At 39.0% G+C, this 60,948-nt stretch overlaps 1 protein-coding gene and 1 pseudogene across 2 annotated transcripts; both read left to right on the forward strand.

Annotated features, from left to right (window-relative positions):
• The first annotated feature begins 28,592 nt into the window (after positions 1-28,592).
• On the forward strand, positions 28,593-59,726 carry HPGD (15-hydroxyprostaglandin dehydrogenase). Its single transcript, XM_084758369.1, has 7 exons — positions 28,593-28,829; positions 29,150-29,273; positions 32,777-32,883; positions 43,773-43,869; positions 55,653-55,729; positions 56,910-57,073; positions 58,743-59,726. Exons 1-7 carry the CDS (start codon positions 28,737-28,739, stop codon positions 58,879-58,881), a joined length of 801 nt encoding a protein of 266 aa, XP_084614495.1. The 5' UTR covers positions 28,593-28,736; the 3' UTR covers positions 58,882-59,726.
• LOC311584253 (large ribosomal subunit protein eL6-like) lies at positions 39,779-41,206 on the forward strand (annotated as a pseudogene). Its single transcript has one exon. The product of its transcript is annotated as a large ribosomal subunit protein eL6-like (transcript).
• Positions 59,727-60,948: the final 1,222 nt, after the last annotated feature.

Consider the following 60,948-nt stretch of genomic DNA (forward strand, 5'->3'; position numbering starts at 1 on the left):
TCTGAAATTATTATTCATAAGACAGATAGATAAATACACACATACATATACACATAAGCTACTTTGATGTCTCCCATATATATATACATATATATATATATATGTATGTATTTCTAGAATATGAAGTGAATTAATTGCTTTTTTAAAGTATGCATGGTATGAGTACATGTGAAAAATATTCAAAACATAAAGACATTTTTAAATTTGCAAATGAATGAGCTGTGATTTCTCAACATGAGCTTTCTGAAATTCAACAGCTGTTCATTTTGCCATAGAAACAAAAGCTCTGTTTGTCTATCTGTGCGTTACTAAGCTGGTCTTTTCAAGCTAGAGATGCTAAGAAATGGTGGGTCTTAGAGAAATTTAACAAGAACCACTACTCCAGCTGTGTCAGTGCAAATGATGGCCACCACACCATTCCACTTGCATCATTGAAGAAACTCATTATTCGTTGTATGGGGCTCTTTGTGTGGAAACAAAATGGGACCTTTAATATATGCATATAGCCAACTCATATGTTTTAGATTTAATTAAAGAGAAAAATGACTTTTTTTTTCTAATTCTATCATGTAACTTAATTGTAAAGATTGACCACTATTAAAGATTGGTAGGAGTTTTACTATTTAAAAACAATGCCTTTCAAGATTAGCCTATACACCCCAAGCCAGCAAATGATGCTTATGCCCTAAGGAACAACAGAGTTGCCAGAATAAACATGTCAGTTTTAACAGTCCTGGAACTCCTTTTTGCCAAATGTTTTAAGTACAAGAAGTGACTTGAGTTTCTCTGTATTTTATCACCATTATTATTAGTATTTGAAGCACGAGGAAAGGTTAAGTCTTTTTAGTCTGAGGCAAACGGTCTATGCTAAACCACTCATCTAAAAAGGCCACTGTAAGGCTATTATGCACAAGAATCCAGAGTTATCACTGCAGTTGCCTAAAGTAACAGGCTCAAAATAAGACCTCCTTGTGCTTTCAAAGTTATTTGAAGTTATTCATATTACTGGTCTAAATTAGAGGCTATAAACGAAGAATTAAAGAAAGAACTAAGTAAAATATGAAGATGGCTTTTTAACATGTCACAATGTAACACTAGGTTTTATATTCTCTCTGCATAAAAATATTGACTAACCTACAAATATTTGTTTTATAAACGCAGATAATAAACTTGAAACAGCCAAAGACAATACGTGCAGTAAATTTCGAACCCCTACCCAGACCTAGCCAATGGACAGGATATTCTTCACAGTTGAGTGGAGAGTGGGGACTGACTTTCACATGAACTCTGGTGCCCCATATTTGTCCATGTCCCCAGTAGGGGGAGACCTGGTGGCACTCAGAGGAAGGATAACAGGCTACCAAGAAGAGACTTGATACCCTCTGAGCATATACAGGGGGAGGAGGTCCCCCTCAGTCACAGACATGGGGGAGGGGAGTAAGGGGAAACTGGGAGGGAGGGAGGAATGGGAGGATACAAGGGATGGGATAACAATTGAGATGCAATATGAATAAATTAATAAAAAGATGCAAAAAATAATTAAATAAACTTGAAACAGAAATATAAAAAACATGTTATCTATAATCACTCTGATGTGTTAAATTTAAAAATTATGTTAAAAACTAGCATTTTTGCATATGCCAGGTGGACATGTGCCCATAGTAGTTTATAAATAACCTTAAGACAATTTGGCATCTTATTCTAACATAGTACTTAATTAAAGTGAAATATATTAATTCTCCTTGTGGGACTGAGATTTTCTCTCACTGGCTGTGACAACACTTTTATTTAATTCCAGCTTTATCATGACTGACAGAAAAACAAGTGAAGTGCAGAAGAGAGCTGAAAGCACTGCTGTGTTCATATGCACATAGATCAGATGAATATGGTTCACTTTTCCTATTTGTCATGTGTATGGTCAATATAACTATAGACCCTATCAAGAATATGCAGGAGGGACTATATGAAAAGTAGTGTCTCCTGAAACTGTCAAACTAGACACTACTTGTTTCTGTAAAACCTTATCCACAGGACACTGATTATAAATACTTTGCTTCTGGTAGCATATGCCTGTAGTATAAGCACCGGGGAGAATGAGCCAGGAGGACTCTGGGTTCCAGACCAGATCAGACTATACAGTGGGAAGATGTGGTCATAACACATAAAAAGTATGTAGGCTAACTAGAAATCTTCACCTCTCCTTTCCTCCAAATTCAGTCTTCTAGTCTTATCTCCAGCTCTGTAACAAACCACCCAGGGTTGCCTTGCCTCCCTCCCTGCCTCCATCACCAGTGGATCACATGCATCTTCTCCTCCAACTTGCTTCCCTTGACTTTATCCAGCCCCCAACTCCAGCAGGCGTTCCCTCAGAACCCGCAGGTGACTCCAGCCCAAGAAGTAGGTAGCGTAAGTGTGGATCTTCACCTCACCTTCCTCTCATCCAACCAACCCCACATTCTCACCCCAATCTCAGTAGCAGCAGACCACCTGCTGTGGCCTCCCCCGTCCACTCTTCCTCCATCCCCAGAAGATCAAGGATATCTACTTTTCCAAGCTTCCACTGCACTCATCCTGTTATCCCAGACCCCAACACCAGCAGGCACTCTCTGGGAACACATCAGCCAAGCCTACAGGAAGAAGTGAGTAGGACAATGAAGCAGGTAAGCAATCTTTAATTATTCATGCTTTCTCCTCTCTTCCATATACAATCCTATCTGTTGTGGCCTCCCTTTACCCTGCCCCATTTCCAGAAGATGAAACAGCTCCTGATGGAATGCTCTGCTTTATTCCCTCCTGTGGACACTCTCATGCCTCCTTCTAGTCCATCCCCGTTCCTAAGTGTCATCTCACAATACCAGGAAAAACATTTTACCCAACTACACAAACCCTCAGAACTGCAATGGCACCCTGCCTAAGCAAATCAATATCTGATTCCACTCCATAAGATGGAAATCTCACCCAACACCACTTGAGCTACCAAGAACCTGATACTAGATAAGCCAGGGACCTAGAGTAAAAGCAAATACTACTGTCGTACTAAAACAACAGCAAAAACAATTAGCAATAAAATGGCATTCTGCTGAATTGTAGATCAGTACTTTTCGCAGCCATCGGCAGAGAAACTTCCACCTACAGTGGATGGAACAAATACAGACTCACAGCCAGACATTACGCAAAAGCGAGAGATGTTGGAACATTCATCCCTAAGAGGCATGTCTCCATCAAATCCCTTCCCTCAGGGCTCTGTAGAAAGGGAGGCAGGAAGAATGTAAGAGCCCGAGGGCACGGAGGACTCCAAGGAAACAAAGCCTACTAACCACAGCAGCGCTGACGTATGAAGTTGGAGTCTAAAGCAACAGCATAGCAGTGGCCTACAAGAGTCTGCAGCGGGGTCTTAGAGTTGAAAAGAAAAGTGGATACATGACCACATCCCTAAACCAGAAGCAATATCCACCTGACAGTCGTTTACACATGAATATTTAGTTTCCTCCAAGACAGTCTTCTGGGAAAACAAACTAGGTTTAAGGGTAGGTTCCATGTCCAGCAGTACCTGGTCAACAGAAAATGAATCGAATGACATCTTTGGAGGTTGACTCATAATGTGCTGAGGCTCATTCTTTCTTTCTTTCTTTCTTTCTTTTTTCTTGCTCTTTCTTCTTTTTCTTTCTTTCTTTTCTTTTCTTTTATTTTTTCCCCCTATTTTTTTCTTTTTTTACCCTACAAGTCTTTACATATATATTACAGATTCCAGTTTAGTGTTTTTAAATAGAATTTCAGAGTATACAAATGAGTGGATCTCTACCTGTACTTATTTCTGGTGCCTTTTCTTGAGCTGCTTTTTGTATGTTAGGTTCGTTTTATTCCAATGTGTTAGATTTTTATCTTCTTATATTTTACTTTATTCTCATCCCTTAGAAGCCTGCTTGTTTTCTAATGAGAGACAGAAACAAAGAGGATGCAGATGGCAATGAGATGGAGAGGACTTGGAGGATAAGATGGAGGTGAAACGGTAATCAGGATATAGTATATGATGAAAGAAATCTATTTTCAATAAAAGAGGGGAAAAAAACAAATGAATTATTGTTGCACTAAACAGAGAAGTTGGGTTGTTTGTGAATAGAAATTGCCCGGATATTATTGCTTTAAGTGTCAGACTGAAGGTATGGCAGTGTTAGAGAGGGTCAGGTAAAGATTATCACTTAAGGGTGAGGGTTGAAAATTACCATAATCTGTGAAGTGGAAAAATGAAATAAATAGCCCCACAACATACAGACCTAAGAAATGAAAGAAGGGTGACTTGATTCTGTGAAAATCTGAGAGGGAAAGCAAGAGAATGACACACTTAGAAGAATTCTGGGTACAAGAATTGAGTTTTGCTTACAGAGTTGACTTACACCTATATTTCTCTTGAAATGATGCAATAGGGATAAAGTCTGTGCAGTGTATGGGCAGCCTGATCCCACACTCTAAAAACCACCAACATTTAGGTGTTAAAACAAATAGTCAGGGAAAAAAGGATTACATGAAGGACCCCCCCTCCCCCCGCAAGACTGAAGTATTAGATGAAAATCACAGCCACAATGTGGGGTTATTAAATACTTCAAGGTAAGAAATTGTGTCATGAAGAGATAAAGAGAGGACTCAGGATATAGGTAGATGTCAGGGTTTCTGTGTGGCATGCACAAAATACTGGTTCCATTCCCATCACCACTTATGTCAAGTGTGGTAGGATCATATACAAATGCAATTCCAACACTCAGGAAGTGGGTGCAAGAGGTTTAGAAGTTCATGATTGTTTCAACCTTGCTATGAATTGGAATGTTGTCTGAGATACATGAGGACCAAGATAGAGTACGGTGGTGGGGGTAGGGGGTGGGATGGATGGCGGAAAGAAAAAAAAAAGAGAAGGAAATAAAGGATGGATAGAGAAAGGGAGGGAGGGAAGGAGAAGGGAGGAAGGAAGGAAGGGAGAAAGAAAAGAGATGAGAAGGAAGGAAGATGGGAGAAAGAAGAGAAGGGGAAAGGAAGGGAAGAAGGAAAATAGGAAGGAAGGAAGAAAGGAAGGAACAAAAGAAGGAATAAAGGACAGAGAATATGAATCTGAAGGATTAAGGTTTCATAAAGAGAAGCAAGAGACAACAGAAATGACTGTGTACACTGGAATGAATGAAGGTTAATGCCGTACTGGTTTCTCTCCACCTCCCCCAGACTCTTTCAGAGACTACCATTCCCTCTCCATTGAGGTCCGTCATTTTATTAGTTTGCTTCTGTTGCTGTGATAAACCCTCCCACTTATAAAGCAGCCTGTGGAGGAAAGTTTTTATAGGCCTTCCCGATTACAGTCCATTATCACAGGAAGCCAAGGCAGAAACTCAAGCAGAAACATGGAGGCCATGGAATTGGGATGCTCTTTATGGACTTAACCCACCATGCTTTCTTAGCTTGTTTGCTTATGTAATCCGGAACCCTCTCTTCCTAGGGATGACACCACTCACAGTGAGCTGGCCTCCCAACATCACTTAACAACCAAAGATATGCTCCTACAGGCCAATCTGATGGAGGGCGTTCCTCAACTGAGGTTTCGTTCTTCTACATGATTCTAATTGCTGTCAGTTTGACAAAAACTAACCAACACAATCATCATCAATTGTTGGGTTTTTTAAATGGCTTTTATATGTTTAGTTTGTTTTTTTTTTCAGAAGCTAGATCTTGTTATATAGCTCAGGCCAAGCTTAAATTCACCTCCTTTTTGCCTCAGCCTTTCAGGAGCTAGAATAACTACCATGTACCACCATGCCTGATTCCGCTCAATAAATAAATAAATGGCTTTCTATGTCCAAGTAAATGTATTCATTTAGGAAGAGAAAGAGGACTCCTTGGAACACTTGGGGTATATGAAAACAAAACATACCAAAACCTCTTTGCCTTAGAGAAGTGATAATCATCCTAAAACTGGAAAACAGACACTAAAGGGGGAGACAGACAAGCTTCAATCCGTTGAAAAATGTGTGAGATATGAATGTGAGGAAATCAATGCACATTCAGAACAAAACTCATCCCTCTATATTAGAGCATTACAGCCTAGCAACACAATACACTGTAAATGAGGGAAACTGCTGCTGAAGGGTTTTGAGTGAAACCTGCTCTGGCAGGCTCAACAAGCCAGAATCAGCCAAGCATCCCCAATGTGCTTATTAACGGAACGAGTGATAACAGAGAAAGTTTATCCAATGTGGCCAATTTGGAAAGAGGAAGAAATAAAGAAAGCCAAAGGCCCCCAAGTTTTCAGGGTAATGACATAGGTTCAATTTGAAATACAGGTCAAGGGGGATGTATAACCAAGCTGCGAGCTGTACTGGTCATTGTGTGGTCCTTCCTATTATTTGCTTTGGCTCTAGGCTGTCCTGCTGGGTGGTCCCCAAGCTGGTCCTATATGTCAGTAGAACTCTGTGGAATCTCTTCCTGGGAGGCAAGTTCCTTCTCTGCCTGGCACCAGGTTCTTCAGTCTTTTCCTTCTTCCAGCATAAATTCCTAGGGAAATTACATTCTCCGGGGCCCATTTCTTCAATAGTCTGATAGCCAAAGGAAAAGGGCATGAGTTTCTGTTTAAAAGACCTTTCCTCCCTCTCTCCCTGCTGCTGCTGCTGCTGCTGCTGCCAAGAACCAAGAGAAGGTATCACATAGCCAGTTCCAGCCTAGGAAGGATCAAAATTCTAAATCATCAGTCCTGTTTTTACTGATTGCAGATGGCCTGCTCTCCCAGGTACAGTGATCAACTGTAGGCCCTACCCATAATAAATCAGGAACTATTTGCGTGTGTTTTCAGGGCTATTAATCTCCTTCTAAGAACTGCTTTCACCACATCCCACATTTTTTGATAAGCTGTGTTTTCATTTAGTAAGAAATATTTTTTTAAACTCCTCTGGAGATTTCTTCTTTGACCTCTATGTTATTTTTAAAGTAGTTGTTTAATCTACCATGAACTGAGTCTGCTCAGCTTTCTTCCATCCTCCTATTCATATTTAGCGGAGTGCCGCTGTTGTCTGAGGGAGGCACTGTATGATTTTTATTCGTCTTAAATTTGGAAGTGTTTAGTGGCCCAGATTGCAGGTGACTGTTCGGAGAATGGTGCATGTTCACTAGCTCTTGTTGGATAAAGCTCTTTCTAAATGTTAGTTACATCCCGTTGACTTGTGTCGGTGTTGAATTCTGCTCTCCCTGCAGATTGTCTGACTGCTGGATCTGTTTGTCTGTTGCAGATAGCATGGCATTAAAGTTTGCACTGTGATAGAAAAATCCATCTGTTTGCCTTTGCAGTCCTTCCAGCTTTTCCCTCATGTGTTTTGGTGGTTTTATTGTTTAATGGAGACATATTGAATGCTGTGATGTAGTGGTGCAGAACTGACTCATTAATCTTTTTTTAAATTTATTTTTTATTAATTTATTCATATTACATCTCAATTGTTAGCCCATCCCTTGTATCTTCCCATTCCTCCCTCCCTCCCACTTTCCCCCTACTCCCCTCCCCTATGTCTGTGACTGAGGGGGACCATTAATCTTAAGAAATCCCTCTTTTATCCTTGATGACTTTCCTACCATGAAGTCCATCTTATTTTTAAATTATATAACTACCATGGCCTTACTTTAATTGAAATATGCACTTGAGTTATATTATACTCCATTTTTATATTTAAAGTAAATTTTCAGTTGACAACAAAATCTGTCTTCTGGTTATCTGTTTGGTTTTGGTTCTCCAGCCAGTCTTTAGTCACATTAAGTTCACTGCTATTTGGAGTGGTTACAGTCATACTTGGATTACAGCTACCATATTTGTTACTGTTTCCTTTATTCTTTTGTCTTTATTCTTTGTTCTTACTTTTGTACAATTCTCTCTCTCTCTCTCTCTCTCTGTGTGTGTGTGTGTGTGTGTGTGTGTGTGTGTGTGTGTGATTTTAATTGAGCATTTTTCTGTTCTTTCCTATATTAACAAGTTTCACATTTGTTTGACTGGGATTTTTTGTTTGGTTGGTTTGTTGCTGTTGTTGTTGTTGTCATTGTTATTGTTTGGGACAAGGTCTCTGTGCAGTCAATCCTAGGTAAGGACTAGATATATAGACCAGGGTGACTTCAAACTCACATTTTCCCTGTCTCAACCTCTCCAATACTAAGATTACAATCAGATGCCACCACACCTGTGGTTGGTTGGTTGATGGTTTGTTAGGTTAGTTTATTCTTTGTTTCTAAGTGGCTGTCCTAAAAGAAGAAATTTAAATTTTCTATTTTAAACCTAATTTCTATAAAACTATACCATTTAATAGATAACATTGTACTTTATGGCACTAATTCCTTTCTCCCATCCATTGTATTTTTGCTGATATTCATTACATTTATATAGCATCAAACATTTAAATAGACTGTTGTTGCTTTTATTGTTTTGAAATAGCTGGAATAAGGAAGACAAATTAATAATTTAAAAACAGTTTCTATTTTTAAAAGCCCAAAATAATAGTTTTAATTTTACCATCATTTATTTTTTCATGCTTTTCTTTTAAAAATAATGTATTTGTTTTTTAAAATATATTTTATTAATTTATTCATATGACATCTCAATTGTTATCCCATCCCTTGTATCCTCCCATTCCTCCCTCCCTCCCATTTTCCCCTCACTCCCCTCCCCTATGACTGTGACTGAGGGGGACCTCCTCCCATGTATATGCTCATAGGGTATCAAGTCTCTTCTTGGTAGCCTGCTATTTGTTTTTATTTTATGTGTAGGAGTGTTTGCTTGCATGTATGCCCATTGCCCTCAGGGACTAAAGGAACTGGAACTGGAAGCCCTGGTCAGATCCCCTGGAACTGAGCTTGCAGAGAGTTGTGAGCTGTCACAAAGACACTCAGGACAAACGGCCAGCTGTGGTGCCTGTTAGTATACCAAGTACTTGTTGGTCACCGGGCTTTCTCAGCATTGCAAGTACCTGTTACAGATGCTGGTGTCCTGGATCCTCTCAGCTCTTCTTACCCTGCCCCTACCCTACACTTCTCCATCCCATTGGCTTCTTGCTTCTCATTCCTATATAACCCTGACATTTTAGCCGTGTGCCTTCTTGGCTCTTGATTATCTTGTTTTGTTTTGTTTTTGTTTTTTGGTTGTTGTTGTTGTTTGTTTGTTTTTTTGTTTTTTTTGTTCTCGGCCTGTTTTCTCCTTTTCTGTCTCTCTCTCTGTCTCTCTCTCTCTGTCTCTCTTTGTGTGTGTCTCTCTGTGTCTGTCTGTGTGTCTGCCTCTCTCTGTCTTTCTCTGTCTCTCTGTCTCTTTGTCTCTTTCTGTCTTTCTGTCTCTCTCTGTGTCTCTCTGTCTCTGTCTCTGTCTGTCTGTCTGTCTGTCTCTCTTCTCTCTCTTCTTCTTCTTCTTCTTCTTCTTCTTCTTCTTCTTCTTCTTCTTCTTCTTCTTCTTCTCTTCTCTTCATCTCTTTCTCGATACCCCCTCCCCCAACCTCTACCCCATGCATGGCCTGGTCCAGTCTACTTTCTCTCTCTGCCCTGAACTCTTCCAGATGCCCCTGGCTGGATTCTCCTTCACAGCTACAATAAAAATCTTCCCTACATACCTTAGTGCAGTCATGTCGCCACTTTATAGAACTGGTGCTGAGCCCCCACTTTATACAAGTAGACTGACCAGCAGTAAGATCCTCTCAATTTTTGTTTGTCTGAGAAGTGGTCTTCACTTTCCATGTCACTCTTTCAGGACACAGAGTTGGTGAGCAACTTTTCATTCTGCTACTGTCAGATAAAGCCCTTGTTTTGTCTGTGGCATCTGCCAGGGATTTGTTTGTTTTTGTTTTTGTTTTCTGATTTCTCCAATTGAAAGTGACAGGCCTCAGAATAGCCTCTTGTATACTTGGCCTTTCTATGATTGTTGATATTGTATTTTAGTCCTTACTGTATAGTGTTTTGGGTTCATTTGTGCCATTACTGTGAGGAAATTATCAGTAATTATTACTTCAAATATTTTTTTCTGTTCTTTCCTCTTTCTCTTGCAATTCTCATTATGTGTACTTATATATTTTGTACTAATGCTACACTTTTTGGTTATTCCATTTTCTTTCTTTTCTCTCTTTGGTCATTTTCCTTTTCCTTTGAAGTTCTGAAAGTTTTGTTGTTGTTGTTGTTGTTGTTGTTGTTGTTGTTGTTGTTAATTTATATATATTTTTAATTTGTTAACTTTACATCCCAATTGTAGCCCCCTCCCTCATTGCCTCCTAATCTCACCCTCCCTCCCTCATACCCTTTCCCTCCCTCCACTAGTCCTCAGAAAGGGGAGTCCTCCTCCCTAACATCTGACCTCAGCCAATCAAGTCTCATCTGTACTATCTGCATCCTCTTTCTCTGTGGCCTGGCAAGGCTGCCCTGCCAGGGGGAAGTGATCGACATGTGCGGCCATGTCAGAAGTAGTCCCTACCCAACATATTATGGGACCCATAAGGAGACTTTGCTGCCTCTACTATAGCTGAACAGAAGGTCTAGGTCCTTACTGTGCATGGTCCTTGGTTGGTGCATCAGTTTCTGCAGCACCCCCATCCTCTGCCCAGATTTGTTGGCTCCATTGATCTCCTTGTGGAGCTCCTGACTTTTATTCTCCATATCTTCCATAAAACTCCCTTTGCTCCACCCTTGAGTTTGGCTGTGTGTCTCAGCATCTGTGTGGATCCCTTGCTGAATAGAGTCTTTCAGAGGATCTCTATAGTAGGCTCCCTCCCTGTTTCTTCTCTTCAACTGCTTTCAGGGGCTATTCTACTTGCCCTTCTGAATGGAATTAAGCATTCTCCCTAGGGCCCTCCTTGCTATTTAGTTCCTTACAGTCTGTGTATTGTAGTGCAGTTATTGTGTATTATTTGGCTAAAATGCACTTACAAGTGAGTATATACCATGCATGTCTTTCTGGGTCTGGGTTACCTCACTTAGGATAATTAAAATATAATCACATTATTTTTCTCTCCCTCTCCTACCTCCACTTCTTCCTATGTCATCCTCCTCAAACTGATGACCTCTTTCTTTAACCCGATAAGTCTATTTTATGTTGCTTGTATACACATGTCTTTAAGGCTGACCACTTGGTATTGGGTGGGCTTGTCCCTGAAAATGACTAATTCTCATTCTCTGAGAAGTCATTAGTTGGCTCTAGTGGTTTGTCTTGTGGTAGAGACCCATTGGCACTGGGATGCCAACTGTTGATGTCATTGTCTTATTTATGCATTCCTACTGTTGAGGTATCATGGAGGTAGGCTTCCCGCCATTTCTAAGGAACAAACTCCTGGTCCGCTGTCTCCTACAATCTTTCTGACCCCTCTTTCATAATGTTCCCTAAGCCTTGGTCGTAGAGATGGTGTTATAGGTATATTAGCTTCACTGAGAACCCCACAGTCATTTGTTTTCTACATTTTGACAAGCAAAGTTGTGGCTTTCAGTAGTGGTCTCCATCTGCTGCAAAAAGCAGCTTCTCTGATTAAGGTGAGAGCTGCACTTACCTGTGAGATAAAGATAAGTATTTAGAATGAAGTTGGGGGTTATACTGGTTTAGGATAGTGGCAGTAGTGGGTTCTCATGCGACTGACGTATTTTTGGGGCTCTGAATAATTTTCTGGTATCCAAAGCATTCTTCAATTATGTTATAACATTTTTAACCCATAGAATTTGTATTTATTCTTACTTAGAATTTCCTATATTTAGGGTGTCTGCATGTTTTGCATACTGTCTACTATCTACATAGAAACATTAACACAGAACTTGCAGTTGCCTGAATTTACCAGTCTGTTTGTTCCAGCATCCCTGATTTATCAGATTCTGGTACTAATTAAGAGTTAGTTCTTTATTGAAACTGTGTTTGTTTCCTTCCTTTAGAATTGTTTCTTAAAAGCTGGAAATGATGTAGTAGTTAAAGGAACCTATAAATAGATCTTTACAGTAGTGTTATAGAGCATGTGGGGGAAAGCATTCTATAGTCCTATAATTAGATTTTACAATATCACTATATGGTGTGCTGAGGGAAACATTCCATCATTCCTATTATTAGACCGTGGTGTCTTAAGGACTCTGGCTTTGAACTTTTTTTTTTTACAAGTGCCTCCCAGCTGTTTGTCTGTGGGGTTTGATTTTGTTGTTTGTTTTCGAGGATTTATTTTTATTTTTGGAGGGGTATTCTATTTGTTGCTGTTGTTGTTGTTGTTGTTTGGCTTTCAGTTTTCCATCCCTGTAGGTGGAACAGAACATCCATTTCCTTTCCCTCGAGTCAGTGATGCTCTAATTAAAGCCTAGCAGTTAGATTGTCATTGGTCTCTCCAGATCACTGACCTTGTTAAAAACAGCTCTGTCATAACTCGAAGTGTCTACTTTCCCATATACATATATGAATGATCAGATGCTTTGAGAACCTGCTAGAACTTATGGAGCTAAAACTGAAAAACCTGGGGATCCCCAGCTGCATCCCTTAGCAAGCTTTCTATTACTGTCTAGGTTTTCCTATCCTGGCTTGCTTCCCTTGGAGATCCAGGTTCACTAGCTTCGGCCCATAATGTAAGTGTCTCTATTTACCTGTCACTTTGTCTTGGGAGCTGTGGTCTTTCTCTGTTGCATCATTTACACTTCACCCTAAGAAAGGTTATTGCTTCTTCAGTGTATTTGCTTCTTAATTGTTTTTCAGGAGGGCCTGACTTCCAAGTTCTTTACAGGCTGGACTAGAACACATGTAGTTCACTTTCCACAGCTCTCTCCTTAATTGCTATTTGGCCCACCACCTGGTGACTTAAGAGCCTTAACCATTTGTGTGTCCTAACATTGGTGGAATAATGTGTACTAGGCACCACATGCCATTCCAAGCACTAGGATAATGTCCCCAGTGCTTTTCTTTTTTCTTTATCTTTTTCTTTTTCTTTTCTTTTCTTTTCTTTTTTTTTTTTCAGTTAAAAGAATCAGAAACATGTAAGGATATTATTGATAAGTTTTGATCCCCAAGCACTACTACAGACTTCTGAAGAAAGTTTAATGCAGGCATGTGTATTCTTCCCTCATTTTTAACGTGTAGAATTGATTTTTATCATTTTTATCTGCTTGAGTATTTTGCCTGTAGGTATATCCATGCATCGTGTTCTTGCAGTGCCCAAGAAGGCCAGAAGAGGGAGCTGGATTCCTTGAGACTGGAGTACAGATGGTTGTGAGTTACCACATGGGTGCTGGGAATTGAACCCAAGTCCTCTGGAAGAGTAATCAGTGTTTTTAACTATTAACACATCCCTCCATCCCCCCTGGCTTCCTCATTTCTAATTACCTGAAATTTAGCCTCAATATTTCTTTTTGCCTCAACATAATATACACTGCCACTACGTGCCATACTATACTTCTAAACACTATTAATTCTTCTTTGGTTGTAAATAATCTTTATGTCCATTCACTTCTTTCTTTTTTTAATCACTGCTCTGACAACTTGGGCTTTTTTTTTTCTGTGCATTTTTGAACTTCTGAATTGATGCCTCTTGTCCACACTTACCATTTACATTCATTTTTTTCATAACATCCAGAATAATTCATTTAAAAACTCAATTATATCATGACACTTTATTCTTCAATGACCTCTCAGCATGAAATTATAATTATAGTTAAATTAAAACTCACTCAAACAACTAGATCTTCTTCTATATAGTAACAGTCACAGTCTTTATAACTATGGACATGGAGTCTCAGATTTCAAAATATGCTACTTTTGAAAAGACCAAAATTATGGCTGGTGACAATTGTGGTTGGTATTAATACTGCATTATTTTTTGAATAAATTAAATACAGAGAGTTTAAGATATAAAGAAAGTTTAAATATCAGAGGGTGACTATCAAATACACCTAGAAAGTTTATATTAATTAACAGTTGGCTTGCAGAATTTTTCCTCTGCAATGTTTTTATTTTAGAACTTTACGCTTTTTTATTATTAACTATTTATTTACTTTACATCCCAAACACAGCTTCCCCTCCCTCCTCTCCTCCTAGTCCTCGCAAAAGGGCAGGCCTCCCATGGATATCAACCTGCCTTGGCATACCAAGTTGAAATAAGACTAAGCACATCTTCTTCAATTGAGACTAGATGAGGCAACCCAGGCAACAGAATCAGAGACTGCTCCTGCTCCCATTCTTAGGAGTCCCGCATGAAGCCGCAGCTGCGCTACTGTTACAGTGCGCAGAGAGCTTAGGTCCATCCCATGCTTTCTCTCTGGCTGGCAGCTCCATCTCTAGGACACCTTGTGGACCCAGGTTAGCTCGCTCTGTCAATTTTCTTGATGTATCATTGGCCCCTCTGCCTCCTTCAGTTCCTCCTTCCCCTCTTCCACAGGATTCCCTAAGTTCTGCCTAATGTTTGACTGTGGGTCCCTGCACCTGTTGCTGGGTGAAGCCTCTCTGACGGCTGTTGTCCTAGGATCCTGTCTGCAAGGTTAGCAGAATCTAATTAATTGTATCAGGGGTGGGCTCCTTCTCATGCCATGGGTCTCAAGCTGGCGCAGTCACTGATTAGTCAGTCCTTCAACTTCTGCTCTGTATTTATGCCTGCACATCTTGTAGGCAAGGATAGTTGCTCAACTATGATCTAGGCAGATGTATTTGTAATAGACAGAAACTGAAAACAACATAGATGTCCCTCAACCAAAGAATGTATATTACACAATGGAGTATTACTCAGCTGTTAAAAAATAATGACATCATGAGAATTACAGGCAAATGCATGGAACTAGGAAAGATCATCCTGAGTGAGCTAACCCAGACCCAGAAAGACATTCATGTTATATATCCACTTATAAATGGATATTAGCCATCAAATGCCAAATAACCATGCTACTATCCACAGACTGAAACGAGCAAAGTGAAAAGGAAAGCCCAAGGGGGCATGCTTGAATCTCACTGAGAAGGGAAATAGAATAGACGGGGGGGGGGGGGGGGGGGAAGGGGGGGAAGGGGGGGATGGACAGAGGGAGGGAGCAAGGTGGGGTAGGGGTGAGTATGGGAACAGGAGGGATCAGGTATGGGGGAGAATGGAGGGAGAGAGTACTGAGAGAGACAGCTGGAACTGGGGAGCATCTCTGCGATGAGCTAGCAACCTAAGAAAATGGAAACTCCCAGGTATCCATGAGGATGACCCTAGCTAAGACTCCTAAGAAAGGAGGATATAGAGTCTGAAACCATCATCTCCTGTAACCACAAAAGACTTCCAGTGGAGGGACAGGGACACCAACCCGGCCACAATACGTTCAAAGTATAATTTGTCCAGAATTTTGCACTTTTCAGTTATATGTTTTAGGGTGCAAATAGGTTTGACTCTGTTACTGAAGGATCCACTCAAATATTAAGAAGGCATTTCTTCAGATTTTTTTGTTTGTTGGTGTCATGGAAACGTGAAATTTGCAGTCAGGAGACGTATGATCAAATCCAAAATACATATACTAATTTAAGGTAGTGACTAATATAAACTTCATGAGCTTCTGCTTCCATATTAATGTAATATATATATAAATAGAAATATACGTATATTAGATTTCTTTATCAAGTGACTCAGAATTATGAGCAATTATTCTATAAATTAAGGAATACAGGGTTATCATCTATGTATGCAGTTCCATTTACTCATTTTCTTTCTTAAAAATTTATATTATATTTCATTTTTACATATGCATTTATATTATTACACATAAATAAAATAAACTACATACAGCAAGAAGAACCAGGAAACAATCATGAATTACATAAGTTACATTCATGGTGATTTGGCTATTTGTATTTCATAAACTTTAAGAAAATACCTTTCCTATCTTAGCGAGTCTAAAATTCTGAATGTAAATCAATATCTATCATATCTCATCTTTATCAATTTAAAACATTCATCTAGACCTAAAAACATAACCCCTAAACAACTAAGCTCAATTGTAAGACTAAACTAGCTGGTTTTCAACCCCATCACAGACTTGAGAAGGAATAAAATTAATTACCTAAATAAACTGGAAGTGCAGGTTAGCAGACTCTGAAATGAAAAAAAAATGACAAAGACAGTCTGCTGCCTGGACTGTTAATCCAAACTTTCTATAACATTGGAGCATCATCTTCAGCCTTCTGTCCCAATATATCTGACAGACCTATTTGTGACACAGGAACTATTGAGGACTTGCTGACTCTGTCTTGGCAGAGTTTGTCCATCGGCTCTGCCTGCATCCAAGATTGTACATTTTTAGGCAGAATCCTGTCTGTGGCCAAAATGAGGATATTTTGCCCAGTGCCTGGTTTGCCACATTTGAAGCCACCTCCATAAGGAGCTTCTCTGATGCTCATCATCTTGAGGTAGGCTGGGTGTTGTTAGGGGTTAATCTGTCTTGTTGTCAACATTTAGTCATTTTCTAATCTCCACAGTTGCTTAGAGACAAGCTAACAAATATGTACACTTTAATTAGAATATGTTTCTCTTTTGGTTGAATATCTTTGACAAATATACAAATGTAGAATTCCTTCCGGGATTCCCGCATGCTTCTAATTTTGAAATTGAAAAGAAAATGACTACAAAAATATATATGATTTGTCTATATTACCTCAAATGTGGTATTATGGAATTTAAGAATTGGTTTTCCAGAAGTATTTCATTGTAACATATATGAGTTTTGCATAACATAAACAAATAATTATTACAGTTTGATATACATTCTCTCATTTTTTGAGTCACATTGAAACAAATAAAAAACATTATTTTCTTTTTATTTTATTCTTCACTAAAAAATAGATGCTCGGAAAGATGATCAAAGTTGGCTTTAGCTCATATTAAAATCAATGCAATTCTAAATACAAAGTAAGTAACCACTAATTTATTTACGTAGCTACCAAGTCTTTAAAATCAATATGAACAAAAGTAATCTTTAACAGTGGGATAAGTTTTCCTCACATTCACTGCACTTCATGTCTGCCTCATGGTAGTAAGTGTCAGGAAGTTCATCTGAGAGTCACAGCCTCATCCTCTGGTAACTGCTTCTTGGTGGCAGTGGACAACAGCACCAGTGAACTGCAGTTCCTGTTCTAGTATGCTCTTCTGGGTCACCCAAAGCTCCTGCCTTCCTCCAGCAAGAAAAGGGGAAACCACCTGTGCGGTCTTGGTGAAGACTGTGGACCTTTTCTCACTCCTGAGAAGGATGGGGTTTCTTGGTAAAGAAGAAAGGGCGCTGTGATTCTAAAGTACTTTCCCCGCATACCTTTCTGGGTTGCTGGTGTGGAGCCATGGACAAGTAGGCACTCTCTATGCTTTGTTAGATAGTATCACAGTGGCATGCATCCATCTGGAAAGTTCATCCTTGTAAATTGTGTGTCTTGGTCCCGAATGACGTGTACCTAATAGATTACCGAGGAATGCCAGTTTAGCCAAAACCGTATGTTCATGAGGCACGCTGGCAATAATTCTGCCTCACTGAACACCTGACCCAGAATCAGAAGAAACACAATGGAGAGGAAATGTGAACCCTCTAGCCTTTGTGTAGATTCCAAGCGGCAAGGGAGCTAGGGCTTCTCTTAAAATTCACCCAAGAGTCCACTGTGCAGCAAGGCTTCATGAAAATGGGGGAGGGGCAGATGGGGAGATGGGAAATCTCTTTGATGGAGCCTTGGCTTTATCCAAGGTTGGCCCGTTCACACTGGTGAACGCCTCCATGTTCAGTACATAATGACTAGAGAAGAGTGATTCCTTGTGGGGAAATTGTCTACTGACCTGAGTTGCGCAGGTCTGAACATCCGCAGTGGAGAGATTTCTGGCAAGTACCAGGTTATACGAGAAGCTGTAAGAAGCTATGGAGCACGTTCGACATGGAAGACAAGACCTTCGCCAAGTTCAAATCGCTGCCTTAGTGTGGTACCCAGTGTGGCTCACCCAGTGTAGTAACAATGCAGATGTTCGTCTTCTGTCTCACTTTTTTTTTAAATAAAATTAATACCTTCAGAGAGGTATTAGTCTTTCCCATCTAGTTAGTTAAGACACGGTTACGATACAAATTTGGTCAAGATTCGGATTGAGGTATTACTGGTAAATAATTTTAGCTGCTTTCAGTTTTTAGCTAAGTTTCAATGCTGATGGAAGCTGCCTAAAAAATTTACTACATTTTCCTGTTGTATCAGCTTGTGACCTGGGTGTATGTTTTGGGGGGAGATGGCACTCAGAGCTCACACTGATGACTGAAAGGGTATTGTGAGAACTTAGAGTAGTTTGGGGAAATCATAAATTGATAGCCTTTTCCCTAGAGGAAACACCCATAATGACTCAGGAAGAACTATTCCCAGGGTGCCACACTGTAAACAAGCACACTGATGCCCAAAATTCTGTCTGAGGCTATCAGTTATGGTAAGACTACAGTGGCCAGGCTGAAGGCTAAATTAGCATAAATACTAAGGGTGAGCAATATGACCTGGAAGAGACTGGTTCACGGTAGGTGTAATGTACTCCTGAAAGCATGTCCACAGGTGTGCCGTGGCTTATGGCCCAGTTTGACAAGGAGGCTCACTTCATACTGGTATTTTCCCATCATTATCAAAGCAAATTAGATTTTGTTTACTCTTTTGATGACTTAAAAGACAGTTTTGGACAGGCATGAGAGAGAGAGACAGAGAGACAGAGAGATAGAGACAGAGAGAGAGAGAAAAGCAGAGAGAGAGAGAGAGAGAAAGAGAGAGAGAGAGAGAGAGAGAGAGAGAGAGAGAGAGAGAGAGAGAAACAGAGAAGAGAGAGAGAGACGGAGAGAGAGGTGAGAGAGAATTATTATTATTATTTGCAAGTACTTCCTGCTAGTGCTTCATGGTTTCCCTAAGCCAGTCAAGGTAAAGTCCATTCAGAGTTATGAAATACTCTGATTCCTAAGCAGGCAGATGTGGACTTTAAGCTTTCTCTCGAAGCTGTATTGAAGTGTAACTGAAAAGCTGAGAAACTATATTCAATGTATGACGCTTGGTTAGCTCAAATATACACTACATCTAATCCTAACTATGATATATGAGTATGTGGTGGAGAGATAGGGAGAGAAAAAGAAAAGCAGAACAATTTGAGCACTCTGAAGAGAGGTGGAACTGGACATGCAAGGGTGGAGAGGAATAGCCTGTATGTTTGTTTTTACCCTACGCAGTAAGTTTTCACTATCGTAGTTTCAAAAAGCTTTGAGAATCAGGGGCAGAATTGTGACAGGGTTTGGCTACAATGCCTGAGGGCCTGAGCTCAATCCTCTACACTACAACTCATACATACATCAAATTGACCACAATTAGGAAAACAGTTCTAAAGCGGAGCAAACGTGCAATCAAGCCAGAGTAACAAAAGTAGAACTCTCAAAAAGAACAACGCCAAGATTCATCCGACTACTTTTAAGTTATTTTGATGTGTATACACGTTTTTAAATTTGAAACATTTTAGGGTTTCTTTTTTTTTTTTTTTTTAAAGAGTGATCTGCGTAGATATATTTCCTCCGGTGTCCTCAATGATAAGTGGCCCATTGTGAGCCATGAATTAGAAGAACGGATGGACAACAGGCAGTTTTGATTAAAGATAGCTTCAGAGGATCCAGCATGTTCCAGGCCCAGTGACAGAATGCTCACAGCGTGTACCAGATAAACTGTAAAATAGGCTTCCCTAACAATGCTTACCATTAAATCACCTTGAAGACTCCATTTCTTAAATCTAAGTCAATTCCAGCTCAAAGACAGTAATGGCAAGTTCTTTGTTATCGGAACACTAAATCTAATGGTCTCTACTTATGAGGAGTTGTGACTCTTCATAAGCCACGGGGATAAAGAGGTTCCACATAAGGCTCAGGGTCCTCAAATTCTGTTGCATAACAGTTTCTTCAGAGACTGAAATATTCCACATTACAGGGACGCTCCTTAAGCCAGAAGGTAAACAGCTCAAAATAGCTTCAAGAAGGCCCTGAAACTGACCAGATTCGCTAGGCCCTTTCTTCCCAACGGTAAACAACCAAACTTCTGAGAGTCACCCCGAAACGGGCCAAGCTGTTAAGACCACCTGAAGACCAGGCCAGCTGCCTTGAAAAAGCAGAACGCGGCCTAGCTCCCTGAAAGGGGTTTAAGATCAACTGAGTGACTTGGAAAGAGCAGTTTTCCAATCTGTTGAGCTGCCTGAAGGCTGTGCCATGTCTTCCAGGTTCCCAGCTTTTGTGAGCTGTCACTCATGCTGGGGTGGGCTTTGGTGACTCAGCTGTCTTTCCAGTTACTTCCGCTCCTGTGAGTAACCCCTTACTCACATTGCTGTAAGGACTCTTGTAAAGACTCAAGATCACAGAGGACGTGGTAGGTGAAATGGGCAGGCTCAACCCACGTTAATTTCACGTAACTCATTCACTTCAGTTTATATTTCAGCAAATTTTCCAGAACACCAAATTACAGCCTCTAGATCTAAAAAATGTCACCTCCGTTACTGGGAATTACAGAGCAAGGATGACATTAATATCTCCTGAGAAACTTCTTCAGTTATTAATGGCCCAGAAACAGCATAGTCACATCCTGATTTGGCTATTCACTTGAGCAGGCTGAGCTACGAGTGAGTTTTTGCTAGGACCTTCAGAGATCTTCCTGTCCGATAAGGGCTCCAGTAGACCCTCCAGAAACCCATTGTTTCTTCTACCAAGCAAAAGAAAATCTGAGAACAATGCATACAATCCCTTAAGGGTGGAAAACATGCACTTCTTTCTCCTCATCATACTGTGAAATTTGAAAAGACTAATGTGATTATGTATCTCTGACCAAGACAGTCGAATTGCCAAATTAAAAAAAAAAGTGCCAATGCAAAGAGATTTTTCTAGGACACTGCCCAACAGTTCAAGAGGAATAAATTACTACCCAAGGATGGAACAGCTCAGCCAAGCACAAAAAAAGCTTCCTTCCTTAGACTTAAAAAGCAAATGTACGAGCTTAGTGTATTATACACAACATACTGTTTTCATTATTGTGAAAAATATGACAAACTCAAGAGCAGAAAACGCAGCTGTGAGTGGTTGATGTCCCGCCCTTGCCTCTGTTCTGTCAAGTCAATTTTTGCGGTTGGCATCACGTTGGCATCTTTCATTACTTTGCTTGAATTACTTTACTTCTTCCCGTACTGCACATTTCATAGCAGTGCAACTGAGTAAGTTACTCTGCTGCCTTTGCCCTGATGGCAATTCTTTCCCTAAAAGCCACCAGCATAAACTTGCAAACAACCGAGTGTGAGAAAGCTCTCTGGCTTTAAAAGCTGTTCAGCAATTTTCAGCTATTTTTTGGGTGAAAATTTGAAATCCATTTTCTTAGCTTGTACTGTTCAGAGTGTTCCAGCCTTTGTTTTAACTCTCCAGTGTCATCTTCTGCCATTGCCCAACCCTCTCCAATAACTCAATGTCCAGCTTTTTCTTCTGTTTTATTTCATTGAAAACAGTGTTCTGACTCTCTCTGGCTCTGCAACTTTAGACCCTGGTTTGCACAACCCCTCTTCTGTCGTCACTAACATCTTTTCTACTCGTCTTTCCCCTTTGAGAACAAATTACACTTCTGAAGGAGACTTGCCTCTCCTGCCTCTCTAGGTTGAGTTATACAACTCTCACACACATGCCTGTTTCCAAATGAACATCCATTTCCACAGCTAGCTCACATGTCCCCAGTGGCTCGTGGGAGTTACAGCCCTGATGAATAAGTTGTACAAATAACATGTGCATGATTTATTAACCCAGTGCTGCTGCAGAGCTATTGTTTGCAGCAGATGTCAGTCAATATGGGAACACGGATATAGACGTTATTCTAATTGTCCTTAAAGGTATGTATAAGAGGTGGATTTCTTTTTCTTTTTCTTCTTCTTGTCAACAGTTTACCACCACACAAACACTGTGTAATGGTAAATTTGACCACTTAGATGTTCTTGTTTCCCAAACCTGGTTCTTGCTGTTCAGAAGGTTATGAAATGATTTATTAGTTTCAAACCACAATACTAGCTTAATCATTAATGAAACTACAAAGTTTCCCAACACATATTTTAAATATTAAACAGACTTCTATTTCCAGACTGGAATGTGAGGAATTTTGTGTCTTCTACCCCCGGATTTGAAGTCGAAATCCCAGAAACATAGAACACGAGTATAATATTTAAAGATGGGACTTTTATTTCTTAATAAAATAATTCATTAATTCTTTGAGAAATTTATACCAAGTATTGTATTATATTCCTATCCCATTTCTGCCTGTAACTCCCCCTAGAACCACTCCCATCTCCCTAATCTCTAATTGTGTACCCTCTATTTTTGTTGTTGTTATGTTGCTTTTTTCTTTACATTTTTAAATTTTATTATATTTTTTTACATACACATTTATATTACTACACATAAATAAAGTAAACTACGTACAGCAGGAAAAACCACAAACAATTATTAATTATATAAATGTTACAATCATAGTAATTTCACTATCTGTATTTGGCAAACTTGAAGAAAACCTCTTTCCTATCTTGGTGAGTCTAAAATTCTGAATGAAAATAAATATCTATCATACCTCATCTCTATTAACTTAGAACATCTATCTAGACTTAAAAACATCTTAACCCCTAAACAACTAAGCTTAATTGTAAGACTAAACTAGCTGGTCTTCAACCCCATCAGAGCCTTGAGAAGGAATAAAACGTAATTACCTGAGTGAAGCAGAAGTTCAGGTGAGCAGCTTCCAAAATGGAAAAATGACAGAGACGGTTTGATGCCTGAATAGTCACCCAAAACTCCCTATAACGTTGGAGCATCATCTTCAGCCTTCTGGCCCAATATATCTGATAGACATATTTTCAAGGCAGGAACTATTGAGGACTTGCTCATCCTGTCATGGCAGAGTTTGTCTATCGACTCTGCCTGCATCCAAGCTTGTACATTGTTAGGCAGAATTCTGTCTGTGGCAGAAACAAGGGCATTTTGCCCAGTGGCTTAAGCGCACTTTGTGCTTCCCACATACTTCTCAGTACTGGGCCATAAGCTGGATTCAACTTGCCATGGGCCTCACTCTCAAAGATGCTTGAGTCTCCCTCTCCTAGGATCTGTTACCTGTCCATAGCTCCTCAGTTAGAGATGGGGCCTGTGAGTCCCCTTCTGTGCAGAAAATGTGCAGGTGCTCTGAGCATTAGTGTCCTGAGTGTGGCTCTTGCTGTGTCTAGAACACAGTTTCCCTCAGGTACCTACCAACCTCTGGCTCTTGGAATCTTTTTGTAAGATAAGAGGTTTAAAAGGGTGATTAACTTAAAACAAAAGCATTAGGACAACCCCTAATCAAGTCTTTCTGATCTCTTTTTATGAAGAAATTTGGCCACAAAAAAAAAGATATCAGTGATACATATATGCTGTGAGAGGCAGCTACCTGCAGGCCATGTAAATAGGCCTCAGAAGAAATCAAGTTTCTCAAATTTTGACCTTAAACGTATAGCCTTCAGAACTGAAAGGTATGAATTTCTACTGCTACTAATCTATAACATTTTCTTATAGAACAATGATTCTCAACCTTCTCAATGCTGTGATCTTTTAACACCTCATGTGACCTCATGTTGTGGTAACCTCAACCATAAAATTATTTTACTGCAATCTCATAACTGTAACTTTGCTACTATTATGAATAGTAAAGTAATATTTGATAGGCAGGAGATCTGATATGTGACCCCTGTAAAAATACTATTTTAACCCCCCCACCAAGCCAGTTGAGAACCACTGTTATAGAGTCCCTCCGACAGTGTAGAAAGTTGGGAGTATTTCACTTGCCATCTGGAGTTGAAATCTACCATCGTGGTTTGATCATTCACTTAGTGTTTGCAACTATATAAATAATTCATTATCATTAGTGCCAGGCATAATTCACAGAATGACAATTTGTTCTCCTTTTAGTGGCTCAGGAAATAGAATCAGAAGTGCCGAACTACTAACTTAAGCTTTCCGGTAGCTAGCAAAGGGAAAGAGAGGCTACATTAAAAAAAAAAAAAAAATTAAACAAACAAAAAACGTGGATGCAGCTGAGCATCACAGAAAAGCAGTGGCTTTCGACTCATATGGCTTGTATAAGGGCCCAGATTCATTGCCAAACTTTGTAGTGATATTGGGTCAGGTCACTTGTCTCCCCTGAACCTCAGTTTCTTCATCTATAAAATGAAAATTAAAGTAATGTTTACCTTATAAGTCTGGTAAATGGGATGAGTGCAGATCTTACAAAAGTACAGGGATTTACTAGGCCCTGAGCCGTAGATCACCTCTGTCTTAGTCCATTTTCTATTGCCATAACAAATAGAGGAAGCTGAGTGAGTTTGCTCAGCTCATCTTCGGCAAGTTCAAAGTTGAGAGGTTGCATTTAAAACAGGCAGAACTTGAGGACCATAACGACGCACTCAGCTATATAAAGCAAGCACAATCTCTTTTTCCTCTATGGACAGAGCCACTAGTACAGTGGTGAGGGCCCCACCCTCATGACCTCTGAGATTTGAATTACTTCCTAAAGGTGCTGCCTCCAGATACCATTAGCACATGACTTAAGTTCTCAACACACACTTCCATTCGAGAAAGACAAATGGCTGCCGGTTGAAGAGCCATAACCTCAGAGTTATTCCCAATTGCCTTCAAGTTTTTGCTGTTCCTGTTGCTGCTCTTATTGACTATCTATCAGCAAATAAATTGTCTGTTTCTACACTTATTCACATTTAACAAACATAATGAAGCAAACATACGTAGATATGATTAAATGCACTCATGATAATTTTATCAAAACAAAATGTTTCAGTTATTTATCAAAACAAAATGTTTCAGTTAAAAGAAAAAAAAGACAGACAGAGAAAAGAAAGAAAGGAAAAAAAGAAAGAAAGCCTGTTCTACTCAAAAGATCAGCCAGAACCAAGTCAAAGCCTACTATTTCAATTTTCTATGCAGTTTTGCTGGTATTGGACCATGTTCTCCAGACTCCTCAAATCTGTTCCTCCCATCTGTAAAATAACACACAATAATAACTACCTCACAGTTTGGCTGCAAATAGCAGATGCAATTATACTTGTATAGTGCTTAAATGTAATAGCATTTATATAACTTATGTCGTGCACCAGTCACTGGCCTGTGCCCTTGAGTTGTATTCATTTTCGTTTAACTTATTATAGTCTGTACAGCACCTTTATAAATAAGTACTATTATTATTCTCATTTCGATAGTGAGGAAGCTGGGCTGGGGGATGCTAAAACAGCTTTCTGAAGGTCATGGGGCAGTACGTGTTGGATGTGGCCTCAGGATGTCTGAGCTATTAGCTATTTTGAGATGTCTACCCTGTCCCCCTCAGTAAGTGATGAAAATTCAGTCCTTTTGTTTCCCCTCAGGAAGAATTATCCTTATTTAAATGCATATTTTTGTTCCAAGAGATCTTGCTTAAAGTATAAAACAACCATAAGAATGGTCTCACAAAGTTATATTAATGATAAGCCTCAGGTTTCTCATCCATCTTACCACGAACCACAGTTTTGGTAGCAGCTCTCTGTGATGGCAGACATATGTAGCTCGTGGAAATGAAAGTTAATACAGTGCACTCAATTCTCAGGGAAGTAGAAATACATTTCTCAAAAGCCACACAGGATAAAGAGTGTTTTGTTATTTTTATTTGTTAGAAAAGAATATACAATGAGCTGTAGATATTTTTAAATCAAAATGTACCTTTCTTATAAAATATATTACAAAGTTTAAATATTTTTCTAAAAAAAATAAATTTTTTTCAGATTTTAATATGTGAAGAGAATCACCACAGTACCTGAAAGCTTATCACTTAGGCAAGATTTTCCATCTTCTTTTGACACAACTTCTGCTTTTCCACATCCAGTATGCATTGAGCACACACACACACACACACACACACATACACACACACACACACATACACACACACACACACACACACACACACACACACACACACGACTGGGCCAGATACTGGAAGGCATTCAGAGAAAAAGGCACAGCCTTCTGTGTAGGTACTTGGATTGTAAACTAATTACAGTCATTCATAAGCTGGATTTTCCGGATAGGGATTTGATAGCTGAAGACAAAAACAGGTGAAGAAAATGGGAGGAGAGCAGTGAGCAATCCTCGCAGGGCAAGAGCTTGAGGGTGGAGATTCAGGATGTTGTAGATGATACTGCTTCTAGGAACGTACTAAGGGGCTACTAGATAAACATACAGTGTTGCTTACATCACATACTGTGCCCTGGAGTTAAAGAATTGTAATCATTATAGTATCTCTTGAGTACCTTTTCTGGTTTGAGTGTGGAACCAGAAATGAAGAAATGTAGGGGGCCAATAAATTCAGGAGCCTAAATGCTGTTCCTATCACACACAAAAAAACAGGTTTGCAAGAATCGGTGTCTAGTGGAAATTGATAAAGAGGGTTAGTGGGTACTGATTTCGAAATCTTAGGTGCTTCTTAAAAAATCCTTGTTTTCCCCTATCTCACATGTATTATTTATGAACAACCTAGAAACAATTTGTTATCATGCTATTATTCTGTGCCAGGCCCTGTGGTAATGTACCATGGGCACTGCTTAATTCTTACTTCGCAGATAAGGAATCTGAGCCACAGTAGAGGGAGCAACACCCTCAGGGCCACCTTAAATCTGGCCCGTGGATGCTCAAGCCAGTCTTTTTAGTCAGAATCAATTCTGTCCTTCATTAAAAGGAAAAAAAAAAAGTACCCTCCCAGTCTCCCCAGTTGCTACCAAGCCCGTGTCCTGCAAGGATGGGCTTGATTCTAACTCATCTACTCTGCCCTGGTCTACTTTCTCCTAAAATTTCAACTCAAGGTGTTGGGCCTTCTAGACTCACTCATGCTAGCTGCTCCTGCCCTAGCCAATTCAAAAATCTTTGGCCAAACTTTGCACTTGTGATCATCAAAGCACTTGGAACATCTCTCTGTCATCTAGCACTGCAAAGCTGCTCTTCAGACGCCTTCACTTAAATTTCAGTAGCTCTTTTTTTCCAGCTTTGGCCAGGTCCTTCCCAGGGAAGAGCCCTTTCCTTGTCTTTTCCTGTGTGCTGCACACGCCATCAGCTCAGGCTCTCTGTTCTTTCTTCCTGTCTTATTTATTTATTTATTTATTTATTTATTTATTTGTCTTTGCTGTTCTCTCCTTCAACATAAGCCCTCATAGATGGTCACTGGTGAGTTCCCTATGCTTCAGTGCCTGGTCTTGCACCCAAATACATAAGGATATGACTAACTGGATTTAGTGAGAGACTTGAAAAATAAGAGGAGGAAACTTGGAAGGGCCAAGTCACGTTTCCTTGTATACATGCACGGAATTCTCAAGAATAAAGAAAAAAGTTAAAACACAGCCCCTCTACTTCCTCTTCTCAGTACAATGCTGGAATATAAATATCTTCCTATATTCTTTTCTCGACATTTTTCCCCCCAAGATCTAGTTTCGAGGCAACTTTGAAACCAGTTGGCTTAACACCAACTCTGTATTTTCTGCAGCCTCGCCAAACACTTCCCTGAGGAGCCAGGCACGTTCACCAAGGTTTCCTTCTCTAAGCAGGCAAAGCACACAAAGAACTCATTCTGCTGTTAATCTCGGGCTTCCCGGACTGCTCAGTTTTCTTTGTTTATGAAAAATAAATGCCAGTGAATTAAATTGACAGAATGCACTTTGAAGCCTGCCGCTGTGAACGTGAGAACGGGAGAAGCTTAATCAGTGGACCTATGTCCTGGCACACAGTCACCCTGGCTTAGAGTCAGTGTTCCAGTTCCTCCAGGGTGGGGAGAGGGAGAGGGGTGGGGAGCGGGGGGGGGGGGGGGGCGGGAGGGGGGGACCTCCATCCCAAGTCTGGAAACTGAGCCTCGCAAGCCAAGGTGAGTCCAATGTGTAAGAGTCCATCCACCAAAGCCACAGTATGCCAGGCTACCATCGAAGCTGACAGTCTAAGTGAAGGCATGATTACTGACAATTCAAGACCAATTGACACTGATCTTAAACAGGAGCTCCGAGAAGATTCTTAAAGCTACAGCGCTAGAACATGATTCAGGTTTCTTGGGGTCAGAGCAAAATTAAACTCTCGTGTCCAATATTTGTACGAAACACCAGTAAATAAAGGACTATCTTTGCTCACCCCATCCCACAATTATTCGTCTTTGAGATGACAGATTATGCAAAAACTTTAACACACACACACACACACACACACACACACACACACACACACGACAACATCCCTAAAATGTTCTTTTTGTCCGTTCCTTTACTTGCTTGTAGTTTAATATTTGTTGAGGGTGGAAGAAGAAATCCGAGTCCCGGAGCCTCTCCTTTGCTTTCCTATAAGATTAGCCTTTGAGTAGTCCAAGAAACTTTTAAAGAAAGTTTTTCTTCCCTTGTTTTTGCCTTTCCTCTGTTATCTCAAGGCCTCTCTGCAGCCAGAGGCTTGAGAGCAAACCCTGGCGGTGATTCTCCAACAGCTGTAAGCCCAGAAGGCAAAGATGACCTCGCCCAGACCCCAGTGCTCAAGGGCAGGTGACACGACGACGGTTTCCTAGGCGCTGGCTTGACAGTTTCATCCCCGCCCACTGGCAAGAGCTCCTAGGGCCGCTGCACAGGCGCACGGAGGGGGCCATAAAAGCTGCAGCAGCAGCAGCAGCGCAGAGACGCGGAGCTCGCCCACCACCCCCAGAACAGCGACCCACCATGCACGTGAACGGCAAAGTGGCCCTGGTGACCGGCGCGGCTCAGGGCATAGGCAAAGCCATCGCCGAGGCTCTGCTGCTCCACGGCGCCAAGGTAAGGACTTTTCCGTCCACCCACACGCCCCAGAGCTCCCGGGGTGCCGAGCCCCAGGCTCGTGAGCGGACCTCCAACGCCGCTGGCAGAGAACTCTAACTTGGATGAGCACATTCTGAGGTCTAAGACGGGAGCGTCTTGTTTATTCCTCACTTGAGCGTCTGAGGCTTGGTGACAGGAGTTGCACACAAGACCTGCTCTCTCTCTCTCTCTCTCTCTATCTCTCTCTCTCTCTCTCTCTCTCTCTCTCTCTCTCTCTCTCTCTCTCTCTCTCTCTCTCTCTCTCTCTCTCTCTCTCTCTCTCTCTCTCTCATTTGTAGGTAGCGTTGGTCGATTGGAATACTGAGGCAAGTGTAAAGTGTAAAGCTGCCCTGGATGAGCAGTTCGAACCTCAGAAGACTCTGTTCCTCCACTGTGATGTGGCTGACCAGAACCAGCTGAGAGGTAAGACTTGGGCAATCGATCCATAGACTCGGGAACACACCCTGAGCAAGCAGCAACCTGAAGACTGTCGGGTTAAGGAGCCTACGAGGCTGAGAGCCAGCATCCTCTTAGCAGAAGCTGTGACCTTCTAGCTCCAAGGCGTAGTTCCGACTGTTGCGTTTCTTTCAGACAGCCCAATGCTCATAAAAACTAAGGGAAGATAGGAATGCCTAAGAAATCCTTTTACTTTAGTCACTCCGCAGAGCGTAATGTAATCAGAATTCTTTTGTGTATTCGAAGACAGTCCTGCTACAGTAATTACTCAGAGAGGGGACAGACTGAGAAACCGTGGTAAGCAGTTTTCAGAGAACTGGGAGACTCAGAACCAATGACAATCATAGGCAGCATGCCTTTCTCTTAAATGCTTCGGAGTACAAGTTCAAGGGTCATGGTCGCAGGCAAAGCCAAATGCTTTTAGCCACATATTTTCTCTAGGTTTCCCCCTCTAAGATGACACTTAAAATAATAACTATGTGGTATTAGGGGAAAAAAAAGAAAAGAAAAGAAAAGAAAGAAAGAAAGGAAAGGACTCTATCCCCTTTTCCTAATGTTTTCCTGTTTTTCTGTGATCTCTTAAAATAGACCCAACTACTCGTGAAATATCAGGAAGAATATTGGCGTCAGCAATACGCACTGGCTGTATAGAGGCCTCAAAGGATTTTTCATAAAGATCATTTCCTGGGGGGGAGGGATGATGGTGGTGGTGGTGGAAAATAATGGTGTTATTCAAAGAAGCCACGTAAACTGGTAGGCGCATTTTAAATCCAGAAGTCAGGAAACTCTAGAATTTCTATTAAAGGGATGCTGGATGCTGCGCTCTAGGTTTCTCAACTCTTAGAGAATCCCATGAGTAACAATGGACTGATCTGCTCGAAGGCAGTGAACCTAAAGATTAGGGTAATTGAATTAAGGAGAAGGCTATTAAAATCTGAACGTGCTATTATTAGGGAGAGCAGGAATAAGTAGACCAGATCTTGAAGAAAAATCATACTAGAACTTACTTTGCCAGAGGATAGCTTTATCGACAATGTATTAATGACATTTACGTTCAAAGACAGTCATGTCAAGTCCCAGAATACATGCTGCTGGAACAGGGACCATAATTTATATGGCTTCCTATATGACATTGAATATATTATTTTTCCAGTATTTAAAATGCGTACCATGGCTGTGAGCATATTCCTTAAGCATAAGTAATTGTGAGGGAAACTCAGACAAGTAATAAATGGCCCAGAAGGCCTGTCACCCAACCATAAGAGGGCCATATGTTGTTGAGAGACCTACACACATAAAAGGAAAGGATGAAAGCGAGTGTCACAACTTCAGAATTTAATTCTGCCCACAACTTTTTAAAAAATGTTTATATACACTGACTTTACACACACACACACACACACACACACACACACACACACGCACGCACACACACACACACATATATATATATATAAAGAGAGAGAGAGAGCTGAGAGTGTTCTTGAAGACCATCTAGAGACGTATAAATTAGCAAACTGAAACAGCACAGAAAGTTCAGATGGATTGTAAAGAGTACCATAGCATGTGAATGTCAGAAGGAGCTAAACTTAAGTCTTTTGAGCTGAAATCTCAGTGGAAAGCAGATGGCATGGGGAACTTTCATAAAAATCTAAACAGTGGCAACCAAGAGGGAAGAAAATTAAGAAAAGTCAGACATATGCATCTAGTAACGTAAGTGGGGCTCCCGTCCCTGAAGAGAAATGAACATTAAACCTAGGATGGAAAGGGTCAGGGACATATGAATACTCCTGGACCTTTTCTGGAACCAATGTAAGACTTAAATGGTTTTGAAATTCCACCAAGAATTAAACAAGTTTATTAAAATATTATTATTTTTGTTGTTTTCCAGTTTGGCCCAGTGAGTGTAAAATGATGTTTATGCAAAAAAAAAAATTCAACCTGCATGGTAATTGCCTCCCCAAATATATTTGATGGCTGTTAATAACTCTATGAATTTATTTCAGTCAAGAAAAACTTTGGATTGATCTGTCTACTTAAAGGAACCTATGTATCTGCTTGTAGGCCTGATAATACGTTTCTGCTACATGAAACAGCTACAGAGCACAGTTGGTCTATAGTTTGAAGTATAGAAGTGGAATGAATGTGGCCACGTGACTTGTTAAATCTATAGAACTATATAAAAGGCTGCTTTAAGAAGTATGAGTTTCCCAACACTAAGATCATAAAGTCAACTTTCAACTGGCTATAGATGGTTTTCCAGACCATCTATATGTGTTTACACACTGCACTGAGTTCAGTTCTGGTCTTGGGATATGTGTCAACTTTCCCAATTGAAAACAGTTTTATACAAAGCCGTAAGGTAAAGTAGTAATGATAATAAGAGAGAAGAACCAAGTAGTAAACATGAAAGCAACATTAACACGAGGAAACCAACTGAATAAAATGGAAGCTTTTCCTTAATAGGACAACAAAAGTTCTTAAAATATGACCGTAATGGATTTAACTGCATGAGTAGTTAAGTTAGTTTAATGCTTTACATATAAAGTATAGCTTATTAAAGGGGGTTATTTGAAAGGTGAGGGTCATAGCTTCTGTGTAGGGCCCTGGGTTTGACTTTTGCTACAAACACACACACACACACACACACACACACACACACACACACACACACACACACACACAAATGTATAGCCTCTACCAAGAAGTACCAATAAGTTCTTAGGAAGAGAAGGATACTAGCTGCCCAAACTGATCTCAAGAGAGCTCATAGTTTAAAATGCTCAATTCTCTAGTATTTCCTCCATCAGCTTATTGATTATGGAACTTTAATGTGAATTCAAGTCATTTAAGGATATGCTGAAGTGGGTTTCTGATGTAATAGGTATGCAGTGATTATACTTAGGTGACTCTAGATGACAAAACTAGTCTACAGATCTCTAACTGGGACCAAGATCATGACTATAGGTCCAACTTGTGGGCAAATATAAAAATCCTGTCAAAGGCCGGGCATGGTGGTGCACGCCTTTAATCCCAGCACTCGGGAGGCAAAGGCAGGCGGATTGCTGTGAGTTCGAGGTCAGCCTGGTCTACAAAGCGAGTCTAGGACAGCCAAGGCTACACAGAGAAACCTTGTCTCAAAAAAAAAAAATCCTGTCAAACCTGGTGGTACAAGCCTGTAAATTTCAGCTATGGGGGATGAAACATGAAGATTCCAAGTTTAAGGACAATCTAGGCAATTTAGTAGGACCCCGAGTCAAAATAAAAAGTAAAAAGATGCCTGGGGATACAGCTCAGTGGTAGAGTGCTTACTGAGAACGTGTGAGTTCCTAAACTCAACCTCTAATACGACAATAACATAGGATAAAATAATCAAAGTAAAACTAGTAAAATCCATTTCATCTCAAAGGAAAAATTTAAGTGCATATATGAGAAGTGAAAATACCTGTCTCTCTCTCTTTTTTTATTAGAGACTTTTAGAAAAGTCGTAGACCATTTTGGAAGATTGGATATTTTGGTCAATAATGCAGGAGTGAACAATGAGAAAAACTGGGAACAGACTCTGCAAATTAATTTGGTAAGCTATATTGGGCTATTTTATTGTCTAAAACTATTTATTATTATGTATTCTTTATCGGTAAACAGTTGTTACTATATCTATCAAATAACAATAGTGACCTTCAGCATAGAAAACTAGAAGATACAGAAAGCTAGAAAGTAGGCCTTTCATGAATATGAAGATATTTGATATTTGTAGGTATGAAAATGTCTTAAAACTTTAGAGAGGGATAAGAAAAAATACAGTTCATTGCATTCTCAACCTATAGACCAAAATGATCTGTCACTGGTCTAAGCTATAAGCTATAAATTATTATATTTTAAGTGGTTGAAGAATTAATGACGTGAAGTACATGAATAAGTGAAACCGCAATTTCAGCATGTATACATATCTATAAAGTTTTATTAGAATACAGACCTGCAGTCACTGTTATGTATTTCTGTATCTAGCTTTTTGCAATAATGGCAAAACTGAATGTTGTGACAAAAACCTTATGGCTTGCAATGGAAAAATATTTACTGTCTGGTCCTTAGCACATCGCGATTGCTCAACCGTGACTCAACTTACTTACTTTAAAAACAAGTCTTAAGTTCTGGGAATGGATCAGAAAACAAGCTTAAAGAGACAATTGGACTTTGTAGTTAGTAAGACTTTTGCCATGAAATTCAGTAACTGTGTGTGTGTGTGTGTGTGTGTGTGTGTGTGTGTGTGTGAGATTTCCACAACATTTGAAGATGAGTTATCTCAGAAGTAAATGATAAGTAAGTAAAATTTTTAAGTGGAGGGTTTTTTTTTTTGTTTTTGTTTTTTGTTTTTGTTTTTTGTTTTTTGTTTTTAAATGGAGTTTTTAATTCATCAAATATATCACACATGGGTTGATTATAACATTCTTCGAACACCCTCAACATAAGGCCACTGAGAATTAATAAAACCCAAACCTTTCTCCAGCACCGCAAGAAAACAAGAGCAAAAACAGAACAAGAAGTGTGTGGTGAAAACAGAATGTCGGAAGAATTTTATACAGGGCCACTATGCCCCAGATTAAGTTATTTTTACAATTTTGCACAGCAGCCAGTGTCAAGTACAACGCAGCCACTTCATGTGTGAGAACACAGAGTGCTGTCGCATGAGTGTACACCTAGGAGAGAGTAAGCTCTACAACAGGAACTCCATGGGGCTGGAGAGACGGCTCAGCAGCTAAGAGCACACGTGCATATTTGAAGCAGGCAACTCATAACAAATACATCAGTCATCAAAAATAAGAGCTGGCTATGGCTTTCATTGCCCTTGTCTCAACGAGCAGTACAGTTCCAAAATGATACAACTAGGTCAATAAACTTTTAGCACAAGTCGAAGTTCTCAGGATTGCTTACTTATAATAACCTGGGAGAGGAAATAAGAATTGTATTCTCACATGAAAGAGATGAATGTGTAAGCCTCTTTCTTATGTAGGTACAAAGAGCTCCAAAAGTCTGACAGATTCCTAAATTCTGTAATAGTAAAGACTAAAAGGTGATATTTAATAGTACAAGCAGATTCACGCATTTCTTTTTAGAAACTACTTGCAAAGTTCCAGATTCATCTTTTGTAAAAAAAAAAATCTTACTTTATTTTGTTATATTCATATTCAACACAAAATTGAGACTTTCTTAGAAAATGCTAATTTACTATTTGCGTTTCTGTTTATAAATGTTATAAATTTGGGGTTCTGCTCACTTTTGTGTCAATTACACTTTGACTTCATGTTATGGCTTGATATTTTATAAATTTCCATCACTTTCTAAAGAAAAAAAACATTCACATATCAAATGACAAACGCCAGCTTGCTCGCCTCCCTTAGTAGTTCTGTCAGTTTGAACTCAAGTATTATACCAAGGATACTCAGAGCCTAAGTTTCTTGCCATCCTAATTTTTGGTACCTGGTTTTTCAAGTTAAATCTCTATTTGCTGCCTAGGAGATATATTATTAACCTTATATTTCCAGATTTACAATTAGCACCAAGTCACTTCCTTTTGATTCATATTTACCCAGGTCTGTCTCCTTTTCCATCCTTACATTTGAAAATGTAAATAACCTTCCAATGTAAATATGCCTTCTGCTGATAGTATACTGGGAAAGATTAGTTTTTTCACTATACCTGGGAACAATCTTTCTCTTAATATTTGTAAATTTATGCCACTTACATTTATAACATACTTTAACTTTTTAAAATTTTTACAACTTTTCTATTTCTTTTGTAAGTTAATCGAATGGCTGTAAATGTTTACGCTGTTGGGAAGCTACTTAAAAGCATACCTCATTTGTTACCTGATAAAACAGAAGCTTTCAATATTCATTGACTTGAAATCTGGAAAATATTAAGAGTGTGTTCCTATACACGTGCGCCACTTTCCAAATACACTTAAACTCAAGGACTTTATTTTTGTCTACATTCCTCATAAGAAAACACAAACCACATAAAAGCTATTTTCTCACAACATCACTGATGATGTTCTTAATAGTTTTATCAGAAATGTGATGGATATTATTATCGATAAATGTCACTTGAGAATGGACATCCTATTTGAACAGTTATTGTTTCGTTTATCTGAGAAAACAAGCTGTCATAAACAATGCACAATGAAAAGAGTTAATATAGAGAGTATGAAACAGTGGAGCCATTGTCACAATGTGGCAGGTTTTGGATAATTCATCAGCACAGAGGCATATTTGTTTTAAAACAAGCTGTTTAGTAAAAAAAAAAAAAAAAGTGTGTTAAGGTATAAATAGGAAATTCTAGAAGACCTAGGGAATTAAATTATAACCCCTTCTCATACAGTTAGCTCTCCTGTATCCTTCCACATGGAAATTCAGCCAGCCTGAATTGTTCGTGGGCCCTCCTGGCACAAACTATCTTCTTAGTTTCTAGTATTGTTGGAATGACCTTTGTTAACTCACACAGAACTTTAAAATATGTTACTTTCCTTCCTGCTTGTACCTATAAGAAATGCAAATTTAGGCGACCAGCCCCTGTTTCTCCAACTTGATTACTACTGCTGGTATTGTGCAAATATTTATTTATGCTTCACATACCTCTTTTTTAAATTCTGTACTAGATACATTTTTTCCCCTTGACCTTAGGCAATTTCCCCCTTCTGGATGTTTCCCCTTCAGCTCCCACATCATGGTATAACCTCTGAGGTAGAAAAATTCATCACCTATCTTCCCCTCTTCTTCCTCCTTTTTGTCCACCCCCGACTCCAGGAGGGCTGGGTTCGGGGTTCATATATACTGAACAGATATTATACCATTGTTTTTTACCTCCATCCTCAATGAATCCTCCTCAGAAATCCCGTACATCATGGTTCCACCGTCCTCATAGAACTCTAAAGTGCATAAGTCCATGAGAACTGTTTTTTAGATGTATAATTTATACTAGCACAAATTAAGTTCTTCGGAGGCAGAAAATTATATGTGTGTGTGTGTGTGTGTGTGTGTGTGTGTGTGTGTGTGTGTGTGTTCCTATAGAAGTACAAAGAATATTTTCAGAATTCATCTGTAACTGTTATGGCGCCTCTCTGTACTTTAGTACAATTTTTGGTTATTTGCCAAACCATCGTGAGTCCTTGCGCATCTCACCAGGATTACCCTCTTTCTTATTCTTCACCCTGCTGCTCTCATCGGTTTTTTCCCACACAAGAAATGCATGTGAGCATCTTCCAGTTTGTTGTTTCACAAGTCATTTTGAGCTGCTTCCTTTGTAACCCCTCAGAGCACACCACGAACATTTTAGATAGATTGAGTGTTTGCAAAGTCACAGAAGATCATTCTGGAGGAGGTAGATCAACGGCAGGCTTAGCTTTGAATATTGGTAGAGCAATTCTAGAATGTGATTCTTTTAACATTCTGAAGGTTTAGTAAACATAAACAATTCATCTCCATGCAGATGAGAAATGGAATTTAATTTAGACGTGCCATTATCACATTGAATTCTTTAGTATATTCAAATAAAAAACCAAACAGAAAGATGTCATTCATAATTTTTTTCAGAAATGTTGCTTGATTCCCTGGGGGCGCAGGGAATAGTGGTACACATTCAGAATAAGTCAAAACTAAAGTTTAATCCTAAATAACAACTCATGATCTCTTGCTTTATAGCTCTGATCTTGAATTTCACAGTTGGTGACAAAAGCTAAACCCTTCACCTCTAAGGACTATTACATGAAAGACTGTACCTACCAGGAAAGTGGGTAAGAGGAGAGGACATCCTATTGAGACTTTAGGTGTGAGAAGCCTGGGAGAATGAGGAAATAGAAGGATCCAGCGGGTCCTGGAAAACTACAGGCGAGTCTGGGCCCTGGGGTCCTCAGCAAACTATGGCAACAGTCAAGGAAAATATAGGCAGTAAACCTCGAACCCCTACCCAGACTAGCCGATGGACAGGACATTCTCCACTGTTGAGTGGAGAAGGAGATCTGACTTTCACACAAACTCTGGTGCCCCATATTTGACCATGTCCCTTGGATGGAGACGCCTGGTGGCACTCAGAGGAAGGATAATAGGTCACCAAGAAGAGACTCGATACCCTATGAGCATATAGAGGGGGAGGAGGTCCCCCTCAGACACAGACATAGGGGAGGGGAGTAGGGAGGAAGTGGGAGGAAGGGAGGAATGGGAGGATACAAGGGATGGGCTAACAACTGCGATGTAATATGAATAAATTAATTAAAAAAAGAGTAAATAGATGACAATTTATGTGAGGAATAGAGCCCTGTTGTTACTGCATAGAATTCAATAAATCATATTTCCCTTCTAGGAGTCAGATTATGTATTTGTGCACTATCCCCTTTTCATATGAAGTCCTCTAGCTTATCGTGCCTCTAATAAGGAAGTGATTTGAGAAAATAGGTGGAGCTTTTGCTGCTTTAAAAAATACTTTGAGAGAAAAGTTTATTATGGATTCATCAATGAGAGCTTAAGAATGAGAAAAAAGCCTCTTGTTTGAGTTAAGCCCACTTGGAGGCCAGCCACATGACAGACAACAAACAAATGGTGGGTAGACTGCCATTAGAGAAAGAGTAAAAAGTCCCAAAGTACCAGACAACAGCACAGTAGACTCTGGCCAGCATCCAAATTACACAAATGAAAAAGAGGAAAAGGGAAAGTTACTCTTTTCTGAGTCAGGACTCAGAAACATGGGCAGACCCAAAAGAAATCTCTTGGTGGTGGGAGGGTCTGCACTTGGGGTGGGAATTCTGGGAGGTAAAAATGTATTGTCTCATTAAAGGGTTAATTAGTCCTCCTCTCTCATTAGGTTGGCTAAAAGGAGGATTGTTCTTACATGGTTCCTTTTGTTGGTTTCAAAGGATATTAATGACAAATGAAATAAGTAACTGTGCTGCCATTGATACCCTATAACAATAAAAGTTGTAGTTGACTACATTGGGACAAGTAATAACTATCTCTAACAAAGCAGAAGACATAGTATTTAGCACTAAAACAAAGACAGAGTAATAAAAACTTACACATAAAAAATTAAACAATGAAGGGAATTTCATAAAAGTGATCATCTCTATTAATATTGCTTGAGAACAGGCCTGGAGAAAATTTAAAGATCCCAAAAAAAAACAAGAGTGCATGATTTAGATGCCATAATATTCTCATTACAGTGTAGTGTAAGAACCATAAATGATGCAGTAACTCGGAGTGTAGGGAAATGAGATAAGGGAAATTGAGACTTGACAGACTGGGAGTTTCAGTAATGAGAAAAAAATAAGCGTAAGTATTTCTGGGTGTGCGTGTAGTCCATGGCCATACCACCCTGAATGCGCCAATCTTGTTTGAGTGTGCGTGTATGTGTACCATATATGTGTGCTGTAGAAATAGGTGATACTTGATAAGGAGGGAAGCAAACAATTAGGATAGTGCCACCTGGCTATCTATCTCTCTTTGCTACTAAAGAACTAATTTACAGTACAGGGGAATTGAAAAGTGTGAGTGTGAGTTATACAATAATACTATAGGCCCAAGTTATATTCTGTTTCATCTAGAAATAGCATATAATTTAATCGACATATTTGATTCAATGATCTAATAATAAGAAATATAATCATTGCTGAAAACTAAGAAATGCTAACAAGAAACATTCTCTCTCTCTCTCTCTCTCTCTCTCTCTCTCTCTCTCTCTCTCTCTCTCTCTCTCTGTGTGTGTGTGTGTGTGTGTGTGTGTGTGTGTGTGTGTGTGTGTGTGTGTTGGGGGATGCTCATTCAGAACAAGGAAAATACTGTTAAAGTAATGAAAATACCATTTATGTACAACCCAAATGTTAGATATTACTTGAAGTTTCTTCCATCAACACTTTCAGCTAAAATGTTATTCAGTTCTGAAACTTTGATGGGTGAAAATATATTCTCTTGTCCTCCTCTACAGAAAATATGGAAATGAATCCTGCTTTTTTTAATCTTTAAAACTAGGGGACTGGAGAGATGGCTCAACAGTTAAAGGCACTGGCTGCTCTTGCAGCTGATAAGGGTTTGATTCCCAGAACCACACAGTGTCTCACAGCCCTATAGAACTCCAGTTCTAGGGACCTGATGCCCTCCCCTGACCATCACAGGCACCAGTCACCCCGTGGTGCACATACATATTTGCATACAGACATTCATACACAGAAAAATAAAATAAATATATTTTACAGCAAACTTGAAAATTAAAGCTTAAACGCTTGTACATTTCTTGCAGATTTTCAAAATACAGAAGAGGAGTATCAGCAGAGCTTTAAATGTCAGGATAACAGTATACACCAATGAATGTAAACTGGAATCTTGCTCAGATACACTCAAAACCTGGGCAGAAATTAACAGAGTCTAACTGATCAGTAATTTCAATTATGTCCAGATTTGTTTCATTTTTATATAATCCATTAGGATTTTTTTTATTAAAGGAAAACCATAATAAATTAATCTTTCTCCAACCTAACTGGAAAATGCCTTAAATGAATAAAAATTTCAATTTATTTTGTTGTTTTCCTGGAAATACTATAAAGAAAGAAGAGTTGCCCTGAGCACTTGCTAAGGAAGGAATTTTTAAAATGAAAAGAAGGCCAACACTAATATGCACTCTCAGGTTCAGACTTAGGGTCTATTGGCTTTTTTTTCCCCTATGCATTACAGTAAAGTATAAACAAGGCAAGAGTTAAGCTTCCAAAAGTGAAGTTTTATTTTTTTTTAATTCCTTGAGCTGAAAGAGAGAAAAGTTCAGAGAGGTAATAGGAAAGATATTATCAATTTCCCCTCAAGGGTTATTTCAGATAATAGTAAATTCTTAAATATTAGAATAAAAATAGAGACCTTTGTCCTCTTTGCCACCTCACAAGATGGCACATGAAAAAGCCAAGAAGCCTGACAGAAAGGAGAAGCCTGCAGCCTGGTGGTCCTGCCGCTGGCAAAAAATATGACCCTAAGGTTAAAAAGTCCAAGAACATGAAACCCCATTGCAGATAAAACTCTGTCCTGGTTAGAGGAATTGGCAGGTACTCCAGATCTGCAAGATATTCCAGAAAGGCCTTGTTCAAAAGGAAATACTCAACCGCAAAGTCCAAGGTTGAAAGGAAGAAAAAGGAGAAGGTCCTTGCTACTGTCACAAAATTTATTATCCTACTGAAGACGTGCCTCGGAAGCTGCGGAGCCATGGCAAAAAGCCCTCAGCCAACACGTGAGAAAGCTGCGTGCCTGCATCACTCCTGGGACCGTCCCGATCATCCTCTCTGGGCGCCACAGGGGCAAGAGAGTGGTTTTCCTGAAGCAGCTGGGAAGTGCCTTGCTACTTGTGACTGGACCTCTTGCCCCCAACAGAGTTCCTCTGCGCAGAACACACCAGAAGTTTGGGTAATCTACAAAAGTTATACCAGCAAGATTAAAATCCCCAAACAGCTAGCTGACACTTAATTCAAAAAGCAGCAGCTGTGCCAGCCTAGCCACCAGGAGGGCGAGATCTTGGACACAGAGAAAGAAAAATACAAGATTACAGAGCAGCAAAAGGTTGGTCAGAAAACCATAGACTCACAGATTTTGCCAAAGATCAAAGCTGTTCCTCAACGGCAGGGTTACCTGCGAACTCAGTTCTCCCTGACAAACAGGATGATGTATCCTCACAAACAGAAGTTCTAAGTGGCTAACGATCTAATTAAGCAGCTTCATACATCCTCGCAGAAAATCTCCGCTCAGACTAGAAGTGAGTTCTAGGCCAACCTGGGTCATAGCGTGGGTTGGACACACAACCCAATCCTGAGGAAGAGTGATTCTTGAGATATCACAGTACATGATTTCAAGTTACCCTACAAAGTTATAGTAACAATAACACAAAACACATATGTACATCAATAGAATGGAACAGAAAACTCACAATTCTACCGTCATAGCTGAAACTCTGGATTTTTACAGAGAGGCTGAAAACATACACTGGAGAAAAGAGCCTCTTCAACAAGTGGTGCTCAGAAAACTGGCTGTACACATGCTGAAGAACGAGAATAGATCTGTCTTCCACCCTATAAAAAGAACCAACTCGAAATCTATCTCAGACCTTATCAAGACCCAAAAGTCTGAACCTGTTAGAGGAAAGCATTAAGTGAATACTTTCAGATACCCAAGAACTCTCTGAAAAGGACTCCAGTCCTTAGGGAATAATAGTAATAATTGACAGACTTGGTGAGAACCAAAACCTTCCTCACAGCAGAATAAGCACCCGAGAAGGGAGAACCTAGAGAATGGGGGAAATCTTTCCCTATTAGTGTGTGTGTGTGTGTGTGTGTGTGTGTGTGTGTGTGTGTGTGTGTGTACACATTCTTCTCTCTTTTTACTCTACAGGTCCTATCAATGTATATTATGGCTTCCAGTTTAGTGTTTTTAGTGAGATTCCTGAGTGTATGAGTGAGTGGGTCTCTGAGTGTGTATATGTTTTTTGTGACTTTTATTGGGCTTTTTCTTCTGTTTGCTTTGTTCTATTTCAATACGTTAGCAGTTGTTTTATCATATTATATTATTATATTGTATTGTATATCATATATTGTCTTAGAAGCCTGTTTTCTAATGAGAGACAGAAAAGTATAGATCTGGATGGAAGGGTAGTTGGTGAGAAACTTGGAGAAACACAGAGAGGGGAACTGTAATCAGGATATATTATGTGAGGGAAAAACTATTTTCAATAAAAGGGAAACAATGTATGTGCAATAACAATGAAAGCGAGATACTGTTGCTAGTATTTAATCACTGTATTGTACAGGTCAAATGCTTTAAAATGTGCATCAAGTGTTTGAAGCACAGGTCCTGATTAGCTCTAACAATCAACTCAGCCTAGAGTCCCTTGATAGGAGGGCCTCAACTGAGGAGCTGCCTAGACCAGGGCAGCCTGTGGACATAATATACGGGTGGTTTTTGTTTGGTTGTTTTTGTTTTGTTTTGTTTTGTGTTTTTTGCTTTTTGTTTTTAACTGATGTAGATAGACCCAGCCTACTGTGGGCAGTGCTATGCCTAGGCAGATGGTCCTGAACTATATAGGAGAACCAGCTGAATATAAGCAAAAGCAGTGAATTTGAAGGAGAGGTGGGAGGGTACATAATGCACATAGTGGTATATAGGAAGGAAGGGAGAAATGTTGCATTTACTTATAATATCAAAAATAAATAAAATAAAAAATGCATTCATTTAGTAGGGGTTGGAATCACTATGTTGATTCCTCAAAAACAAACAAACAAAAAAACAAACAAAAAAAACAGAAAACACAAAAACAACTTTAAAAGTAGAGCTCCCTGTGGCCTGCTTACACCTACCACTTCTAGTTGTATACCCAAAGAGCCGTGAGTCAACATACCACAAGAATATCTGCTATGACTTGGTTTTCTTTGCAGCATTATTCAAAATAGCCAGGTGACCTGCCTAAGTACCCGTCAACATACGAATGAAAAAAGAAAATGTAATATATAAATGCAGTGGTTTCAGTCAGAAAGAAGAAATTTATGTCCTTTGAAGAAAATATGACAGGCTTAGAAAGAACATCACATATTTTCTCTTATTTGGGAATGCTAGATTCTTTGTAAAAACACAAATATACATGGGGGAGGATTGTACGCATATGTACATGCACATACATATATATACATATATATACATATATATACATATATATACATACGTACATACTTATGGCTTCCAGTTTAGTCTTTATAAGATTCCTGAGTGCACATACATACATACATACATACATACATACATACATACATATGTATGACATGAAAACGGAAGGGAGACCGGGAGAAAGACTAGCAGAAGGTGAGAGACGATAAAGTGGAAAGGATGAGGGGTGAAGATATTCAAAATACATCATACATTTAAGAGAAATTGTCATTATTGATTTACACTAATAAAAATAAAATTTAAAATTAGACTCACAGAGCAATACAGAGAAAGAAAGCTGTATATAATCAGTTTCATCCACTCTTCTGTAATGCTGTGGAAGGAGCTTGACAATTATACAAGACAGTGAACGCAGATCCCTTGGGGAGAGAACCACGTGTTGAGAAGGAGAGTTTTGTCTTCAACATGTAGAAAAGAAGAAAGAATGAGTAGATTTGGTACAGAGTGGGGCCGAATCAAAGTAGAAAACACTGGCAGAGTAAACCTTTGTCATAAAAATCTCATTTTAGGCAACTAAGGTAAGTAAAATTATGTAGAAATATGATAAGCTACACTAACGTTTGGCAGGCAAACAGCAAACCATAATCAATTAAAAATTTAGCACATTTGAAAGCTCTCGTTGATTATACCTGCCGATCTCCCTATATGCCTGAGTTAGCAATGCCTTTGGTATGTGGGCATATCATAAAGGTATGATAAAGCCATATCACTTTTTCCATTTTTACTCCTGGATCAGGTCTCTGTTATCAGTGGAACTTACCTGGGTTTGGATTACATGAGTAAGCAAAATGGAGGTGAAGGTGGCATCATCATCAATATGTCTTCATTAGCAGGTAAGGGCAATTCTTATTTCATCAGGAATTTCTCTTATTGGTAAATTGAACCAGAAAAGTAAGTCTGTGCAGGGTGGTAGTGGCACCATGCCTTTAATCCCAGCACTCTGGAGGCACAGGCAGGTGGATCTCTGTGAGTTCAAGGCCAGCTTGGTTTACAGAGTGAGTTCCAGGACAGCCAGGGTTAACCAGAGAAACCCTGTCACAAATAAATAAATAAATAAATAAATGTAAAGCCGTGAAGTATATGAATCACTAAGACAAAATTAAATTGCATCAGAGGCTTTTGCTTATTTTTAATGATTCTTTATATCTTCTACACTTAATACAAAATTTTGAACAATATATCTGTTACTTTTCAAAGTTACCTCACCATGGTATGGATTTAATATGTGTTTGAGTGTGTATGTGCGTGTGTGTGTGTATGTGTGTGTGTGTGTGTCCATGTGAACTAGCTTTTGACAAAATAAAAATACTAATGTGATATTAAGCTATCTCCAGTCCGTTATGAATTTAGTGGGAGTGTATAATTTTAAAACATGACATCTGGACTAGTTGGTGTATGCTAAGCTGTTAAAAACCATTCTCTCCAAGTTCCAAGATATAATAAGTTTAGAGAACACCTGTATATTATCTAGGGTAAGATGCTTATTTCTGTTCTATGCATAACAATTTGAAAAGCCTAACTGACAGGTCTGCAGCTTTTCATGGAGCTTCTAGAGTTGTCTGCAATAGGTAGACCCTTTCTGCCCTAGAGAAAGGAGAAAGACACATGAAGGACACTCCACTTTCCTTCTAACCCTACCCTGCCTGCGCTCAAGGCAGACGTCTTTGTGTGCGTACATTCCAGGGTGGAATTTGACCCCATGGTCAATCTAGCCACTAGAAAATATAAAAAAAAAAAATTCTACGTTTACATGTAAGAAAAATGGTGTCGGTGGGCAGTTGGTCTTTTGCCACACCAAAGACTGGAAAATTAAGGCTACCCAAGTAATCCAAAACTATTTTTCATTCAAAGAAAAAAAAATGGTTTAATATCAGCTAAGTACTGTTTTCCTCAATAATAGCCACAAATATTTGAAGCAGCTTAGTTAAGTTAACTGTACTTTTATAACTCAAGTAAGGGATGGATGTGTTGGTCCACACCTGTAGCAGCAGCACTTGGGGAAGCTGAGGTAGGAGGAAGGCCAGAAGAAAGAGAGTTGGAGGCCAGTTCAGCCAGCAATGATGGCCCAGCTCAAACAAACAAACAACAAAAATTCTAGGAAAAGATCCATCAATGCTTATAAAAGGGTGCAGATGAAATCAGAGTATTTGACAATCCTGATCACTGTTGATAGCAAAGTTTAAACTATTCATGTCCAAACAATAGGAAGACCTTCAGTTATCTGCTTGATCTCAACGTGCAACCTCAAGATAAGAACACACACACACCACAGTTGTCCTTTCTGCTGTTCATATTCTGAGGGAGTTAGGAGCAGCCAGCAGTAGCAATATTTAGAAGTATCTATGACCCAGCCAGTCCCTAATTTTCCTGTTTCTGCTGGGAGCTGTCATCAAGTGACCCTTGAGCCTTGAGTCCTTGTTCTTCTTGCATAATTCTGAGCAGCCATATCAGGAATCTCGCAGTCCCATGTAACTCCACCTCCAGATGATCTGAGGCCCTATTTTAGCCTCTCTTTGGTTTCCATTGCACACGTAATAGAGCCCTCATACCTGCCGTGCCTGATAGCATTTTCTTGTTCTCATTAGCCAGTCTTCTGATAGCACTCTTCCCAACCAGCGCTTTCATTGACATGACGTCACCTCAAAAATATTACAATCTTTTATTCTATCAAATAATATCGAATTTATACATGATAGGTTAATTTGACTAAAATTTCAGAGTATAATCTCAACATTAGAGAGGAATAGACAGGAGGATGGCTAGTTTGAAGACAGCCTGTGCTACATAACGAGACTCTTGTCCTCAGACAAAAGAAAGTCACACATGGAGCTAAGTAGAAGAGCACTCACCTGGCATGAATAAGCACACGTATGCACGTGTGTGTGTGATATGTGTGTGTGTATGTGTGTGTGTGTTTGCAGGCATACATACACACATACACATGCACACAGAGAGAGAGAGAGAGAGAGAGACAGAGACAGAGACAGAGACAGAGACAGAGAGACAGAGAGATGCACATATGCATGCTTGCACATGCATACAAGTACACACAAACAGAATGTTAAAATGATCAGAGATAAAAGAGGAATCTTTATTTTTCAAAAATTTCTCAGAAACTATCAATAGGTGCATGACCTTGAGTCACAGCACATAGATTGTGGTCATCAAACAAAACAAAACAAAACAAAAAAAACAAATCTTAGAGGAATTATGGAAAAGTAAGTACTTTTTATTATATTTTAGAGATTGTAATTACATCATTTCCTCTCCCTTCCCTCTCTCTCTCTCTCTCTCATATATATCCCTTCTTGCTCTCTTTTAAATTCATGGCCTCTTTATTCACTAATTGTTGTGACACAGATATATAATATACATGAATATATATTATATAACATATAATCACACACATGTATAAATATATTTATAATATATAAATATAATAATAAATATATATAAATATAAATCACACATATATAAATAAATAAATACATGCACATATATCCTTGTATCTATGTGTCCAAGGTGGACCACTGGGCATTGGATAAGCAATTGGAATGCTCTTTCCTGGAGAAGATGATTTCTCCCTCTTAAAGTACTTTTCTTGGGTTTTCAAGATCAGGTTTTTCTGGGTAGCTTTGGCTGTCCTAGACTCACTTTGTAGACCAGGCTAGCCTTGAACTCACAGAGATCCACCTGCCTCTGTGTCCCCGAGTGCTGGGATTACAAGTGTGTGCCACTTCGCCTGGCAATCAAAGCGCTTTTAACATTGGCTTCCTGTTTGTTTTCCATGCTTCCTGTATAGGGCTTCTGATTTGGGTTTTGTTGTTTCTTGGCTTTTATTTGCTTTTCTGCAGAGTTGCAGGCCCTATCCTACTCATTATTTCTTATAGACTTGCAGAGTCCTTCACTGTTGAAGGAAAACCACAAGTTGTCGTACTGGCTTGGGCAGAGAACTTAATGAGTAATGACCACTGACGCAGTTTCAAACGCAGTTAGTCGGTTTAATGCGCAGAGTGAGATTAGTGGAGCAGTGAATGGGCTTCATCTGCCTCTCCAGAAGAGGCCCTGGCCATTGTTGGCCCCAGTATTGAAGGGCGGAAGAGACAGGAGGAATCTAAGAGCCAGCTTCCCCCAAAACAACAAGCTCCAGATTCAGAAATTCAGATTATTCATTGAATTATCTTCAAAATTCAGCGAAGCCACTAATCTCCAAGGAAGCACATAACCTGAAAAACTTTGTAAGAGCAACCAGTGATAATAAAAGGAAATTTGCCTTGCAATATTTTAATGAATGTCACGAATGGATGGACTGTTCCTGCTGTTTGGAGCCTGGTTGTTCGGATGCACACTGCCTTGAGGCTGTGAGCCTCACTTCCTGATTGGCATTGCCAAAACGCTCCTTGCTAGTCCAGAAAGGCTAGTATCAGTTTTGTTGTATTTAATAGTAAAATGATTCAAAAAGACACATATTAGAAAGGATTGGTAGAGAAGCTTAAATGTTTTTAATGAAGCCTTTAAAGAGAGGGCAGATTAGCTGTTTCATAGTATGGGAAATAGTCCTTAGGAACGGGACTTTGGGTTATCCTGAAACTCCCTTCCCATGTAACAGGAAATAGGAATAGTTATCCACTTCAAAAAGCTAGCCTCCAGTGTGGGTAGGGATATTCACTGGCTGGTTAAAGCCCATCTCTGCTTCTTCTGGCCCCATTGCAGTAGGGAAATGGACTTTCAGGAAGCTCTAACAGCAACTTTCTGAAAATGAGTCCCTGGAATTTATCTTCCTGGAAGGGTATTTTTATTATAAAATATGTAATAATAGTTCTATGAGATTCTGTCACTTTTTATGACATGCCAAACCTTCACATACAACCTCGCAGTAAACCTAACAGCAAAGAGAAAAACCACATGAGAGTTGGGGATGGCGCTAACTTAGTGCGAGGACAGTTGCCTAGCGTGCACCAGCCCCGATGCTCTGTCCCAGACCTACACAAACCAAAACAAAACCAGCAAAACTGGATGTTCTGTCCTGTGAAAAATCCTATAATGAGGAAGTCCATAGTTGCTTTGGTGACTTTTAGTCATAAACATAGATAAATAGATCACTATAACTTCTCTATTTCCTCCTTACATTAAGAAGTGAAGATTAAAATAGATTAATAGACAAATTGTTAGTTTTCTTTGGGTTTGTATAGAAAAATGTTGAAGATTTAGATTCTGTTTTTTCATCCCCCCCCCAAATTAGCCTATTTGGATTTATCATTTATTTCCCTAAATTGAATTATCTTCAGTATTTTTACATAGTCCTTTTGTTTTGTTTTGTTTTGTTTTGTTTTGTTTTGTTTTGTTTTGTTTGAAACAAGGTTTCTCTGTGTAGCCTTGGCTGTCCTCGACTTGCTTTTTTGACCAGGCTGGTCTCAAACTCACGTCAATCAGCCTACCTCTGCTTCCCTGAGTGCTGGGATTAAACATGTGTGCCACCACTCCTGGCTTATATAGTACATTTTATATGACTCCTATCTATTGAGAAACAAAGATGCTTGCAGATTATGTACAATTGTGAGAAAAAAATGTTAAGTTTTGCACAAAATGAAAAAAAAGATTTTTATTTATTTGGGAGGTGTGGATGTTAAGGCTGGCTTTTACAAGTTTGGATAGACAAAATGTTAAGAAAAATAAGATGAAAATAAAATTTAAGCTTTATGATTCTAAAGGGCTATATACGCAGATCAGTAATATTCAATATTTCAGATTTCTTATATATATTATATAAATTATTTCATCAGCTGGCTCTTAGTTAGTAGTACCTTGAATAGGCATAGAAATTATATTTGTTTTGTGTGAAGACTTCTTTCCTCAACTGTATTGTAAACAGCACAGCTTTGGGGATGATCTCCTTGGGAGATGGCGAGGGCATACCTGTACAGAAAACTGTGACCTAGTGAGCCATGAGATCTGATAGACACGTACCAGCAACCAGGAAGTGTAACATGCTCATTGTGTGCAGCTGAACGAGGAGGTGGGTTAAAGGGTCTCGGCAAAGGAGCAGTCAAAAGGTGAAGTCATCAAGGAGGAGGAAGCTGGCGTTCATACTTTCTGCACACACTGTCAATATGCATATTCAGGACAGGGGAGCCCTGGCCACTCCACCAAGCCTGGCTTGGCAAAGGTCCTGTCATTCCATAGGTCTGGGGCTTTGGAGTCCTTCACATGGCCATGGTGATGTCATAAATGCTCACTCATGCAGAGGTTCCCTTGTTCCTCACTCCACTGAATTTCTAAAATTATATTGTTTGTATGTGTGTGGGTTATTTGTGTGTATGCAATTTATCTATACATATACACACATACATACATACATACGTATGTACATACATACGTATGTACATACATACATACATACATACATACATATTACCTTTTCTGGCAGTTTCCCAATGCACATATAACTCAGCTAGACTGGCTGAGCAGTGAGCCTCCAGTGTGTGCCTATCTTTACTCACCCCTAAGTGCTTGGGTTACAGGTACACAGTACTGTGCCAGGCTTTGTGTATGAGTGCTTGAGATCTGACCTCGGGGCCTTACACTTTTACAGCGATCATTTATCCATTGAACTATCTTAAACGTAATATTATTGATAGCCATAAAGGCTCGTATTAGACTTTGAGGTAAGTGTTTTTTAAAAGCCATCTTGTATTTTATTAGTAAACATTCATAAGGAATGGGACTATAACAAATCAGAGATTTTTTTTATAATGTTAGATAAAAGAACATTTCTTTTTATTCACTTTATTAGGTTTGGTTATGGTATGTGAGTGTGTGTGTGTGTGTGTGTGTGTGTGTGTGTGTGCATGTGTGTGTATGCGTGCACAAATATGAGTGCAAGTGGCCTCAGAGACATTACATGCCTGAAGCTGGAATTACAAGCAGTTTTGAGCTGCCTGATATGGGACTCTGGTTCTATGCCAAAGTAGAGTACCTTCTTAGCTGCTGAACAACCTTTCCAGTCCTAACATAACCATTTGTTGTTGTTGTTGTTGTTGTTATTGCTGTTGCTGCTGCTGCTGCTGCTTTGAAGTCCTTTACAAAAGAACAAATTAATGTATTTGTCTTATGTAATATATTTTAAAATGTGTATTCATCCCATCAATTGGACCTCAGCAGGCCTTGTACTGTCAAAACTCCTTCTAAGGTTAAATTGAATCATCTGGGTATTCACCCCACCCCTCCTTAGTTTTCAAATATTTCAAGTGAATATATTTAAAATCTGATTTCCTCATATTTTGTTCCTTAAAGGAACTGAATTTGTAGTTCTTAGGTTATTCGACTTCCATAAGTTTTTTGAAGAAGGATTTGTAACAGTGCATGATTTGCTAGTGAGGATGCTGGTCCTGGTACAGTTTCATTAAAATGGAAATTCAAAAGCAGATGAATGGGTAAATATGTCAATTAATCAGCCATTTTAAACTTTTCATCTTAAGAGAAAATGATGACTGTTTTCGGGGATTAAATGTAAAAACAATCACAGCTGTTCTGTTTGATAACTTTCTTCTGGCTGTGTCCAAATGGCTGGAACAACTTAAGGGTGGAAGGTTTCGTTTAATTCAGTTTAGGGATGTAGATCATTATGGAATAGAGGCAGGTAGTAAAGTTGTAATAATGGGGCCTGTTTACATCTGAGCAGACCAGGAGGCAAAGAAAGAGGGATGCTAGCACTTGGCGTCTCTGCCCTCTCCTCTCTCTCCTTCTTACCTCCACCTCCCTCTTCTGCTCTTCCCTTCTCCTTTTCTCTTTCTCTGTCAACACTCAGTACAGTACTCCAACTTTCCTAGTTATAGCTCTATCAAAACATCCACGGAGATACACGCAGAGGTATGCCTCCAAGGTAACTCCAGGTCTAGTCAAGTTGGCAATGAAGATTAACCCTCATGGTGATGTTTATTATGTATATGACATCATTTTAATCATATTTTCAGTATAGACTCACAGTAGCTGTTATTACTATGAATTTGTGTTGCAGAGGAAAGTGCCGCAGTACGCAACACTTATTTCTGCCAAGTTGATATGGCACATGGGCTTCTAATTCTGGGTTGAAGAGTTGAGCTCAGTCTGCCTGACATGCAGTATCTAATTCACTGTGCTGTAACTCTTCTCAATTAAGTTAATTAAAATGATATTGTCATCTACCCTACTGCTACACTAATGTCATCTACCCACTCAAAAAGGTGAGGCAGGAATATCTTGAGATCAAGGTTATCCTGGGATCTAAATGGTTCCAGACCAAGCTAGGATCCAATGGCCAGATTCTGTTTCAAAGAAAGTGAAACTAGGAATAGTGTTTTCTCTGGGACTTATTTTATAGAGATGTGTTAGGTTCAAAACAAAGTGGGGTACAAAGTACAGGAAATTGGTATATATCCCTACCACCACTTAGTAACAATCTCCTTCGCTGTCAGCACCCTTAGTACAGTGGGTACATTTGTTAAAATTGATGAATATACCTCAACACATTATCACTTGCAGTTCATAACTTATATTAAGATTCAGCCCCCTGTCACCACCATTACCACAGAAACACATATTGAATTGGATCAAGAGGTCTGTGAAGTTCACGAGAAATACAGACTTTATTTTCACCAAGTTCAACTGAAATTTAGTATTTCCTTGATCATGAAGGTGAGCATGGTATTATAAATTCCTCATAAGGCTCAGTCTTGGTGTAGACTTGAACAGATAAACAATGACTTAACAGTGGCTACTATATTATTGTACATACTGCATTCTTTGCCCTGATGATCCTCTGCTCTGCCCATTCCTCCCTTCCGTATCCAGCCCTGGCAAACACTGATCTCTTTACTGTCTACATAATTTTGCTTTTGTAAAGGACGTCGTAGCTTGAATCATGTCATTTTTGCAGCACAGCTTTGTTCCTTCACAATAAACAGTTTAGTTTTAGCCTCATCTGTTCATGGCTTGATACCTCATCTATTTTTAGTGCAAGTATAATGTATAATGCTTATTAGTTCATTCACTCATGGAAGGACATCTCCTTTGACTCCAATGTGGGGCAATTGCAAATAAGACCACTAGAAGCATCCAGGTTGAGGTTTCTGTGAGGATATAAGTATTCAGTCACTTTGGGTCCATGCCAAGAAGCACAACTGCTGACTACTATTGTAAAAATGCATTTTGTCAAAAGCTGCCAGGCTGACTCCATTGGGTGTGTACCATTTTACATTCCCACCAGTGGTGAATAGAAATTCCTATTGTTCTGTTTTTCCAGCATTTATGACTGTCAATGTCTGGATTTGGCCTATCCTAATTAATTCTGGCTAGAGAGCTGGAATTTAAGTATAAACATAATGTGTGACTGTCTGTGTGCAAGTGACAAGAAGAAAGAAATTGAGACTATGCTATTCAGGAACAGTATTACATAAAAGACCAGAGACAACACGGAAAAGTGGAGGGGTACCTCATTTAAGTTTGCAGATCAATAATGAAATATGAAGCTGAACATAGTTCATATGCCTCTTTGCCGTACATATAGTACCTTCTTCAGAGAGGTAGTTTTTGTCTGTGTTAAAAAGTTGCTCAATTCTTTTCTGTTGAGTTTTAAGATTTGTTAGGTATATTTAGCTAACGGTCCTTTAATAGATATATTTTATAGAAGTATTGTCTCCAACTCTGTGTGCAGGTTGCTAGCTTCTTGAAAAAAAATGAGGACATGTCAAAATAATAAAATAGAATTTAGAAGTGACATTTTTATTTCTATTAGTGACAGTTATATAACATATATACTATAGTGACATTTTTATATAGTATCCCATTGGTTATATGCATTTTACTTTATATATGTTTGCATCTGTGCTTAATTTTACTCATGTATGTCTTGAAAATTAATTCAGTGAAACTCAAATATTTAAATTAGTCTACATATAAATTAAGGAAAGAAAACTGGCAGGAGCGATGGCAGTAGCTAAAACAAAGCTCTATGTCTGTCAGACATGCACAGCCAATTAGGTCTTGCTGAAAAGCTCAACTTTAAACTTGAAAATAATTGTCCGTGTGTGTGTGTGCGTGTGTGTGTGTGCGCGCGCGCGCGCGCGGCGGGGCAGAGAAGAGAGAGAGAGAGAGAGAGAGAGAGAGAGAGAGAGAGAGAGAGAGAGAAACTGTGAGATTGTATTTTTGCTAAGAGTTGATAAAATCATCCAGAGTAGGAACAAACATAAAACCAGAGGGTCGGGGAAAACTCTGGAGGTTTTCAGCATAATTACACATCTAGCCAAGGAGATAAGCTAGGAGCAGCTAGCAGCGGATGTGAGGGAGAAGGAGCCTGGCCAAAAGGAGCCAATGCATCCAAAGCACGGCTGTGTTTACTATTACAGAGGAAGGGATCAAGACAAACAAAGACAGAAGCCTAAACTACCATGTGGGTGGAGTCCCAGTGCCACACTACACCCACAACAGTGGAAGTCTGTGTGAAGCGCTGCGGATCAGCAATCCACCCTACCCATGCGAAGCCCATGAGAGGCAGTACCTGAAATCAATACCTACTGTGTGATGAAAGAAATAAAAATAAAGCCTCTCCATTTAACCAAATCATTCACAAGTTTGACCAAATGCATGACTGGAAGGCAGAGTCCTCTTTATTTTAAATTTTAATACCACCAAACCGCAAACAGCTCATACATCTGTTGCCAAGTAAATGTAGAGTACAGAGAACTGCTATGTCATTCAGTGGATTGCTGGTTAGCAGGGGGGGGGGGGGAAGGTAATAATGTTAATAACAAGAAGATACTGAAGAATGAATCCCAATACCATTATCACAAATGAAAGAACCAGATCCCCCTAAAACTGTGATGATTGTGTGTGTATATAATTCTAGAAAATGCAAACACTGAGAGAAAGCATACCAGTAATTTATTGGAGGTATGGGGGAGAAGGGCAGAAAGAAGGAAGTGAGGAGAATCATAGGGAAAACCACTTGTTTATTGTCTTGATTATGGTCATAGCTTCATTTATACAGAATTGTGCACATGAAGAACATGCTGTTTTATTTTATGGAAATTATAATGCAGTAAAGCTGTAAAACTTTAAATCCAGTGAGAAGGTAATTATACTGGGACAATAAGATTCCCAAAACCCAATGCCGTTTCTTTTGAATGAGAACATGTTCACTGGGATATGGTAGCTCATCCTTTTAATGTCAGCATTTGCAGGGTTGAGGCAGAAGAGTTGAAAGTTCAAGGCCAGTTTATGCTACATAGACAATTTGAGGCCAGTGTAGAGTACATAGTGGGACCTTGGTTGTTTCGTTGGATGGTATTTTTATAGTTACATATAAATGCAAACAAATTCTTTGGCATTCTGATTATACTTATAATTCAAATTCTAAAGGAGTGACATAAATATTTTCTGCTTGCTCATGCCCATAGCCAACAAAACACTATTTGGTTTTATTTCACATATGTGACATTTTGAAATAGCTAGAGATCATGTTTGTCAAGTCTGCACATCTAACAAAAATCCATCCTCATCTTTCATAATACTTATGAGCAATGTCCTTGTCCTTTTTATGCCTGTGTGAACCAGCTTATCTGTGATTAAGATTCGCTTACCACTTGAGTCCTGCAGGATGTGAGCACCGTCCTCCACACGCTCCCTTTGTTCCATAAACCTGTAACAAATAGGTAAGGCAGGGACATAGCAGTACCATCTGGCGATGCCCACTTGTCCCCTTTATCTTTCACTTCTAGCATCTCTGTGTACCCTGTACGCAGAGACACTGTAAATTCATGCTGACTGCTACTGACAGAAGTAATTAGCGTGCAAGTTTACTGACCCAAAACAATAAAAGGACCAACATTTTCTAGGACCTTGAGATCACTGCGTACTAGGTGTGAGCTACCTTCCTCAGAGATTTCAACTGCCCCTGAGCAAACATGCTTCACACATTGAAGCCTGGGAGGCACTCAGGAAGTGTTTACCATCTGAATTTATTGCTGACCTTCAGCATGGCCCTCTCAACTGTGTGGTGGTGGCATGTGACTAGTTAGCTGGGTGGAGGAGACTAGGACGTCTCAGCAGAATAACTTAACACTAGGATGGCATTTGATATGAATCTCCCAATTACCAGGCATTTGTCACTGTTTCTTGACTGAGAGAAACGACATACTAGGAATTGTTAAAGCTAGAGCATCTGAGCCTGACAATGTGGTACACACCCACAATCCTGGTACTTGGGAGGCTAAACCAGGAAGATCACAAGTTCAAAGACAGCCTGAGCTATACAGTGACTCTGTCTCAAATGGAAAATTAAGTTGCTGTAAGAAACTCATTTGACATGAGAGTATTTAAATGACTAAATTTGACTATTTGGTTTTGACAGATGTGAGAAATAAGCTTGGCAGTCACAGTCACTGCAGTAAACTGGGTTGTGTGGGATGTTTGTTTGAAATTGCTCTGGTTTTGCTGTTGTGCAGAGGCGTATGCTTTCACACCAGTGTATTTTCCAGATTAATCTTAAATTGATGTGACCATGGAACATCATTTGTATAGCCTTCATTGTACAGTCCACTTTTTAAAACATCAACTTAGTTGGAATCTGTGTCTGTTTCAGGACTCATGCCTGTTGCCCAGCAACCTGTTTATTCGGCTTCAAAGCACGGCATCGTGGGATTCACACGCTCAGCCGCGGTGAGGAACTCCTAACCACCAACTCTTTTCCTCCCTGCGTTCATAAAAGAAACCGAAATTTTACAGTCTATAAGAACAGAAGTTCAAAATTCAATAAATCTAGCCAAAAGATGGAAGAGACAGCTTACTTAAACCTTTATTATGAAAATGTTTTCAGTCATATAAAGGACTAAATAAAGAATATATCATTGGAAAATAGAGAAGTGACACAAATGAATTAAGGATAAATAATGGGGAATGTTCTGTATATAAAAGTGTGAGCAGTTTCTGTAATACTAATGTCAGGAGTCCTTAAATAAAACATCTAAGCAGAATTTTGCCTGCTGTTTGGAAAATGTATTACAAAGCACAAACGGAGAAAGGAAAAGAATAGTTAGGGAGTCTCTGAGGGATACCAGATAGAATAAAAGGACCAAGGAGAGGCAGTGTTTTGCATTAACAAGGAGAAAATAAACAGAAGTGTCAGTGTTAATCATCCTGAAGAAGGAAAGCAATCTTTACTCTTAATTTGAGTTGATCAGAAACCGGTACCTATTTTGAAAATATTGAAATGTTTTAGAATAAGATAAACCATCACAAAGCAGGAATTTCACATTTAAATTCATGACCAAATACCTCTACAGTTGGCTCTCATTAACAGCAGTTATGTTTTCTAAAGTTACGTACAAACACTGAATTAGTAAGTGTTGAACCATCACTTCTGGGAAAAATAAAAAATGAAGTTACTAAAAGCTAGGGTTCACAACATCTTAGTCAACCACTCAGTATCTGACCTTGATTTTTGTGTATTTCTGTTTAATGAAGGGTTACCTTTATATAATGTAAAAATATTAAATTTACAAGTAAGAGAACTTCAATTATGAAGCTTTCCTCAGTAAAGCTTCAGTTACATAGACTCGGGCCCCCAATGAGTTCAATTTTAAAAAAAAAAGAGTACCTTAGATAATTTGGTAATGTTTGGAATTGTCTAGTGGTGGTGCTTTTAAAACAATTAATGCAGTGAAGTTTTCATGAATGAATTCTGTCAGCTATGTCTTTATACCATATGTGTCCCCACCCCCACTGGGAATTGTTCCATATTTCAGAGCGTATCTGACTAGTGTGTTTTATATTAGCTTTTTAAAGAACTTCTCACTCCAGTTTGCCCTGAAACCTGTGACTGCATTCTTCTCCTTGGCAGATGGCTGCTAACCTTATGAAGAGTGGTGTAAGACTGAATGCCATTTGTCCAGGTTTTGTCAACACACCTATCCTTGAATCCATTGAAAAAGAGGAAAATATGGGCCAATATATAAAATATAAGGATCAGATCAAAGCTATGATGAAATTCTATGGACTTTTGGAGTAAGTAAAACTCTTTCTTTCCACAATGGAATGAAGCATTATCTATACAAGCAAATTTAAACGATCTAAACTTTAGAAAACAATACATCAATGTTTGGGTTGGCAAACATTTCCACAGGAAAAATAGGCCTGAGGAACAAAATCATATGTAAATGGTGTGATTTCCTTTGAAAACAGACAGTAACTTCAGCGTTTGTCAGATTGTGTTTTTCTAAATGACATTTACCTTTCAAGGCAATTATATCTCATATGCCTAAACTTCAAATAATAAGCAAGTGAAACCTCTATAAAATGTTGTAGGGTCCCAAAATTTTCAGTTGATCAACACACACACACACACACACACACACACACACACTCTCTCTCTCTCTCTCTCTCTCTCTCTCTCTCTCTCTCTCTCATGGTAAGACAATCAAAGAACTGTTTCTGAGAGATAGACAAACACAAATATGAACTCATAGACATTGTGGAGCATACATAGGGCCTGCACAGGTCTGGGCCAGATGGGGTCCACCACTGACTGAGAGGGAAGGTGGACCCAAGCCCCATCCCTAAGCCAGAAGGTATCGCTAATCGACAACTGCTGGCATATGAAAAGATAATTTTCTCCAGTAGAATCTCACTAGGCATACAAACAACCCCATGCCCAGGAGTAGATAGCCAACACAAAACAAATTCAACAGCATTTTTAAAAAAAAGTTTGTGATTTGTATGGGATTTCTGTGTATGTCTCTATGTCTATATGTGCTTCTTGAGCTTTTTCTTTGGCTTTTTCTCTTCTGTTTGTTGGCCTGTTTGTTTTGCCCTATTCTGTGTTGTTTTTGTTTGTTTGTTTTAGTTTTGCCTAATTTTTATTTTACTATCAATTTTAGACGCCCGTTTGTATTCAGCTGAGATATAGAAAGAAAGGATGTGGATTCGTGTGGGTGATGAAACGAAGAAGGCACGGGAGGAGGTGGGGAAGGGGAGACTTTACTCAGAATATAGTGTGTGAAAAAAAATTATTTTCAATAAATTTTTGATGAAAAAAATAAGTAAAATCCAGATATGCTGCCCTGGCATAAGAGCATCCGTCATTAAAAAACAAAAGTAAGTAGTGTAGAGCAGAGTAGACTAGACTAGGTAGATATAGGATAGAATAGAATAGAGGAGGCCTTTCCAAGATGAGTTAGATGACTTTTTTTTCTCAGCCCAGAATTATAAGGAATAAGAAATAAGACCAAATCTTAGCTTTGTCTCAACCACTGGCCATGAACTTACCCACCAGGCCTCAGAAAGTGCTTCTCACATGTAAAGGGATAGTATAACAAATTTGAGGATCTTTGGCACACCATTGATAGGAACTTAACATGGGAATTGGTAAAAATGACCTTCAATAAATGCTATTAATTGATTCTATTTCTCCCCCAGTGATGTTTCTGTCTAGTAAGACTCATGACCACTGATCTGGTATAGATGAGAAAGTGATAATTTATTCACTATAACTAGTGACCTCAAATACATTCCCTATTGGTCATTAAATTTATTATCACCTCAATGAATAAAAACCAGAGGTAACAATAGCTTAATGAACTATGTTTCCCTATGATAGGAAAGCTTCAGAAAATAACATGAAGTTCTTTAGTTTCATTCTTTAGTTTCAAAATACAAACGTTTCCTTCTTTTTTAGCCCATCAACCATTGCCAGTGGACTAATAACACTCATTGAAGATGATGCTCTCAATGGTGCCATTATGAAGATCACAGCATCTAAAGGAATTCATTTCCAAGACTATGACATCTCCCCATCTTTAGTAAAAGCTCCATGAACATCTTAAGCATGAGCCATAATTAAAAATATACACAAGTGAATCTCTCAGACTGTATCTTTACAAATATAGCCTTTTCAGTGAACTGCTGTAGTTCGAAACCTACCTTCACGCATCTGATGTTAATATTTTTCTGAATGATTAGTTAAATGTATGGATAATGTTATATGATAAGCTAGCAAAAATGCAGTGCAAATCAAAAACTGGGTTATAACCTATATAATCTAAGGACAAAACAAAGGATATTTCAGAGATATTCTGCCTTTCAGAACACATATTTATAACTGTGGCTCATAAATATTAATAGTTGCAGAAAGTCATCTTAGAGGAGATACTTGAATTGTTATTTAAATCAAAGCAGATTTTAAATGATTCACTTTGTATGTTTGCACTTCAAAAGGGGGAGCTTCTTTACAATGGAAATGTTTAGTAATAACAGCTTGTACACCATCTGCAAGCTAAACATTTCAACTCTTTGAAGATGTGTATGTGGGGGACAGTGCTAAGGAATGCATTCCAGGGTGACCACGTCCCAGTCAAAGTCTGGTGTGTAGGGAAATGATATTTTTACTAACACTGAAGATTCACAGTTCAGCCTCAAATCAAGGAAGATGGTTTCCTTTTCCTTCCTGCTTTAAAATGTTTAATGAATTAAAAAAAAAAAAACCTCAGGAATGAAACTTTTAACAGTTATAGCAAGAGGGGTAGTAAAATTTTATATGTACTGTATATGCCTATTAAGAAATGATGCAAATGTATTTTTCCAGATTATAAGTTTGTTGCTTTGTACCTATTTCAGAAGTTCCTATCTTTCAATAAAACTATTTTATTCTAATTCACATAAATTGCCTAGCCTTTTATGTAAACAATTCTGCCACAGTCAAGACTGAAAATGTATTTGTACTCAAATTCATAATAACACCGAATGAGAAGCCATTCTGCTTTGTTCTCTTCCTCGTCTGGTGTTTTCGGATAGAATCATTAAATTCACCTCCTTTGAGTAATGCTATTTACAAGTAATAATTAATACTAATGAAAGTGAAATTGCAAGATTTGAAATCAGTCAGTTCCTCAAAGAAATGCTGTGTAAGTGATTCACTGTGCCTGCAAAATCCGGGCTTTTCAGCTTGGAGCAAGATCCACCTACCTGAAATGGATGTGTCCTTTCCAAATACTCAAGTATTAGCATACCTCGCATTATTTTAGTTCATCCATAAAGAACTATTCACTTATTTTTTAAGGAGTAATGTATGAATGACTAGTCTGAAGTTTCATTTAATGCATGAACAAGACGGCAGTTTCTGTGACCATCTAGCAGAAATTAATCACAAATAGGTACAAACACTTTTGCATATTCAACCAGCAACAACTATGTGTAAGTATAGTGTGCTTTATCTTACATCTTTTCTCCCTGTGGGAAATTATCTTGTACTTGCAGATATTAACATATGTTAAACTTTGACTTAAAAATTTCAAATTAACTATTTTTAAAACCAAATACTACATAAAGCTTAAATATTATGTTAGACACTTATTTACTTAAAAATTCATGTTCCATAAGTAGCTTTAAATAAATCTATAATGTTATGTCTATATATAATAGTTGTTTTTTTTAAAAAAGTAATTGAATGTGGAGTGGTATAGTAATTAATTTGATTGTGAAGGCAGAATGGCTTTAATTTCCTTAATTGTATTTTTCAGTGAAACGTCTAATTTTAATGATATGTAGTTTTACATATTTTCATAAGTGTAATTAGAGTCCTAAGAACAGAAAGCCTACACATATAACTTTGTAGAAAGAAATTAAGGACTTGATGAAAAGATATGGAAATAAGTATTACATAAAAACAAGCCTTCAGATACCATGACTGTGTATCTGACAGCCAAGGCGGCTAACGAGTGATAAGGACTGGGGTAGCGTGTACAATGTGGACATGCTGAAAAGAATCATTCAAGCCCTGATTGATTAAATAAACAAAATGAGCTAATTGGTGACGAAGCTATAAAATAAATGCAGATTTATTGGAGGCGGCACAGGAGGGGGATGGGAAGGGAGAGCACACACTG

Source organism: Acomys minous, assembly GCF_964271855.1.
Source record: "Acomys minous genome assembly, chromosome: 15".
In the NCBI taxonomy this organism is placed as follows: domain Eukaryota; kingdom Metazoa; phylum Chordata; class Mammalia; order Rodentia; family Muridae; genus Acomys; species Acomys minous.

Coding starts and splice junctions, on each gene's coding strand:
- HPGD (XM_084758369.1), top strand. CDS start 28,737: ATGCACGTGAACGGCAAAGTGGCCCTGGTGACCGGCGCGGCTCAGGGC. Junction 29,274..32,776: donor TGACCAGAACCAGCTGAGAG/GTAAGACTTGGG, acceptor TTTTTTTATTAG/AGACTTTTAGAAAAGTCGTA. Junction 43,870..55,652: donor CAATATGTCTTCATTAGCAG/GTAAGGGCAATT, acceptor TGTCTGTTTCAG/GACTCATGCCTGTTGCCCAG.